Source organism: Dipteris shenzhenensis, chromosome 9 (genome assembly GCF_047967505.1).
Source record: "Dipteris shenzhenensis isolate YYH24624 ecotype China chromosome 9, Dip_SZ_1.0, whole genome shotgun sequence".
NCBI lineage: Eukaryota > Viridiplantae > Streptophyta > Polypodiopsida > Gleicheniales > Dipteridaceae > Dipteris > Dipteris shenzhenensis.
Window position 1 is genome coordinate 42298692 of NC_141604.1, and position 72089 is coordinate 42370780.

The following is a 72089-nucleotide window of genomic DNA, read 5'->3' on the forward strand; positions in this document are numbered from 1 at the left end:
TCCTAAAATGATGTTAGTGATAAATATTTGTACATTCTTTTATGCATTGCTCTATATTATCCCCACATGGGAGCAAGCCCATTCTTCTCATTTGTTAGGTCCTACATTGCCCTCTTGCTCATCTTTACATTTGGAGACCTTTCTTGCTCTATTGCTTATATTTGAAGCATGTTCCTCTCCTATCTTGCTCTCATCTATCTAATTTGGGTCTTATCTTGCTCTTATTTGTCTAATTTTGGTCCTCCTGCTCTCTCCACTATAATGTATTTTGGGTCCTCCTAAGCTAGACATGAAGCAATAAGCATACATAATGGTCTTGTGCGATTGATCGTCTCCATAAACTACTTTTTTGCTTGAAAGCTTTGGAATATGAGTTTTGATTAGTGTGCATATTTTCAAAGGAAAGCCATTGAAATGTTTGTGCTTCATTGTTCACATTTAAGTGTTTGTGCTTCATTGTTCACATTTCTAAAGCAAATGTACTTCACATTTCTTAAGCTAGACAAAAATTGAGTAGCATTCAAATGGACTCTCATTCACAAAGTTGGAGGACCCTCTTGTGTTCGAGAACAAAGTTATGTGATGCTTAAGAGTTTGACTTGAGCATTAAAATTTGGAAGTTGGAGATTTCACACAAGCTTGATGGTAAGAAATAGGAATCTATAAACACTTGCACTGATGATTGCCATTATACTTTCATAGTTTGTTCTTGTATTAACACTAGGTTGTAAAAGACACGACACAACAGGGTTCAAGACATGCGAGAATTGAAATTGACGATGACATCATCATCATCATATGTTTGCTTTTTCATTTAGTATTTACCAATGCTTTTAAAAAAAAATCAAATGAAAATGGCAAGTGTGTGTGTGTGTGTGTATGTAATTATGCATTGTATAGGAATTTTGGGCCAATGACAAGCTCATAACCAAGATTGATTTTCATGAGAAAAGAGAGTAGAATTCTAAATTTAAAAAGAAAATTTAAATTACACACACAATTTGGCTACTGTCGTGGCTCCAAAAGACAGCATCATCACCATCACAACATCGAAAAAACTCAAAGGTGTTACCAGTCGAAGTATTCTCGAGGAGCAACCGAAGCTGCAAGAATCTAAGCTTTACCTCGTTCAGCGACTTCATCGATCGATTGGAATTCTCAGCAACAGAGCAGCGCACGCTTTTCTTTGATCCAGCCGCTCACATTTCCTTCAAGCTTTCTGCGAATTACATCCGACAATCCACGGAGCTTGCTGATTTCTTTGTATACATTCATAGACGAACTGTCGCTCATCGGAGCTTTGCAAACAATAGCCTCATACACGGACCAGCAGAGGCCTTTAGGTTCCTTCAACGACTGCACAGACGACCGGTTGTGATCTCTAACTTCAGAGGAGCAAGAGCAGCACCATCGAAGCAAGAATCAGAGGCATAAGCGAATATATTTTGTGAATTATCGAGGAGCTTCTTTCCATGTATTCATAGACCAGCATGAGTCGTCGATGATCACTTTAGGTTCCTTCCACGAGAGCACTAGTGACGACCGGTTGTCTCCTGCGGGAGCTTTAACTTCAGCGGAGCAAGAGCTGCAGCATTGAAGCGATATTTTGCAAATAGACATTCGTTTTCCAAGAGGCCGGAACGACGTCAGGATTGAACGAATGCAATGATTTGTAGGCTAGGAAGCAAGTGGAAGCCGGTGGATTCAGCGGGCAGACAACAAACTGCCGGAAGAGGGGACGTGATTGGCTTTAACGGAGCACGTAGCTTTGACTTTGGATGGGAAGGTGCGTGAGCATCTCCGCCGGAAGGATGAGAAATCGGTAGAGGTGAGATGAACCGATAGACGTGAGTGCACGATGTATACGGAGCATGTGCCATTTTGGGATTGTGGAAGTGGCGACTCGACGATGCTTCCACCATTCTGGCAGATCCTTGTCGTGAGCCGTTTTCGGTCGATCGTGGCGTCTAAATTGGTCTAATAATCTTCCTTGTCTGCCGAAAATGATGAACGGAAGTTTTTACGATGTGTGTCGATTAATTACTCCCACAACGCGCAAAACCGGCTTCAGATTTGAAAGGAAATTACTACGAGCGGCGGCTGCGGGAACTTTTTTTGACTAACGATTGACGATTTCTGTCGATTAACTCCGACATTGCGCATGAAACACGCTTCAGGTGTGAAGGGAAATGACTAAGAGCGGCTGCTGCAAGTGATGGACGGAAGTTTTTTACTAGTGATCGACGACATCTGTCGATGAATTCCGTCATTGCTGCAAAACAAATGAAAAGGGAATTACTGCGAGGGGATCAAAGGAGAGGAGATCCGGAGATTCGCTAGAAAATCCACGGCAGAAACGGAAATCTTGCAACAAACAAGCCTGGCGGGAGAGCCGAGCAGGATATTCAGAATATGCTTGGAACAGAACTTCGAGCAGGCTATTGCTACAGAACAGGAAGACTCCGGTGCTTCCTATCAATTCCCCGTCTTCGTCTGCTCCTCCATGCTCTCCATTATCAGCCTTTTTCCTTCTCCTGCAGCTTTTGCCACCTTCCACATGCGCTTTGTAACTCGCTTCTTCGATTGCGCTTTCCCAGCTCTCCTCCCCCTCGACCGTTTCACCTTCACCAAGCTCGAACCTTCCAACGATTGCAGTCCGCATCCTCCAACATTTCCTTTGCTCCTGTGAACATGCAGAAGTTTGATCATCGACCGCCCCAGCTTGAGCGGAAACTCAGCCTCAACTTCTCCCAACACCCCAGCCACACAGGCTCTCTCAATCGGAAACCGCCCCTTCCGGCCCCCGATCAGAGCTTGGCATTCCACGCCCCCCAACGGACTTACGATGAGGGCTCCCCAGAGCGTAGAAGACTCGTTATCGTTGCTGACGCGACCAAGGATCCCGCCAAAGCGTGCTTTCAGTGGGCTCTAAGACACATACTCAAGCCGGGAGATCACGTCATCTTTCTCGGCATCCTTCACCAAGTTGATACTCCAAGTAACGTTTTCTTGCCATGCATATATCTTGTTTATCACATACAGCTGCTGAATATCGTCACTCATGATCCGGCCCCATCGCATACAATGCGATCCTCAGTTGTTCTATCAATGCAACTCCGGTACAGTCTGCCGTCGTCGAATCGGAAGTTGCATGTAGTCCAAGATTGAAGATTTAGTGCTTCGTCTTTTCTCATCAACTTCAACCGTGCGTCTTTAAGCGCATGTATCTTGGGATGAACACATCGAGCATACACTGAACCGAAGATTTGTAGCAGTTGGACCTTTGGGCAGAAAAGTAGGATCGGTGTATGTCCGGGATCAACATGACGGGTATGCACTGGGAACCATACCAACTGGAGAAAAGGAGCATGCCCACTCTTGGCATCTACAGCTTGGCGCCGGGGCAGCAAAGCGCCTTCACAATGCATTCCTTGCTCCCCGGATTTATTTTGTGCTTGTCTAGATAAAGATTAACGTGATGAATATGCGATTGATTATTACTTGTAGGTGAAGTAGCACGAACTGGCCTCTTTAGCCCACAAATGTCTAAACAGACAATCAGGAAAAAGAGAACTGTTTCAATGGGGTCTACCCATGTTTTCAAGGAAGAAGATTGTCCAATCTTTAGAAGCCATCGTCTTACTTGTTTAATGTGGAATGGCCTCTGATCTAGCGCTCAAAGAATGGCCACCCTGTATGACCTCAAACCTTGCACACGTTTATGCAATTGCAGCGTGACTGCATGAACCATTTACATTTTTATGGATCGACAAATCCATTGGTTGTACATTTCACAAACTGGTTGTTCTTGTGATTCCTTTGTCCAACAAATATCATAGGATCTAGATACAGATAAAATTTTTCCTGTAGTTCACTCAGTGAGAAAATTTACCTTTTTGTGGTCTAGAGTTCCATTAAATATTCCCTTTGTTTTGTGGGGAATTTGATTGTAAATTTTGGTTTGAAGTTGATCAGATTAAATAAAGAAAACAAGGTGAATGATTTTTAATCATTCATAAGGTCTGCCCGAGATTGAGAAGGCAAAAAAGAATACAGTGGAGATGGTGTGTAGGAAGACTCCATGTTAAAAAGGGGAGAGAGAGAGAGAGAGAGAGAGAGAGAGAGAGAGGAGGGGGGGAAGAGAGGGAGAAAAAGGTGGAGGATTTGAAGGGCAAGAAATAGCAAAAATGGGGTGTTGGGCCAATGATAAAATTCTGGACTTTCACAAAATGAAAATGTCTAATTTCGCTTCTTACAGAACGGGCCTTCCCTTAGGCCTAGCCAAGGGCAGGCCAAACATGAACCAAAAGCACAAGCAACACCAAACAAGTTGGAGGTGATGGAGGAGCAACAGTGCGACTTCTTGGCTGCATCAAGGGAGATGATGCGGGTGTGGAGGTCGGGACTGGGGGAAGAGAGAGAGAGAGAGAGAGAGAGAGAGAGAGAGAGAGAGAGAGAGATGGTAGAAGCTCTCTAAGCTAAGGTTGCACAGGCTTGAAGATAGCATGGAGGTTGTCTGCTTGCAGATCTAGTTCGGAATCCATGAATACTTTTAGAAGGATCTTGTATATCTATGTCTTCCTGAACATTTGTCTTGACGGTGGTTGTTAGTTGAAAGGCACCTGTCAAGTACCCATATAAAAAATAATATAAGTTGTGCCATTTATATATTGAATAACATACGAATAAGTTGTGTCATTTAAAATAAAGCAATTTAGGATGCAAGTTCTCTTCATATTATTGCAAAATGCGTTTAGGTATTTGAACACATAAGAGAAGCCTAAAATTCGAAACAAAAGAATTAAAACATAAAACAATAAGAACTACATCAAACTAACAAAGAAAAATACAAATAATCCAATGTATAAAAGAGTAATGCCAAATATCTTATACATCTTAATTGTCTTCTTTGTCAGTTGTATCTTTATCTTCATCATCAGCAACATATGCAATCCTGAAGCTACTAGCCTAAGCCGTGCATGTGGGTTCCTCAACTATGCAGTGATATTGTGGGCTTTTATTGTGAGCATTCATTTAAGGCCCCAAATTAGTTCTCCAGGAATGCTAAGCCACAAAAAATTCCCAGAATTAATTTTCATCTTTGAAGGACTTGCACCTTCATGCAGCCCTACCCTTCCAAGGGCAGGCCAAAATTGAGGATACAATGACGAAAGAGAGTCCCCATAAGGAACAAAATGGGGCTTTCTACTTCATGGTGATGCGCCTTGGGTACCTTTGGTGGTAAATGGGAGTGTCAAAGTACATAGAGGCTGGGAAGCAGATAGTGTGGAAGTATGTTTCTCTCCAGTAGCCGATGCTGTGTCAATTGGGGTGCTTCAGTGAGAGATGAAGGGGTCTTTTCAGCAACCCTCATAGAAAGATGCTGGATGTCAATAGGTGGGATGATGAGCTGCTCCTCCACGTCTCCCCCCTCATTATGTTCATGTGAGGTGCAAGTCAATATCTTGCAGTGGGTTTTGCAGTTGGAATAACTCTCTTTGTAGTTTGTTTGGGCAATTTTGCCTGATTTGCAGTTGGTTCGTTGATCATGAGCACACTGGCCTTAAAACCTTGTACTAGTAGCGGCATACTCTTCTCTGATATCTTCATGAGATGAATATATTTTTGTGATTTTATGGAAACTCTAGAGGTGGATAGGTTTACCTGCATGTTGACCAGTCTGGACTCTGTATTAGACCTAGAGGGAGAAGAAGACTTAGTATCTCAGCTGGAGGCTTGATGCCAATGTGAGGCTTTTGAAAGTGAAATATTCTTGATATGCAAGTGAAGTTACTGTTAACGCATGCAGTTTAGGGTAATACAAATACTTAGGCCATGTAGCACATAAATTGACTAGAAGACAGTATCTGCCTTGTCTTCAAAAATGGGTGCAATCTGATGGGAATCTTGTAATTGCAGTGGGATACAAGTCACAATCAGTTAGTACAAATCAGAAAACTTTGGAGGCAGAAGTATGGAAGAAGATGGATCGTTTCGAGCAGCAGCTTCTACCGATATCAGCCTGGTGTGACCGAAAGAAGGTAAATTTGTTGCCTGTCTTATCATTTTTCGCGAAGCTTTTCTGAATGTAATGCATCTTTTCATGACATCCTTTAGGATCTGTACCAATCTTCTTAAAAAATAGCCTATGCATTGCTAGGAAAGTTACAGCATTAGCAGAGTCAGATCAGAATTTGGCTTTTTCCCACAGAGCTTGATGCTGTTCTTTCGATTTCTTTGAGCCAATTTATGCGATCGCCCAGGAATCTACTGTAGATCTCCTGAATGAGGTTTACCAGGTGCTTCAAACGGCTTATATAATCTTCTCAATTATCATGATCCCTGATCTTTCCTTGGTCACGAAAGAGAATCCATGAATGACATTGCAAACTGCGACACATGGCAAGCATATAGTGATTAGAAGTTCATGAGCAATGTTCAACATCTGAAGAATCATTGAATGTAACAGGTATACTTTGATATTACCGTTGCAGCAGGGAGTCCCCTCAAGGTGGCTGTGGTACAGGAGACCAAGAAAGCTAAGGCCACACACGTAATTCTTGATAGGTGACTTCAAGAGTCCTTATAAATTCATAATTCCTGTTTTGCTCGTGGAATCTAAAACATCTTCGTGCTCTTCTCAAGAATATAACAATGATTGTCTATTTTGAATTAAACTTCTTTTGAATTTCAAATTTTAAACCAGTTTTGAGTCTCCTCTATATGGTGGTTGAAGAGGAAGTGTCAAATTCTAAAAACGAACAATTCATACATAGGGTTTACCAGTTAAAGCAGGTAAAGATAAAAAAGGGTGCCATACAGCTATACCACAAAAATAATCTTGCTAATGTGTTGAGGATCTTTTTCTTGATGTAATTCATAGAATCGGGATTTTGCAGACTAAATTTAAAAAACTTGAGGTCATCTTCATATTGTGGAACGTGAAATGCTATAGGAGTGATCGTTTGTCCATTTTAGAACTGGCGGACTTAAAGAGAATGTAGAGCAGTATATACAAGCAGATTTTATTATATTCTAGAACTATACATCAGCTATGATCGTGTTTTCTTTTCTCCCACAAAAAAGGATGTGCAATCTACAGCAGCCATTACTCACAGTTCTTAAAACAAAAGATTTAGGATGTCAATTGATATATCAGTCATTCTTGAGTCCTCAGTGGATTTATATGCTGTCTGGACTTGGATGTTGCACAGTTTTCATTTTTTTGTTAATAAGTGAAAATTGGTTATGGCATCAAACTCGACTCGATCAAGAGAAATTTTAAACAACATCCCTAGTTGAGAGCTAAGAAAGGCAGGTCCCAACTCCAAGGAATCACCAATGAGGAGTGGAATCGTCAATGAGGATGGAATGATCCCATGCTCAAATGGACTTAAAACACATAAGACAAGTCTCACCTCTGTCTGGGCCTGTCTGAGAGCCTCAATCTATTCCAATGAGTCCTCAGATTATGTAAGATCTTCCAAATCTTTGAAAAAGTCTTTCCTCGGTTGAATCTTCTCTATGAATTGTCTCCAATGGGCGTGTCATAACCTGGTGTGGACTCATGTTACAACCCACGAGGTGTGTAACCGGTGTATAGGGTCCTAGACGATTTGTAGAGTTCATATCTAGAATCTGACTGTTCAACGGAGTCTAGGGCCCCTGTAGATTGGTGCAATAATTTTGTTGCACTGTACATGTTGCATTATGCCATGTGCCACTCTAGGACTTCATCTAGGTCTAGGGTTTAGAGTCTCCTACAAAACCTACCTTTCCTTTGTATTTCAAAATTGTGCACTTCATTTCAACTTTCTCAAGCTTTCTCCAAAGTTGTGTGTAGACTCCACTCTTACAAACTTCACAAGTGGTTTCTGAACCATCCTCTTAGAGTAGTCTCACACAAGCGCGTGCACTTGTGAATCTTTAGAGGTGACCCGAAGAAGATAACAGCAATTAGGAGAAGCTCCATTACCACAATTTGCTCCAAATTGGAGGCACATAGTTCATGGTGCTCTCCATGCAGCTCAGAGCAGCAAGCTCACAGCCTGAATAATATGACACGCCTTTGAGGTCGATTTGCAATGTCTAAAGCATCATTTTCATATTGCATTAGGTGGAACAAACTATAGGAAGATGCGTACACAATCATGGAGTAAATAAAATTAATAATAAGATTTATTTTCTGTGTGTCTAAAATTTTTGTGCAGAATCTGTAGGCATCAATCCTTTGACAACTAATTTGCAGAGCAAATCTCTACTCTGAATATTTGGATGAATGACATTCAGCCCTGCCTCGTGAGTGGAAAGGATCAAAGTCTCTCGAGCCACCTTGGCTTAGCCATCCAACCCGCTTAAAAGAAAGTTACAAATCGGTCTCTTAAGCTGCCCTGTGTGTGGCAGCAACAACAAGAGCAAACAAGCCGAGTAGTGGCTTACAGAACTTGGCTGCCACCCGGGAGGTAAGGTATAGCTTCGCTGAGCCCCACTCTCTAGAATGGGAGCAAATTGGTGCAAGGATGAAATACCAATGCCATCCTGGCAGCCCAAATACATTATTGAGGCACCTCATTGTCTTCAAGTGAATCCAAAATCCAATCCCTAGGTTGGAGAGGGATGATTATTGACCCAAAATCCATTGGATTTGTGCCAATTGCTATGAGGCAAAAGTTCTGCACGGCCAATTTGAAAGAAGTAAGAGTTTGAGGACACGCATCCAAGTATGCTAGGCAATCTCAAGCTTAGGACCCCAGACGGAGATCTCAAGAAAGGCTCATAGCCTCTACTGCAAAGCTAAAGCAATGAGGCAAGAGGGCATCGTTGATGCATAGACCTAGAAATCTGAAATCTGTCTTCTCTGGCTCCCCCAATAAGAACTTGACTATGGGTTGTCAGCAACACCCCCAACCCATGACACTAATAAGCCAAGATGTGGTAAGGTATACTCAAGAAAACTCCTACCTACTCTGGCATAAATCTAAAAAAAGGATAGGCCTAGAAATCTGAAATCTGTCTCCTCTGGCCACCCCAATAAGATCTTGACTATGGTCTGTTAGCAACACCTCCAACCCATGACACCGATAAGCCAAGATGTACTAAAGTATACTCAAGAAAACTCCAAACTACTTTGGCATAGGTTTTCTCAAGAAAACTCCAACCTACTCTGGCATAGGCTTTCTCAAAATCCAAGACACTGATAAGCCAAGATGTAGTATAGTATACTCAAGAAAAATCCAACCTACTCCATCGGCTTTCTCAAAAACCAAACAAAGGATGGCTAAATCTTGATCTCTATGCATAGACCACTTTGAAGCCTTTCAAAATAAGAAGATGTTATAAAAAATTCTTATCCATGCAGAAAACCCACCCATTTGTGTGTCATAAATCAACTCTAAAAGCAAGGGCTATAAGCGAAGGCTAATTGCCTTAGCTAAAAGTCTTTGGGTCTTTTTTCAATAATTTTTTTTGAAAACTATAATGTCAAAACTTCTATACACCTTGGAAAACTTCTCTTTTGAGGATTTGGATGTAACCCCAGCTGCAAATCAACTTGAGAAAGACTGCAGTGTTGATTTTTGTGTCACCGCCCAGCTCCAAACAAGCTCTGAAAGCTCTGCATTGTGATCCAAGGTGTCATCGCCCAGCTTTACAAAAGTTCAGACTCTAACCTTACCTTCAAGCTCACTTGCTGTTTTTCTACTTGCATTTTTATGAAACTGTGTGCCTGCCTATTCAAGTTCATCCCACTGAAGAGAATACTGCTCATATTCAGCTCAGTGACAATTCTAACAGGGTCACCTATCTCAGAAGATCATCCTTGAGCTGCACTCAAGCTCCTTGAATTGTCACCTACCTACTACAAGCTGCCAACCCAAACTGTGAGCTGAGAATAACTTTAAGGTGGTTCAAAAGATGCCTCAGTAATCTTTGAGCTGATGGAAGATTGCATACAACACTGAGTATTCCAAGATGTCACTTTACTTCTTCACTCCTCTACAAACAGTTGGGATTCCTCTAAAGAATGCATTAACAGTTCTGAGTTGACACTGTAAAACTTCAAAATACTACGTTGCTTGCATCGCAATGGTTTTAAAGATCAAGCTCTTTTACAAACATTGTTTGCTTGGCATTGGTTAAAAAGATCAAGTTCTTTTACAATGCCCACTTCGAGCTGCTCATCAAATACTAAATGTTTGAATGTGAAGAAGAAGACAAAGAGTACTAAAACAAAGTCACAAGTCAAGCCTAAGAGTTACTACTATGACAATGCCAAGAAAATGGGAATTTTTTGACTTTTATAACAAAATGCGCTTCCACGGTTAGTAAATGCTTGTAAAGGATTAGACATTGCCACTGAATTTCAGTTGGTAAGACCTTCCCATGGATTCTAGTTCCTTGCATTTAGCCAAGTTTGATGGTACCAGTTTTCACACATGGCAACTGAAAGTCAAGTATCTTCTTATGAGGGAAAGTAGCTAGAGCATTGTAAATGGTAATGATTAGAAACCTTCTACTAGAGAGGGGAGCATGTCTGGATTACCAAAGCTATTATAACCTTGGGGCTGAGTGACAACTTATCTACCACATTTGTCACTTGGAAACTTCACTTGAGGCTTGGGACAAAGCTTGAGTTGCTATTTGGAGCAAAGTCTAAATAGTAAAAATTCCAAGATTGGTCTAAAAATTGAATTACTTGCAAAGTCACGAGTCTTTTGCCGTTCATGTTACAACATGAAAAGATTAATGGCATAGCTAGCAGATATTGATGCACCTGTCACAATTCTGAAAAACCTCCCATCTCTAACACTTGGTTTTGTGGACACATCGTCACCATTCTGAAGAACCTCCCATCTCCAACACTTGGTTTCGTCATTGCTCTTTGAGAAGAAGAGAAGAAGGTCAAGGTAGCAGAAGGGGAGCAATCATACTACACCAACATTAAATTCAACAAAGGGCAAAGCAACGGAATGCCAAATGGAAAACTGAAGCTCAATTATTGTGGACAAAACAAGCAATTGTAAAAAGTTTATTAAGCATCAGGTTATGCATTGATGCTGCTTCACCCTTGTGCGACGTACACTCCACCATAAATTCAAATACTAGTACGATGTTTGTCCATGAATCTTCTTTTGATTTCAGAGGTCAAAGAAGGGTGATTGACAATAAGAACAGAAGCCATTGCGTCCATGTGAGTCATAAATAAAGCCTAAATTTTTATTAGAATAGAAGCATTTAGGAGCTTCAATGCTTGTCCTCTCAGGAGAAAGTCAAACAACCTAGCGGTGGAAGAAACTGTTGGACAAGCCTCTACCAAAGAGGCTCACTTTGTTGAAGAATATTGGGCATTTTGAAATGTAGAGCACTAAAGGCAACCTCCTCTACTTCCACCTCATGTATAACTGTCACCCAAATGGTGAAATAGATTACATCCATGACTAGTGACACGGATATCACTAAAGGGTTAGTTAGAAAATCAAGGTGATAGTTAAGTGATTATAGAAACTCGAGATGCTCTTAATGAGCTCACCTATGATATAATAGCTTTTGCATGCTCAGCCCATTTAAAGGGCAACTCTATGTGAATAAATCTGCTCATTGTTGTTTTCATAATGTCTCTCTCTTAGCCATCTTTCTCTTACAGCCATTGCCTCACTATCTTGCTCTATTTTCAACTGTGTTTTGCTTTGATAACATGTCAATCAATGCCTATTGTTCCCAATTGGGTATGTTTTGATAATTCACAGCAGCAGATACACCTAAGAGAAACTTGGTTGCTGAGCCTTAAACCGTGTACTCATGGAATGTGCCAATAAAATGCTACAAGCAGCTCACATGTCATATATATTCTGGGTGAAAGCCATATCAACGATGACTTTTGCTCAAAATTTAATCTACCCAATGGTGGAGGAAGGGAGATCACATCGTGAACGTACAGCTCACTCCAGGCACCATACCAATCCATACATCTCTTAATGTCAGCACGACCTGCATCAGTCTCTTGCAACGTGCTGCTGTCCACCCTGGTGCAAGCTATACCTCTCGTGTGCTGCCCACATGACAGCCTTGCTGCTGTCCATGTGGCAGCCCCTTGCTTACACTTTCCTTTATTTAATTACTGCCCACATGGTAGCCATGATGCTGCCCATGTGGCCATCTCTCAGAACCCAGGTTCACCCCCCCCATGCTCTCCTCATATGGGGGCTTACAAGCGTGGAGGTGACCTATCCGTTTCCAACACCCCCTCTCACTGATCCGTTCTTGCCCAACACCAACACGTCGATGACGATACTCTAGTAGCTCTCATGTTGTAGCCCTCTGGAATCATCTGATTTCATCATAGTCCTTATCTGGCTTTTCAGCCAGTGGCTCTTGCTCCACCAAGTCAGGTTCCGCTTTCGCACACCAGTCTGATACACAGGTCTATCTTTAAGCAACACCTGATGGCACCACCGCCTTCAGTCACAAACCCTCCTCTGAACTCGAGCTCTGCAGGTACCTACATCCTCCACCTGTCTCCCTCATGATGGGTGAACAGCTTGAAGTCGTCAATGCACCAAGCTCTTAGAGTCTGTTGTAGCCCGTCCTCCATTTGGCTAAGTGTGCAACCAAACACCATACCCGAGACATCATATCCCAGGCACAAATCTAGTTTACCTGGACCATCAAGCTCCAACTGTGGTTCTTTGTTGTGGTTCCCTCTAAGTCACAGTCACCATGTGACTCTGAGTCTTCAGGTCCTGTCGAAGAATCCCCCTCTACTTTAGCAACACCAGTCAAGCAACTAGATGATTCCAGGCACTCATCGCTGTCCATCATCTTCACAAAGGATCGCGACTCCCCTTTTGACCATTCCTCAATGTCTGACATCCTGACAGGAACAACGGAGTCCACGTATCGAATCTCAGCAGCACACAGAGTGGTCACCAAGAAAAGTTCCCCTATCGCTACGTGAGCTGACTTTGACTCTAAGCTGGCACCCTTCTTCTCATGATTAGCCTTCTTCTTTTTGCAATCTTTTACAAAATGTCCTGCTCATCGCAGTAGCAATACTTCTTCTCTTATTTTCTCTTCTTGTTGTCTTCTTCTGAAGAGTCTGCTCCGTTGTCAGTTTGGGCTTGCCTTTGCCAGGATTATTACCCTTGCCTTTGCCTTTGCCTTTGCTCTTTTCATGAGTTATTAGGGCCTTGTCATCCTTGTTTGTACCATCGTACTTCTCTGTTCTAGAGTCACCCTAATATTCCTTTTACTTCCCCCAAACTTGTCTCTGTTGCTAAAACGGAATCCAAGACACTCCCAAGCTTCTTGTTGTAGCAATAGTGGAACCAACTCCTCGAAAGTCATCAGTGCCACCCTGTGCCACGCTTTCATCATAGTCAGAAAACTACTGTAGCTCCAGGGAGCATTCCCAGCTCTGGTTGAGCTCATCCTTTGACCAACTGTCGCCAGTTGATCTTGCACCACCTTCATCTTAGTGATGTATTCTTGTACCGATTCCCTTGCATCCATGCTCATGCTGAACAGCTCTGTCTCAAGGTCCAAGATTCTCACCTCATTGTCAAGCTCGTACACATCCCTCAAAGTCGTCCAGGCCTCCAAAGAAGTGTCCACCATCTGAATATGCGGTAGCACCGTGTCCACTGTCATATCCGCGACGATAACCAAGGCTTCCGCCTCCTGGATATGCCATGCTCTCACTACGATAGGGTTTTTAGGTGTTCTCACCACCGCCAAGGTTCCTATGGCTAGAGAAGTCACGGTGGCCTGAGGTATCAACTTTGTCCTCGTTGGAATCCCCCACGACTCCCTCAACACCAAGTGGCTCCGGATTTGCATTTTCCACAAAGGGTAGTTGGTTTGGTAGAGCTTGCCTGTCTCACCAAAGTTTGGGATCTAGTATCTATTGGCCATAATAATGAGCTAAAATAGGAAAACGTTTGTACACCTGTCTGAACCTTAGCCTCTTGTATGGGTACAATCCTTTAGACACCAAAGCTAATCTGTCCAAGCAATGAATCAAGGTCATCCTTCAGCAAGGTCCTTGCCTTTAAGCTCCTCTTCTTGAGAACGTCCATTCGAGCTCTGATACCATGTTAGAAAGGTCGACTCTCATACAGAGGGTATCCTGCAACTAAAGACTAATAATTAGCCCGGGAATTACGTGTGGAAGTGTTTCACTATGGAATTAATGCTTCATCAAATGTGTGTACTTCACAACATTCATGTGTATATGCAGACTAGCAAATAGACTGTGCTAAGAGACAAATATAGAAGCAACATTTTATATTTCCATCCGTCCACAAACTGGACAAGATACAATACCAAAAGGTTCTCCTGCTATATTCCTAGCACCTCTAGATCTCTGAGCTTGCATGCTCCACTGAGCGTATGTAGACGCACTGTCAGCTCCTTGCTGTCCTAGAAGACAGCCTAGGTTCCAGCCTTTTTTGAGCTAAGTCTGCAGCTCCTCTGACCCTTCTTCTCCTCCTGGATGTAGGCCAAGAAGAAGTCCTTTGCTGCTCGCTTTCTGTTCACCTGGTGGCTGATTTGCTGGATGTGTTTATGGGACAATAGGCCCCCCTTTTATAGGGCTGGGCTGCCCCCAAAAAAACTGATCCAGTGGGTGTTTGTACCTACCCCTCTGGTCAACCTATCCTCTGCCCCCCCACCAACTTGTGGGGCTCTCAAAACCAGGCCCCTTCAGGGCCATCTGCTGGTCCGACCTGCTACACGGCATTGCGCCACTGGCCCAGGCCCTTTTTGGCTGTCTTTCAGGCCCTATTGCAGGCCTATGTCCTGCCCAATAAGGCACCTTCCAGACACCTCCGTACCTGCAGCATATCTGGTCCATGTTCCAGCTCTTGATGCACTTCTTGTCAGGCCATGTGGACCTTCGTACAGCTCGCTCTAGGTGCCTGTACTAGTCCGTACATCTCTTGACATCAGCACGATCTGCAGCAGTCTCTTGCAACCTGCTGCTGTCCACCCTGGTGCCAAGTATACCTCTCTTGTGCTGCCCACATGACGGCCTTGCTGCTGTCCGTGTGGCAGCCCCTTGCTTACCCTTTTCTTTATCTGATCCCTGCCCCCATGGTAGCCATGATGCTGCCCATCTGGCCATCTCTCAGAACCCAAGTTCACCCCCCAATGCTCTCCTCATATGGGGGCTAAAAAACGGGGAGGTGACCTATCCATTTCCAATAGAGCCATGCATTCTCAATTGATCCAACCTCTCCAGCCTATCAGATTCAAGGCCAACATGTGGTTAGGATTGAGGCATATGACGCAGCACCTCCTTCTAGCGTGTGCCCTTAGAGAATATATATGGGAGACGGTGTCTAGCATTGCCCGCTTGCGGTTTGGTGATGGGAGCCCATTAGGTCTCTTCAGCAGTCCTCTTGTTGCCATCTAGTAGGCCATTATCTACACCCTACGCTCCAGCTGGGAGCATGGGATGCCGGGTTCTAAAGCAACATCGGGCTGGTTGCTCGTGCCAATTGCCTTCTTGCCGGCAGCAAGTCCACCAACTCCCAAGTGTGGTTTTTCTTAATGGAGTCAATCTCCACTTGCATTGCCTACATCCAATGCACATTGTCTCGTGCATCATCAAAACTATCAGGCTCATCTGCCTCAAGTATGTTGTTGACCCAAGCAAACTCACATAAATAGGCATCCTCAGCATCTCTAGTGCCAGTCTGTGTAAGGCTAGGAAGTGGTGCTGAAAGTTTGCTGTCCTCAAGAGTGTGGAGCAGCCAATGAGGTACTGATCTTACTTTCTGCACTCCTGTACTTTCATGTGCTACGTCATCATCAATCTCTTCTTGAGAAACAGGCTCAACCACAAACTGAACTGCGGCATCACCTACTTAAGTATCTTGCTGCAAATTCTGATTTTCCACTGGCATATCAGGTGCAGCATCAAAGGAAATGGGTAGCGTCCTATCAGAGTGTTCAAAACGACCCTAATTTCTGCCAAAACTTGCAAAGGGCAGATCTGCATTTTCAGCAAAGACAACATCCCAACTAGTGATAACCTTCTCGGTCACGGGATTATAAAGTCTATATCCCTTGCTTTCATTGCTGTAGCAAAAAAAGATGCACTTCTCTGCCTTGTTATGAAGTTTGCCATGCAACTCTTGAGGCACATGTGCATATGCTACACAACCAAATGTATGGAAATAGCCCACATTGGGCTTATGACCAAACCATGCTTGATAAGGTGTCATGACCTTAAGAGCCTTCGTGGGAGACCTGTTTAAAATATGATTTGAGCACGTGATGGCTTCCATCCAAAATTTGTGTGGCAACCCTTTTTCTTTTAGCATACATCTCCCCATCTTCGAAAGTGACCGATCTTTTCTTTCACCCTTTCCATTCTGTTGAGGAGTATACCTCACCGTAAACTGATATGTAATCCCCTTCTCGGGAAAAAATTGTTGCAATGCCTTGGACTTATTTTCCCCTCCTCGATCTGAACGGAGGATAAGCAACCGGCATTCAGATTGATTTTCAACCAAGGCAACAAAGTGTTTGACCACATTGCAAACTTCAAACTTTTGCTTAAGAGCAAAGACCTAGGTAAAACATGTGAAGTCATCTATGAATGTAATATAATAAAGATAACCTCCAAGAGACGGAGTGCACATGGGTCCACAAACATTAGTATGAACGAGCTGTAATTTTTTTGTAGCCCGGACTGCACCATCCTTGGGAAGGAAAAACAATGCATTTTATCCAAAATACAGCCCTCACATATTTTGTTTGGAGGAGTCTCCAAACAAGGCAAGGCATCAACCATATTAAGCTTTTGCAATAACATAAGGCTGCCATAATTTACATGCCCAAACTTGGCATGCCATAACTCTGCATCTTGCATGGCATGGGCAGAAGCCACAAAAGCTGAATATGCTCTTTTCTCATAGACATCAAGCTGAAATAACCCGTGACATAATGTACCGGTGAAAACCAAGGCATAATTTCTTTCCTTGTCACAGACCGTACATCATCCTCAAAGATTACTTGGTAACCTCTTCGAGAGAAAGAAGAGACAAAAAGTAAATTCTTCTTAATCCCAAGGACATACAAAACATCTTGGATGGAAAGATCTGAACCATCCACGGTTGTGAGTGAAAATTTCCCAATCCCTTTAACTCGATAAGAAGAATCATTGGAACAAGAAACTATTTTGCCAATCGGTGCACTGGATAACTTATCAAAGAAAGATTTATGTGAGGTGATATGGCGGGAAGCACCACTATCCAAATACCACGTCTTAGCTGTCTCATTCACGCTGAAAATACGTTACTCCCAAGAAGCATCTTAGCTACAAGTAAAGAAGGCCCAATCATGCTCAACAAAATGAGAGCAGAAGTATCCTCAGAATCTGCATGATAAGCTGAGCTTGAAACTGCCACACCAGACTCTTTCTTCTTCTCTTTTGCAGCCTCTTGGGGCATTCACTGATGTGATGATCAAGCTTTTTGCAATAATGGCACTTGCCTTTCTTGAAAGGCTTTGAGGCATCCTTTTTATCTTTCCCACTTGCACGTGCATGTCCGGAACCACTGCTAGAGGCATGACTTGGCTGAACTTTCTTTTTGCCCGTATCCTTCGCTGAAAAAGCATGCTCCCCACTATGAGAACATGAAGCCATATTCTTTCACGTCTGCTCCTCCTACAACAAGAGTGCTACCAACTCTTGAAAAGTGAGGCGATTCTGATTCCCTCGCATCGAAACGTTGAGAGACGTATGAAAAGAAAGTTAAGATTCCAACAAGGAGTTCAAAGTAATGGTAACAAGCTGTGAGTCTAGAATGACCTCATCAATGTTCAAGAGTTGCTCTCGCAAATATTAAATGCGGTTGACATGTTCTTGCATAGAGTCACCCTCATCCATGTGCACATTATCAAGCTCTCTTGCGCAAATATGAGACTCTTGCCTCATTACGAGCTTGAAACATATGTTCCAAAATATCCCAAGCTTCTTTAGCAGTCCGTCTGGACCCTTGATATTCAGTGAAATCAAAGACAAGGCTTGAGCATTACGAGTATCCCACCTCCTCTGCTCAGGAGTAATACTTGCATGTGCTTGCCCAACTGGGGCAGCTTGTTATGCTTGTTGCCCACAACCTACACCACCACCACAACCCCTCCCCCCCCTTGCTGTGGAGGAGTACTTGGTGCTATAGGACTAGGACGGGCCTTATCACCTATAACATAATCCCAGACTCCCTTGGCAACTAATAGATTGCGAATCAAAAAACTCCAAAGAGAGTAGTTGGTGCCATCCAACTGATCCTCTTGGGCAAGCAACATCATTCGGATTTTGTGGCGCAATTTCGAGCAAACAAAAAGAGGTAAATAATCTCAACAAAGTTCACTTGCTATGAACACCCTACTCAAGTAATAGATATCACTGCCAAAGCCTATACTAGGCTTGAGGATGCTCCTCAAATACCCCGTGCTGGGATATGTGCTGCAATCTCAAAGTTTCCCCTAAAAAAGTAGCAGCTCCACAAGGCATAAACCCAACTGAATGCTTGATTGTGCCTGCAAAGGCAAACCCCAGTGGCAAGAGGGCCAACAAATGCAAGCAGTTGAGAGGGAAAAGACCTCCCAATGCAAGCAGTAACATAACTGAAAGTTTACCAAACTAAAACCCCAGCAAATGGGCTGCAAATGCCTCCAAAAAGAGCTCCAAGACAAATTGAAAAAAATCTCCCACGAACTATATGTGCCTTCCTTCAAAATTGCTTGCCTTAGCAAGCAATAAATGACTGATTTTTATCTCTGTTTTGGAAGAAACAGCAAGTCCCTGACTGTATGGACTGAAAATGCACTGCTGTTCTTGCACAATACTGCCTGAGATAGATTCAAAACAGCAAGGAGAAGTTACCGCAAGCTCCAAAATGGTCCCGAGAGTGGTAGAAAAGATTCAAAACAGCAAAACAGTGCTAAAAAACACCTCAAAAAGTGTGTCCACCCCTCCAAAAATAGCCGCGTAACCCATGACTTCGAATCTCGATCTTCCACATTGGGTAATTTGACCCGTTTAACATCCCAAATCAAAGTTTGGACTTTGCATCGATGTGTGTGGTTCACCAGCTGCAAATGTGGGGGGTCTACTTCAAAGGGAATTTTATACACACACTGACCTTCGTGTCACACCTTACTGATCACAAGTTGCCTTTCTCTTTCAGTTTGTCAAAGTCGGTCTCTTATTGGATGCCCTACCTCCTGGCTCTAGATCTTGCCTTCAACGAAACCCTAGCCTCACATATCTCACCTCCAAGCACACCACTATCACACAGCTCTCAAAATAGGCAGTTGTGTCTCTGATACCATGTTAAAAAAAATTGGACCCTTCGCTAGTTTCTCCGCAGTGGAAATAGAAAACGGATGAGGTGTGTGCAACGGAAGAATCTTAGAAAGAAGGGAATTCTATAATTCAACTTCAACTTTATGTGTCCACAAAATAGAACTCAAAGCACAAAACTACAGACAGCAGTAGAAGGATTCAGAAATGCATAGAAATCTGAGCCAAATACGCTTACAGAGAGATCCCAAAAAATGCCGCAGTTTGCTGCCCTCGATGAGCACTAACTCTGCTCCTACTTCTGTCCCTGCACTCCTTTGGTTGTGTGCTCCTCTATGAGCTTCAATGACCTTTCATAGTGTGAGTTCCTTGGACAGCAAATGCGTGCTCTCCTACTAGCTGTAGATGTGCACCAAGATCTACCCCAAGATGTAAGGTCTGCTTCCACTCTGAATTGTGTGTGAGAACCTTTGCTATTGCAAACCTTTACTCTGCTCCAATAGATCCTTGCTCTGCACACGGGAGTAGGGTAGAATGCTTAAAGACTGAACTCATCTCTGTCTTCCACAATGGGGCCTTTATAGAGGGCTGGGAAGCTTCGTGACTAGCGGACCCTGTCAGTAAACCCATCAGCGGTCTGTAAACAGACTGACCAACCAACCTATTGCTGCAGACCATTGACTTTGTCTATAGCTCTGTCGACCTGTAAATGCCTATGTAATGCTCTCTTTTGCAGTTTTTGTGCTGTTGGCTCCTGCTTCAGCTCTGCTGGCAGCAGCTAACAGTCCATCTCTAGGATTTGTGACAGCCTACCTTCTACTACGCCTCCTTTGTGTGCTGCCTCTGGTAGCCTCTTCTGCAGTAGCCTACCAGTATGTCTCTCTTTGGTAGCTCCTGTGCAGTCCTCCATAGAAGCCTCTTATCTTCAGGGCCTTGCAGATCCCTCCTATACTGTCTGTTGTACCAGACTTGTAGTACATGCCTATAGATTGGCTCTTTTACAGAGCTAACGGCCCACCTCTAGCAGTGGACCAAATGGTAGTCTTCCCTCCACCTAGATCCACCATGTGGATCCATACTTGATTCTCACACAGTAGTCTCTCAAGCCCCCCAATCCTATCTTGGTATCATGTCCTGTGCTCTCCTCATGTGGGGGCTTATAGGTGAGACAAATGACCCTAATTTGCAACACATGCATCATGGGGCTAGACAACAACAGAACATTGACTTCTTCTTTATTGGAGAAGATGTGATCAGGAGATGCCAAGTTTGAGACACTGTCTTTCACACATGCCAGATCAATAGGAGATTAGATATTAGGCCTTGCAAGTAGTTGCCCTATTTGGGTACCATCATTGTGTCATCTCTATCCCAAGTTGCCTCACATTGCCCACTAGTACATCCTATGGAGAGGAGCCGAGGACACCAACGATAGATCTTGGATATATTCCACTAGATCTCCCGATGCGAACCCGGTAAGGTCCATGTGGAGCTTATATTATTTCCTTGATATCATTTCACTTCAACACGACATGGTCATGGATGTATTGAGTAAGTCTCTTAACAAAGTAGTGGATCTTTTCTGACATGATGGGATTGAGAAATTCAGATATACCTACAGATGAAGACTTGGTGAAGTAGTGATTTAGCATTAATGGGGAATATTAGAAATATCCTGAAATGTTTCAATGTATAACACTAAATATTGGTTGCTATTGTAAAGCGACCTACTGTATGAATGTTTTGTCTTTTCATATCAATACGATCATTCCTTCCACTCATCTCTAATTCTTGTATATCTGTCATTGCTTATGGAGCTGCCCTTCAGTGCAAGGGATCTGGTGGCACTCACTTAGGATCATCTTGTAGGTGAGGTGCATTCTGATGGGTATTTATGCAAGGGATTGTAGCCTGGTTGACTAAGAGGAGGCATGCCTTCCCCATAGAGATTGTATCACTGGCCTTCTTGGTGAGTGAGGAGACAGTTGTGCCATAGGATCTCCACGTGGCCACTCATCCCTCTAGGAGCACCCCTTTGGGAGAGAGTGCAACATATGGGTGGCGTGATGCAGCATGATTTGACCTGCTTCCACTGTTGTCAACATTTGTTGGACATCAAAAATGACTTTTTCTCAATGGGGGAGCAAGGTAGAGAGGGTTCATGAAAGACCATTGAGTGGTGTCAGGTCTAATGTAAGACTTGGCCTGCAACCATCTTCTAGATTCTCATAGATTGAGGAATCCATTTGCTGTGTAGTCTGCCACGCTGGTTTCTGGCACCCTCCTACAGGTTACCATAGGTATTGAGCTGGGACCCGATGAAGCAAGCTGCAAGGCAGCCAGCTTTTACTTTCCTTATCAGGGCCTCATGGGTAGTATCATTTTCAAAGCATATAGTAGAAGCTACTTTCTTCTGAAAAAGACATGCCCGTTTGGGAGAGACTAATATGAAATACTTCTATTTACAGGAGGTGGTAGCTTCGATGAAGATAAATGAGCTACTCTTCTCCTTTAGTGCTAGAATTTGACACTTGCTGGGTTCTGATGACGTTGGTGGAAATGTCGTAGTAGCTTTGTAATTGTCATGAAGTCTGTTTGTTTTGTTTTTAGTAGAGGATGAGCTTGGGTCTGGATTATGCCCTCTACTAGCCATTTTTTCTACAATTAATAAATCCCTTTGTTATACATACCTTCATCAAGGGTATGGGCATTAATTTACCGTGAACTCAAATTGAATAATATCAAATTGCTCAAGTTTAGTTTTTGCTTTTATTACGTTTTAGATTTAGAACAATGAAGAAATCTTCAGCTTGAATCATAGTGATGAATTAGCCAAAGTATGATTTGTCGGTAGAATAATTTCACCCTAAGTACTTGGAGTAACTGAACTTGGAGAGGTTTGAAATCAGCTATTCATATGAGAAATTACTTGGACTCCTTTGATTTTTCAACTTTAATATTTTTTGGATGTTTCAGTATCCTCATCTTTTCTATTTTGTTGCTGACCAGGAGTTTGAGAAGAGATATCAAGTATTACAGAGACCGGCTTCCTTGCTACCTTGTCTCATTTACTGCAAACAATTCTCCGGTAACATTACGAAATAGCAATTATCCCATCATTGAACGGCCAAGAGAGAAATTAAAGGCTGAAGCCACACCAGCTTTAAGCAACGTGGATTCACCTGCCACTACAACCACAATTGACAGTAGTAGCTCCACAAATTGGTCTAATTTCTCAGGTGAATGCCAATGCCCAAATACCAGCCAAATGCTTTCAGAATTTATTGTGTCTCATGCTTTTTCTCCCTCCCAAAATACATTATTATTTTAAGTGGAAAATTTGTGTTATGGGAATACCTACCATGTAAATTATGGTGACTTATGATTCAATATGTAGCAGAAACTAGTGCATCAACTGATTATCACAGAGTTACAAGTAAAGAACTGGAGATAAGTCTCTCACATAATACAGACAAGGTTGCATCCAATTCTGAGTATCTTTCCTATGCAAATCTACAGCAAAGTAAGCATCAAACCTTCTTATTGTGCTATGGACTATGTTTACAGATTGTTTGTTCAAAGCTTAATGGGCACACTTGAAGAGAAATGTGCAGGCATATTTGCTGATGAAAATATTTGCTAATATGTTGCACTTTTATTATTGGCCTCAGATGTGGATACAAGCGGTGAAGTAAATGTATTACTAGACTCTGATTCAGGTGGTTCCTCAGGCTCACCTTCAAGAGAAAGTTCATATATCGACCTTTGTTTGCTCTACTCCCCAGATGGAATAACTCCATACTGGTCTACTGGAGGTTCAATGAATAACGAAAGGTTTTCTGTGCAATCTTCCTCTTCATATTATAAGGGATCTGAATCACAAGCTATCCTCACTTCTACAAAAATAATGTGCTCCCCAGGTTCTCCTGAAAAAGAAAATAACGTGGCTTCTATATCTTCAAATCCTCTTCCTGCTGCCTTGTGTTTATCTGATCAGATACTCACAGGACCCCCACGGAATACAAATCTTATCTCTGTACAACCAACAAGACAACTTAAGGAACTAAATGAACTCCTTCAGGTTCATGATATGTTTTGGGCTTCCAATGATTATGAGGAAGAGGGAAAACTTGGAGAAATACATCACAGTCGATCTTTGGACTCTGACAGGGCTCTGTCATCTGAGATCAGAGCGACTGAGTCATTGCATAAAAGTGCCTTTGAAATAGCTGTGCAGGATTATCACACACAAAAAGGTGTTTACCAACAACAGGATATCCAGGAAATCCATTTTCCACCTCATAAGTTAAATACTATAATTGAGGAAATGGATGGTTTACTTGGAAAGACATTGTCACAGCCTCCCCCGCTGTGTTCAGTTTGCAAGCTTAAGTCACCTGAACTTGGAAAATCTCCCAAAAAATTTATGTATGAGGAGATCAAAACCGCAACAGAGGACTTCTCAAATTTGATAGCAGAGGGAGGATTTGGCTATGTATACCGAGGCACTTTACAGGGGGGAGAGGTGGTTGCAGTGAAGAAACTGAAAGCTTCAAGTCTTCAAGGTGATGTCCAGTTTGGGGCAGAAGTGGAGGCTTTGAGCTGTGCACAACACAGGAATCTTGTTAGGCTTATAGGCTATTGCACGGAATCCAATGAGCGTGCACTTGTATATGAGTATGTTTGCAATGGATCCCTTGACAGGCACATTTCAGGTATGATATTTCCTTTATCTGCAAATCATCTATACTCTATTGATATATCAGGACTCAAAAAATTATATTGCAGTTTGTGATTTTGTGACTCGTGATGTTTGGATGCATTTGAAATTTGCACAAAATCCATCATCAATCCAATAGCTGTCAATGCGTGGTCTACATAGGGTTTTGAGTCTCTCAGTTTTCGTTTAATGGATGCATAGAGACTGTCCTGAGTGCTTGAAAATATTAGTATTGATAGATTGTTCGTAGTCAGATCTGTAAATGTGGGGGTATATATTGTTTTTTAAACTCTAAACAGTGCATGTATTGAATACAGGACAAAACGGTATTTTGAATTGGCCTTCTCGGTACAAGATTGCTCTGGGGGCAGCAAGGGGTCTGCGGTACCTTCATGAAGAATGCCGTGTTGGGTGCATCGTGCACCGTGACATGCGGCCAAACAATATTTTACTGACACATGATTTCATGGCAATGGTATATCTTTTACCTTGCTTTGATCAAAAGTTTTAACTTGAGATAGACGCGCTTGATATAAAATGTAGTAATCAAGCAAAAATTCATTTTAGTAATGTCTCACATCACATGTTACAAATTATGCCACTCACAGTTTGCAATTTCAAATTCCATATCAAAATGCCTTGCTTAAAGTTAATGACTCTCATGGAGTGTGAACCTACGTTTCCTTGTCAACTCTTGATAATTTTGACAGCTGACATTATTTATGTATATTACACATGCATGCACATGCACAGACACACGCATATGTGACACAGTTACACACCCACACCTGCCTACACATGCCATTCAATGTATCTGTGCACATGAATACACGCATGCATGTGCATGAGTACAAGCGATGTGTATGTATGACAGCGTGGGTGAGCATGCACACACATGTGGATGCACAAATGTACAAATTCTACAATTTGAATTGTAGGGTCTTTATTGTTTCACCTAGATGTCACCATTTGATCCTCCAAGAAGGTGTAGATCTGGCACAGATTGAACTGCTTGCTGATCCGGAATGTGAACTGCCTCTCCAGGCCCAAGGGCCCTCCTTTTATAAGGCTGTATGTCCCTTTGCTGACCAACCTTGCCCATAAGTAGGCCCTGCCTTTTGCTGGCTCCTGTCCGCCTGCAGCCCATCTGATCGAGGCTGCTCTGCCAACTGTTCTGCCCCTCTGCCAGCCTACTGCATTGCTATAGAAGGCTCTGCTTTCAGTCGTACTGCAGCAGTACCATCTTAAATACCTCCTATGACTGCTGCACCGGCTGTACGTATCTCCACATTGTTCTTGCTATTGTATCAACCCATGCACCCTCAGAATCTTGATCTAACAGTACATCTATGTGCTGCCCATGTGGCGACCAGTCTGCTGTCCACATGGCACCCCTAAGGTCTCCCTGTTTGTCCCATCTAGTACATTAAGTCATCCTATCCCAGGTCCTCCTCATATGGGGGGGGAGGTGACCCTCATATTCCAACAAGGTAATCTTAAGGGAAGAGTGTGCTCATTTCAAAAAATGTTGCTGACGAAGGACCAAAAATCTTGTCACAGATTTGAAAGAGGACTTAGAATAAATGCAATGGAGACTCTTAGGCAGCCTGAGATACACCATAGTATTTCCTCAGGGTCCCTTATTCTCCTCTTGATTAGTGTTTCTTGATATTGCTTGGTTGGAGACTCACCACTCATCTCTCTCTATCTGTACACTGTATATTTCTCATGATCAAGTTACATTTTACCTCCCCTCTTTTTTATCAAATGAATTGAGAGAAAAACTGTTTGAGGCTTGCTCCTCCCTGTTGTTTTTGTTTCCTTTGATGACATATCTTTCAATTTATTGAATAAGCAAGATTCCAACACCTTAGAGGATATAATGAAGTGACAAGTGACATGTATTCCGACTGTATTATTTGTCGTTTGTATGTGTATGGTAGCTATAATGTAACTGGGAGAATTTCCAATCAGGTTTTCAGGGTTTCTGTAGAGCTCTGGTTGCATGTCGTGCAATTGTTTCAACGGTAAAACAAAATAACTTTTGTAGTATTGCAAAGAATTTCCAGTCATGCTACTCTCTGCACTTATGTTTAGGTTGGAGATTTTGGCCTTGCAAAGTTGAATACGAATGGGGATGAGGCAATTGAGACCAAAGTGATTGGCTCTTTGGGGTAAGGGCATGCTGCTGTAAGAACATTGTAGGCACTGCTCAGGCATTTTCAAGTACATTCATTTATAAAAGATATGACCAAATTACTGGTTCTGTAATGTGTCTATGCTATGTTGCTGATTTGCAATGTCTTAATTATATTATTTTAATGAAAAAGTGTACTATTGGTTGTAGATATGTGGCACCAGAATATGTTGAATGTGGGCACGTGACAGCTAAAACAGACGTCTATGCATTTGGTGTTGTGTTGCTGGAGCTGATTACTGGGCGTAAAGCTATTGATTTGTCGCGGCCAACAGGAGAACTTTCTTTAACAGAATGGGCAAGTGCAGCTTAAGCTAGATTTCTTTTTGCAATGGAATCTCAATTGTATGTCTTGCATTAACATGCCAAAATGGACAGATAGTGTGTAACTAAAGCTTTGTGTTATGAATCACAGGCAAGACCAAAACTTGCCAACAATGAAATTCATGAACTGGTAGATCAAAAGATTTTAGATTGTGATTTGTATGAGCTACATAGAATGGTCAAGGCAGCCTCAGTATGCATAGAGAGGAACCCACTGAATCGACCTGGAATGAGTCAGGTAGTATATCTATTTCAAAGTTATTTTTTCTCACAAATTACCTTCAAAGTTTTGTAGATTATTTTTCCATAGATTTGTTATGCACCAGAGATGAAATGAAATTTAAAATTTAACTCTCTAACATTTGTTGTTCTTAGTGAGCATTTGCAGCCGTAAAAGAAATAGGGTTAGAGTGCTTAGTGGTAACAAAGAAGATTGTCTCACAGTTAATAAATAATGGAGTTGCAAGAACGACCTTGTTTGTAAGGGGAACAAACTTGTATGAAATGGCTTGCTTACGTGGCTAATGTAGTACCTAAGTATATTTCAGTCAGGTGTTGGGACTGGTTGCACTAAGCCAAAGCCAACTAAAGGGACTAAAGGATTCTATGTTAGAAATCGACCAACAGAGGTATGCACATCGGAAGATTGATAGAATAGCCCAGGAGCTCACACAGTCCACTCACCACACTTAAACTTATGTGCTTCAAATAGATGTGCAGATTCATAAATAGACAATGATCCAGCCAGATATAGAAGCTACCAAAAGAATATATTTCCGTCCAAAGCTATGGACACAATACAAAGAGATAGATCCAAAGTCCCACCAGAGTGTGCTCCTCTACTATGTACTTCTACTATCTGCCAGATATCTCTAGAGCTTGAGCCCACGTGCTCCACCTCGAGCGTATGTAGACTTCTCTGTCCAGAGATCTCAGCTTCTTGCTGCCCTACAAGACAGCCAAGTCACCAGCCCTATGTGAGCTCAGTCTGCAGCCTTCCTTGGACTCCTCTGCCTCCTGGATGTAGACCTGAGGGTGAGTGAACTGCTGCTCCTTGTTTTGCTGGACTGCTGGATGCTGTTATGAGGCCCAAGTGCCTCTTTTTATAGGCCCCAAGGCCTTGCAAAATAACCGACTGGAGCAGGCCTCCTTGCCAACTCAGTCTGCAAGAATATGTGGAATTATGAAGGAACTTGCCACACGTCACCTGGCCTTTTGGATTTACTATACAGCATGTGCTGCCTATGGGCTTCCAACATTTTGTGCTAGTAGCATAGACGATTGCAGAAAAAAACATCTAATCCGTTGTTATAATTGACTATCCCATAGTGAATATACCAACCTCCATAGCTTAAGTTCTCCAAAGAGCCAGACCCTTCTGCATAAGCCATGATTTTCCCTCCAAGTAACATAGAAATTGGATTGCTGAAAATGGTTTAGCAGGCTTGCAATCCTCCTAAGGATATCAACTAAAACCTAACTCTTAGCATCATCTTGGCAACGTGAGAAATCATCGGACATGCCATAACTACCAATCACATTCCCACCGCAAGACCACTATGAGAAAGTAACCAAAAGAAGAGAACAATTGTGCCACTTGGTCACTCCAAAGGACTAGTTCTATCAATCTCTGATCTTCAAGAAACCATGCACTTTCTAATCATTGTTGAGAGGTTGAGCCATTTTCTTTAATCCAATTGCCACAATCATCACCCCATACCAACCAACCTTGTTAGACCATGGTCTCATCTTCAAATTGAATGTTGTAGTACCTGATGACAATCAATCTCACCCTAAGTCCTAGGAGAGGCTAAATGATACCCTTAGTGAGGCTTGTAGAAGATCTATGAATGTAAGTGAAATGAAAGCCCACGTTTTGTTAGCCTGTAAGATGAGGAAAGCAATGCCAATGGCTATGGTGCATCAGCTACTTCCAGGGCTAATCACCTAGTATGGAACCGTGTACAAGTAGCTTACATCAAAATATTGTTCTCTACATCTGAGTGATCAATGCCACCTTGATGGCAGTGTAATCATGATATTACATGCCATGCAATCTTTGAAACCATTTGTGCCATCCTATCTTGACCGAAATCTAGTTGCTTGTGTATAGCCTAACAAAACGAACCAACAAAAGCAATGTCCTAGACAATCCCGAAAAGACCTGATTTGCAATCAAAACTTAACCAAACAATGTATGCTATTTCAGAAGAGAGTTAGCTACAGATACACAACAATGCTAGTGCCAAGTTCGAAATATTGAGTTGATGGCGTGCCCACAATTGGTTGGTCATCCAAAAATTGCATGTTCTATCTAAAGGAATCCATTTGCAACTGACTTTCTATCCCTATAAAGGAGACTCCTAAGTTCTTGCCAAAAAAAGGAGCTTAGTGAAAAAGAAAAAAAATTTGAATTGTGCCAATTAGTCAAGAACTAGAAGCCAAGCAAAATGCTCATAGCAAATGCCCTATGTCCTCAATAATAAAATGAAAAAAGGAAGACAATGGATAATCGTAATGAACTGACATAGGAGTGAAGTGACTCCCCTCACACTCTACGTCGGAGAACACAACTACTTGCTTAAGAATAAGGCAATATAATCCCAATAATTCACAAATCTAAGCACCCCATGTATTTGATATTGCATTGAAGAAAGGTTGACTCAGGTGTTCTTGAAATCCAAGAGAAGGACGGCTATGTTCCATTGACTTTGCCTAGGCCACTAACTCCAAAAATGTGATACTAGATATTGTATAAATCTTTTCAAGTCTCTTGAACAATATCCAAAAGTTGGTCAAAGCCTAGCACTAATGGACTTTAAGGCTGATGGACCTCCACTTTAGAGGGAAGTACAATAAGATAGATGAGAGAACAACTTGGGTGCATGGATCTTGTAGTAAAACCTTCTTGAAAAGCCCTTGTCTTATCCCATAAAATGGTCTTCCAATCAAATAAAATGTCTTCTAAAATGTAAGCTTCCAATTATCTCCTAGTCTACTTTGTGCTGTGGTGTCCACTTGCTTTGCCTTGTTGCCTAATCTGCTTTGCTTGTTGGGTGTGCCTTATCCGCATGTTTGTTCCATGTTTGTTTAGTCCGCCTACTTTATCTCACCTTGTCTCTTTGAAGCTTCGAATGTACTCCTCTAGGCTCATCTCATTTTTTCTTCACATCCCATATACACCATGTTGCTTTAAGTACTCACACCGAAGTTGATCCACTTTGGTAGATTAACTAGCAAATTGTCTACTTATAGTTTGACGTGGTTGGAGTGCCATAGGAGATGTGTGATAAGGTGAAGGCGGTAAAAAGCAAAGGGATAAACTAACCATCACTCAAGGAGTGGAGAGAGCATGATGGGTGTCTTTTGGTTTTGAACTGTCTCTTTTTGGTCCAAGCTTCTTATTGGTTGCACTTGATATTTTCCTCTAATTACTCTAATTACAAAATCAATTGGTTGTAAAAATTGTGTAACAAAGAAACATGAAATATCGGATTAGAATTAATCATGGCCCATAATATCAATTTAACGTATTGTCCTATAACCAAGGACTTTGCATGTGAAGGGAAACTCTCTTCTTCATCAAATTCTGTAGAAGTCGTATTTTCATCCTCATAAGTCTTAGCCCTGCCCATGGCTTGATGGATGTTTGCTTAAGCCAGTGCTTACATGTTCCGCCTTGGATGATATAATCCGTAACACTAGGCACTTTACAAGGAATCCCAACTGTAGTCGGATGAATGTTTTCTAAAGTAACGGCAACTACTGTTGGAACTATCGGAGTCCTAGTGTGTGTGGTCCTAGAGTCCTAGGAGTGTCCTACAGTTGTGTGAGTGTTAAGAGGTCTTGAGGCCACTTGTGCCACCTCATGTGGTAGGTGTGATTCCTCCCCTAGATTATAGGATCTAGATTCTCTTGTGTGTGACCTCATCTATGAGGTGTCAGTGTGGGAAGATAAGGCTTGCCCAGCCTATAAATGAGGCCATGTACTTGCTATGATTGATCTATCTATCAACATCACTTCGTGCTTCAACTCTCGTCTCCAATCATGTGATTGAGTGTCTCTCACCCTCTCCCCATTTTCAACAAATGGTATCAGAGCCTCCTTTCCTACTCCTCCTTCCCGAGCCTCTCCTATGGAGACCTGTGCCATCTTGTTCTCCTCCAGTTCTGCCTTGAAAGATTTACCATCGCTATCTGTGACCAATAGCAGCGTTCTCTTGGTATCAACGATCGTTATTTGTTCATCACCTTCTTTCAACTACCATCAGCGTACATCTATGAGCGGATTGCCCGCCATTGATTCTTGTGACGTCTTCTTCTTGAGCTGCTCGTGTACATCACTACATTTCGTTCCTGAAGGCCCGCACCCAGTAGACACCATACACAAAGAGGATGGTGTGACGACATGAACTAAAGAAAGAGGATTACGGGGCTGCTCTGTGTTTGCATTTCTACACGCTTCCCCGCTCAGTTTGTCACCTGCTTCTGCAACTGAGTCTTGTGGAGATGAAGCCACATTGAAGCAGTCGGACTCCCTCGCAATCCGCTCACGCATCTATCCCCAGGAATTCTGCCCCACTTGGAGAAAAGCTACTGTTTTGTAGGACGCCACTTTTCTCCATCGCTCCTGGAAAAGCCTCTGCTGAAGACTGCGTGCTCCTCCCCCGTTTTCGCTCTTCACGCCACCATGGGAGAAGACTAAGCAGATCTATTGCCTGTTCTTGCTAGGGCTGTGGCCATCGACTCGCACGTCACCGTCTCACCCCGTCGTCAAAACTGCATCAAAGTGCCTCTACACGCCATCTTGGAACTGCGCCATCTTCTGATGCCTTGTTTCTGAGACAACTGCTGCCATCTTTTGGACAATTTCTGTCGCCACAATCTTGAGGATATCTCCTTCTACTAGCTGACCTACTTTATGAGCAGCACCGCCTCTGAATTTCTGATGTCTGCACTAGCCTACAACTGAAATCTTGCACCGACCTGCTGTTTGGGAGGCAGCGCCTGAGGAAATCTGCCCCACGCTGCTGTTTTTATGCTGCCCCAGTTACTGATTTATACCACCCATACATGGCTGGTCTGCTTCTGCCCATATTCAGTTCTGAATTTCAAGGATCTGCTGCCTATGTTCTGCTGTTCATACTCAGCAAGGAGACATGACTGAATTACATTTACTGATGCATTTATGAAGTGTGAATTTTCTGTTTTTAAGCTACTATCAAGCATGTATCTAGTATAGCTCCATGTCTTCCAATTCCATTCCTGAAGTTATGCTTCTGAAGGCTGAAATCAGCATTCTTTCTTGATAGTCTGAGGTCTCCTCTGTGCCTTTTTTTTTTTGAGTAAACATTGTAAGGGATTTAGACACTGGCTGTAATAACAGCTAAGACCTTCCCACCAATGGATAGCAGAAAAATCTCCTTGTTCATCGAGAAATTCTTAGGGAGCAATTTTCCAACTTGGCAGACGAAACTCCGGCTTCTTCTTATGCGAGAAGGCATATGGAATATCACCAATGGCAAGGAGCCAAAACCCCAAAGTGATGATGCTAGAATCAGTTGGTGGGAGAACCAAAATGATAAAGCAATGGCTATCATTGGCCTAGCTTTAGCTGACAACCTTATCCACCATGTGGATTTTGATAAGACTGCAAATGACGTTTGGGAAAAATTAGAGAATTTGTTTTGAAATAAGATCAATAATTCCAAAGTCTTTCTCAAACAAAAACTCTTCAAGCTCAAGATGAAGGAAACTGAAACCCTCAATGAACACTTGAGCAATCTTGGGTCAATTCTCCAACAATTATCTGCCATCCGAGCCATTGTTGAAGATGATGATCAAGTTGCTGTACTTCTCTCAAGTATTGAAGACATTTCCAAGTACAGTGAGATCCTTGCTGTCCTAAGAGTCAGCCGCAATATGAGCTTTAAGGATATGGTAGCTCATCTCATTGATGAGGACCGTAGGCTTACAGAGAAAGCAGAATCTTCCCTTGAACCTGACAAAGCATTCTTTCTCAAGAATAAGCCCAAGAAGAAAGGAAAACCTCTTAAATGTAATTACTGTCAGAAGCTTGGCCACACAGAGAATCGTTGCTTCAAGAAGATGGCAAAGGTACAAGCCAAAGAACATGCCAATCTGGTTGCGGAGCAGAGCGAGGACAAAGACAATGAAGCTACACCTTCTGGACCTGAGGAACAAGCCTGCACTATTGCTGTTTCTTGTCTATCCCTCCATGAGGTGATAGATGAAGAGTGGGCTTTCTAGAGTCGTGTGTGTGTTAGGTACTCTGCCTTGGGTAGTCCCCCTAAAATGATGTAATAATTTGTCATTTTGTGTGCCTTGTCCTATAAAAGGCTCCACTTATTTCCATGTACCCAGTTAGGAGACAGGGGGGTTGTCATGTCTTTCCTTTATCAGGCCTGGCCGAGTTCCAGGATGTTGGTGTACTCCCTAGACCTATGAGTTGGTCATGCATCCATGCTCAGATTTGAGTCTCTGATCACGTTGACACCTAAGCCATGAGAGTGCTTGGTTCAACCTCTGAATCATGCTCAGCAGTTAGTCTCTGAGATTGCCTAGGATGCACAGTCTGGATGATGTCATAGTTTCTCACCCTATCTTCGAAGAGGGGTTTGTTGGAACTATTGGAGTCCTAGTGTGTGTGGTCCTAGAGTCCTAGGAGTGTCCTACAGTTGTGTGAGTGTGAAGAAGTCTTGAGGCCACTTGTGCCACCTCATGTGGTAGGTGTGATTCCTCCCCTAGATTATAGGATCTAGATTCTCTTGTGTGTGACCTCATCTATGAGGTGTCAGTGTGGGAAGATAAGGCTTGCCCAGCCTATAAATGAGGCCATGTACTTGCTATGATTGATCTATCTATCAACATCAGTTCGTGCCTCAGCTCTTGTCTCCAATCATGTGATTGAGTCCTAGGAGTGTCCTACAATTGTGTGAGTGTGAAGAAGTCTTGAGGCCACTTGTGCCACCTCATGTGGTAGGTGTGATTCCTCCCCTAGATTATAGGATCTAGATTCTCTTGTGTGTGACCTCATCTATGAGGTGTCAGTGTGGGAAGATAAGGCTTGCCTAGCCTATAAATGAGGCCATGTACTTGCTATGATTGATCTATCTATCAACATCAGTTCGTGCCTCAGCTCTTGTCTCCAATCATGTGATTGAGTGTCTCTCACCCTCTCCCCATTTTCAACAACTACTTGTTTCATGTACTTTGCATTAAAGAAACATATGCTCTCAGCATATCCTCAAGAGTTTGGTTGACTCTCTTTGTGTGACCATCCATTTTAGGATGATCCCTACTATTCATTCGAAGATTAGTCCTAAGTGCATCAAATACTATGGTCAAAAAATCTCATATGTTATAGATATTGGCAATTGTTGGAGACAAATACGTTACTAATAAACAAATCTGCTACTTGTGGTGGAGTACTGGGTTTCTCATGAGAATGAAGGGACTCATCTTGGTAAGATGGTCAGCCATCACAAGAATGGAATCATATCCTCCTGTATGTGAGATAATCAACATTGAAATCCATGGAAATGCTCTCTCATTTCTTAGCAAGAATCTTGCTGAAAGTGGCATTCTGAAGGAACATAGTGGAGTAGGGAGAGGAGGTAGGGTAGGAAGGGAAGAGAGCTATGGAGGACGGAAGCAAAGGAAATAACTAGAAAGTATGAAAGAGATAATGAAAGAGCATGAACCAAAAGAAAGTACTCACATGTAGACCATGTAGGCTCGATTAGATTGAATGATTGATAAGTGACAAGTACAAGCCTTTATAGGATAGGCATACGCACAAGAGTGCATAACTGTATATGGGATGGCTCCCAATATGACACGTGGCACTCACACATAAGACTCTACTAGAACTCGTAGTAGAACACACTAAAACACACTCAACTTGATTTCATGTTCTAATACCTCCCATGAAGGTTAAGTGAGGGACTACTGGAATGAAACCAAGAACAGAACATGACAATGACGGACTACTAATTTGTGCACCCCACGTAACTCAGAGGCTAAAGTCTGAGTGTGTTCAGAGGTTGATCCAAGCACTCTCATGGCTTGAGACTCAACATGACTCAGAGGCTGACGTCGTAGCATGGCTACATGACTAGCTCATAGATCTAGGAATACACCAACATTGTGGAACTCGGCCAGCCTTGATAAAGAGACCCTATCAAAGCCAATACATGGCTCCCACAATACATTCCCTCTTGGCTCCAAAACAGGGTGACATGGAGCCACACACCATAGATAACAAAACATCATTTTAGAAGGATTATCCAAGGCTGAGAACCTTTATTGACTTCATATATAAAATATAAAAAATATCATTCATTTTATGCATAGCATGTTAGAAAATGGAGTCAAGTTGAGTCAGTTTTGGTTTGTTCTAGTGAGTCCTAGTGTGAGTTTTAGTCTAGTGTGTCTTATGGATGCCACGTGTCACATTGGGAGTTATCCCATATGCATTGGTACTCATATGTGTGTGTGTGCTCTATATAAGATATGAATTTGTCACTCGTCACATCAATCAAGTATCAAGCCTACAAGCTCTTTGGTCTACATGTGAGTACTTTCATTTTATTCATTGCTCTTGCTATTTCATTTCCATTTCATTATGTGTCTCTTTAAGTATCATTATCTCTCTCCCTAGCCTACCCTCTCTCTTTCTCCCTCTCCACCATGCACCTTCATGAGGTACTAGAGACTCCTTTTCTACCTTTCCCTTCTCCATGCTCAATTTAGAGGATGAGGGAAGCCCGCAAATGGAAGCCATCCTCTCCTCCATGATTGAGATCCGTTCCACTCCTTTCTTCCCATTTTGTTCTCTTCTCACACTTAGCCTTTCCATGAGCTGATCTTCTTTAACAAATTCAAGCTGGAGCTGTTGCTATTGGTGAAGCTGCTGCTCTTGGAGCTCTTCATCGCGAAAACTTCACTCTAGACCTCTTTTTTAGCAAGTTTGTGGCCTCTCTACTAGTTGACACTGTTTTGGATGATTTAGGTTTGGTTGAGGTCGTTTTTCAACTGCCTCCTTCAATTGTATGGTCGTCCACCTCTATTGCTGCTGGACGACACTCTGAACAGCAAATTCAGTGCTGAAATATGAGAAAAATAGTCAAAATTGTATTTTTTGACCTAAAAATCGAGTTTTAAAATTTCACGTTGGATACTCAATATTATTTGGGAATTTCATAATCAGAGGGCTCCTGAGTGTTGATAGGGCACTTTCCTGCAACAAATTTTAAAAAGCCCTAAAATTTTAAGATTCCTAATTTTTGACAGAAACCCTAATTTTCAAAATTTTGGGCTTTTCTGGCTTTTTCAGGCCTTTGGCATAATTGAAGCCTCTGACATGTAAATTTTTAGGGGATTTCGCAAAATTGATGTAATTTCATTACTATTTGGTAAATTCATTTGGGCATTTTGTCTCCTTTGGGCACAATTGCTCAAATTTGAGGCTTTAGTCCAATTTTGGTGACTCACATCGCAACATTTTGAGAGTCATCATGTGATTGCTCCTTGTAGCAGCTCCCATAGCCGACATTGACATATCATTCGGGGAATTCTCGCCATATGCTTCACTGACATACGTCTTCGGATCGGGATTTTATTTTCTATGATTGGGGTCTTATGCATATATGCATATGTGTGTGTGCACAAGCGCGTTCAACATGCATGTGTGTATGCATGTATGTATTTATCTACAAAGCTAGCTAGCTTGCTTGATACATACATACGTACATGAAAACACACACACACACACACATACACACTTTTTTTGTGAGAAGAAATATTTTATTGCTATGAAATAATTACATTCATAGTTACTCCAAAAGCGGAGTAACTACTACTCAACTGAAAATCTCTGTATAAGCCATATATACATCATGATCAATCAAATCAACCTGAAAGCAATCATAAAACGATTGCCGCAAAGATTGTTTGAAAAAAACTAAAGATGTAAAAGTAGGATCACCAAAGACTCTATGATTTTTGTCCTTCCATAGTGCCCAATAGCACACCCAAACAAAAAATAAATCAAAACCTTGTCTAGCGGGATGAAAACCAAATAACCAGAAGAACCTGCCAAAAGTAACAGTAGGAAATCTCGCTCGAAGCCCTTGACGAATGAGAGCGAGGAAATCACAAGTATGTGGATAGTGCCAGAAAATGTGAGGCACAGATTCAGCAGGATGTAGACATCTATGGCAAACAGCCGAGGCAATATGTCTATTGTAAGTTACTGCCCAGATGGAGTAGGACTCGCTAGAGAAAAAGTTGTTGCCGAAGAGGGACTTTATAATGCCAAAGGAGACGCAGCCGCTTGCTCCACCACTGTGATGGGCGATCCATATGCCAAACAGAATGGGCTCTGTCAGAAACTCAAGACGGAGGTAACAATACTTTATACAGAGAAGGCACTGTGATCTATGATAGCTTCAAAGGACGGGTTGAAGAGAGGAAGAATGAAGAGTTCAATCCTCAAGCCTATCCTGAAGTTCCAAACGAGGTACCGGCAAGAAAGGTTGAAGCATTTCTAAAATTTTGTGCCATAAAGGACGATAATGAGCTCCCAAACCATACTTGCTAGCAGCCGCAGAAAAAGATAAAAGAGTGCCATCATCCTGAAGTACATCTGCCATAGAAGCAATACCTTTGAAAGATATAAAATAAGAACGCCTGGGTTCTTGTATAGCCATAGGAGTGTGAAATACTTTGGACCAATAAATATTCTCAGCCCTCAAGGAATTTCCCAACAAAGAATCCCTACCATTCCATTCCAAGTGGGATAAGATATGCTTCCAATCAAGAAGCAAACGAGAGACAAAAGGGCAGCTTCTGATCTTGCCTTGAATAGAGCCAAATAGAAAATCCCACTGTGTAGGCTACCAATGCCCAAAAGTAGAAGTATCAATATGCAACAAAAGAGAGTGGATTATGTAAGCCCAAGGCTGATCCCCTTGCATAAACTGCAACATCATTTTTTCCCTGTGAGCAATTATATGCATTTGAATATTGAGTATGTTCAAACCCCCGTGCATCTTTGGAGGACAGAGATGATGCATAGAGAGTAATTTGAGACTTTTCTTGCCATTTTTTGAATGCTAGAACATCTCCATGATAGCAAACATAAAGGAAACCAAATCTGCCTTAGTAAACATGATGAGAGGCAGATAGAATTATATGTATGCTATCAAAATGGATTGTGTTATTCGCAAACGAACATGTAATGGCCAAGTTGCAAGCTTCCAGCGTTGTGAGCTCCCAATCAGTTTGTTGAGAACAAGTGAGTCCCCGACCTAGAGGATAGCCAAGATGTCGAATCAATTAAGAAGGTGGAATAATTTTCCTAGGCCATAAAAGACTATGCCGGTCTTTAGCATGCAATGGCAATAGCTTGGATTTCTAAAAATTCACATGAAAACCAGCAGCTAAGCCATATGCGGAAAGGGCCTGCATAATCAAAGAGAGATCGCTCTGAGTATTTTTCGGGGTAAAGAAAGAATCATCAACATATGCTTGAGCGATCATGCTACGGCTGCCAAGAATTTCCAATCCATGCAACATGCCAGTGTCCAAAAGGTGGTCCATATATTGAAGCATTGGATGAGTGGCTATGGCAAATAGTAAAGCACTGAGGGGACAGCCTTGTCGAACAGAACAACCAAGAGTCCAAGTTGTAGAAATATCCCCTGACAGTATGCAAGCAGCTTTACTATCCTTATATAGCCAATTGATAACTTGTTGCATTTTTGTGCCAAATCCCAAGGCCTGCATCGTTTGTGAAATAAAGTCCCACTGAACAGTATCAAAAGCTTTGGCAATATCAACTTGTAATAGCAAAATATCCTGCTGCATATATTTGGCATATTCTATTCCAACATAGGCATTAGCAATGTTGTCTGTGATATGCCTACGAGGAACAAAACCATATTGCGCAAGATGCAACCCATCATGCAAATAGCCTTTTATTCGATCAACAATCATTTTGGTAGTAAATTTGTAAATGACTGGCATAAGCGTGATAGGTCTCCAATCAGCCAAAGATTCACACATTTGCTTTTTGGAAAGGAGTTTAACAAGACCTCTCTTCCATGTGTCTGGCATTTTCTGATTTTGCCAAGCAAAATTCACCATATGTAGCAAAGTATGCTTCAAAAGAGGCCAATATTCTAAAAAAAACTCAACTGTAAGACCATCCCATCCTGGAGATTTCCATCTACCACAGAATTTGATTGCATCTGACAATTCCCTTTCAGTAAAAGGTTCCTCCAATTCCAAAGCTTGAGTAGTGGAGATAATAGGAGAAACATGCTATAAAAGTAAATTTCTTGTAGACAAAACCTGCTGCGAGGGAGGATCTGCATAACCAAACTGCTAAGAGAAATGATGTATATAGATAGAAGCAAGCTGTGACCGTGATGTAGTCCATGAACCATCAGGCATAAGCACTGCAAATATTTGTTTTTAATCTCTTCTGATGCAAGCTTTTAAAAAATTGTTTGGAAGAACAGCCTTTATCTGTGAAAGCTCTTTGTCTTGCTCTGGTCTCCCATTTAGCAAGTTTCCTATGATCATTGATTTGGAGACAATGTTTAGCCTGGCATAGTATTGTTTGCTCATGCAAAGACGAAGGATGAAAGTGACTGAGTTCAGGGAGGTCTTGGCAAGTCAATTTAGCCTGAGCAACAGTTTCCCTCAGAGTCTTCATGTAAGACTTGCCATAACCTCTAATTACAACTTGCATTTTGGAAACAAAAGAATCCCATGCATTATCAATATCAAAGTGACTCTGAGAAGACAGAGATTGATAGGCTTCAATAACCATTGCCTTGAAAGCAACATGCTGCAAATAGCTATTGTTCACAATTAGATGTCGCCTTTGAGGCAGTCTATCATCTGGCATATCATGAAAAGATAGCCTCAACCATAACGGTGCATGATCTGAATGCACAAAGGCATAGTCAATCCACATTTTGCATGTAAAATCATCATTTTGTTGCGGAGCTACACTATACCGGCGATCCAGACGTGCCTGATAAAAAGAAAGGGCATTATGTTGAAAAGTGTATCCAGGTGACAAAAGCTGCAATTCCTTTCAAAGATCAACCAAATCAAGATGAATCAGTAATTGAGACCATGCATGCCTTTTAGAGGTTGACATATGAGTATTTCTTGATGTATTGTCACCTTGTTGCAGAGCATTATTGAAATCCCCACATATAAAGGCATGATATCTCCATGGATATCATTTCATGGCATCCTAGATTGCACTTCTATCCTGAGAAGATTGAGGTGCATATACAAAAGCAAATTCAAACACCTCGCCTTGAATGATGCATTAAAGAATAATCCATCTGCCTTGATTGTCATTTAAAGCAACAACTAGCTGAAGCTCATGCTTAATCAGAATGACTACACCTGAGAAAGAGTGCTCCCCAGCATAAAAGATATCATAGCCACAGTAATGACCTGTCTTTCCTACATAGACATGTTGATTGTGTTCTTGTAATGCCACTATATCAGGCTGAAATTGATTGATATACAGCCACACAGATTTCCATTTCCTACTGTCGCACATCCCCTGAACATTTAAGGTAAGGCATTTGATATGAGCAAGCATATTTACAGATAAAAAATAGTTATGTATAGCAGCAACCTTCAGAATGTCAACCCTACATTTCTACCTCAGGGTCAGGGCCTCTTCCTTGGAAAGAAACATCCGCCTGAGGAGTGGATAGCAATGCAGCAACCTCTTCTTCAGGGAAGAGGGTTCTGCTAGCTGTCACTGTAGCCCATGTGATTCCAATTCGTGAGTTGACCTCTGGAGAGTTTCCACTAGAAGATGTACCATTCTAAGTGCGAGGGGGTGGACGTTGTCGAATAGAAATAACTTTTCTTGGACTTTGCCATCCATCAATTGGGGTTTTTGTCCTTTTGCTGAGGGTTGAATAGTAGGAAGCAAAGGGGAAGAAGCAGTTCCATTTGAAACCACTGGAGCTTTGCCTTTATCCTGATTCACAAGAAATTACCTTTATTTTTATTCCCAATAGAGGCAGTAGCATCCTTATTTGGCATCTGAGCAAGCAAAGTAGCAGGAGGCATTTTATGCTGACTCATTGGACACTACGAAGCCATGTGCCCAAATTTTTTACATTCAAAGCAAGCCCCTGCAAATAGTCCCCATTTCAATTTATAAAATGCACTTCCCATGTTAACATTGTTCACCGTGACTGAATAAGACTCCGGTGTGGGATTATCAGTATCCCAGAGAATGCACAATCGATTAGAGTTGCATTTAGGCCATGGTGGGCAAACCACTTTGCCTAAAATTGCTGCAATTTTAGGCAAGAGTGAAGCCATGCATTGCGGGAAGTCTACAGCTTTAACCCAGACCGGACATCGGTGTTGAATCAGAGCCTATAATCCCTTGTGGGGGACCATGGCAAAACGTGCACCATTTGTTGCCCAAAAAAGAGTGGCGAATGTTTCAAAAGCATTTGCAAGTGAATCTCATCTTCCATAATGACCTCAAAAAAGCCTATGGCTGCATAGTGTACCTTATGAACAAACGATCCAGCCAGTGTGCGGGTCAACCAGTTGCCTACCTCTGCAGCAGGTGGCATCCAACCTGGGAAAAATAAAATAACTACATTTTTGGCATATTCTCTAACTGGATCCACAATTTCATCCACTTTAACCATGAGACCAACAATTGGAACTGAGTCTTTCCACTCTTTCCTTGTGTCTACAAATTCATCATGCATGACATCATAAACCAGTTGTGCTTCAACAGAATCATGCACGGGGTCATGCTGACCCTCAGCCTGCTTTTGCTTTTTGCATTGAACCAATCGATCCTTTTGAAAAGTTTTTTCATAAGAGTATTCAGCCATGTCTTCTGAAGAAGATGGAACCCAAAAAGGGGGTGCATGTAAAGTGATAAAAGAGAAAAAACAGTTCCTAAAAACAGCCCTCAAAGAAGAAGGAAATAGTGTATTTGCAAGAAGAAGGAAGAGATATTTATGGATTTAGAGAGAAAGAAAATACAAGTTCTGGAGAAGGAAAAGAGAATAAAACAGGAAAAGTTTCAAGATGAACTATAAATCATATAAAAAAAGAGAGGTTTTGGTGATGGAAAGAGTACACAAGACCCAGAAACCAAAAAGGAGAGAAAGGGGGAAGAGAGAGCCCTTAGAACCAGCGTATAGAAGCAGCCCGTGAGCTAAACCCGGTACAATAGCGACCCAGGAGCAGGGAATGAGCCAGCAGCAGCAGCCTGAACAGGGCGGGAAAGGCCGTATAGGTCCATACACCTGTATGGAATTGTATGGACCTATGGTGGGACTGTACGGCAGGGATTTACGACTCCAGAGAGCTGATTTTTGGACGCTGATTATGAGCAGCAGGTAGCTGAAGCAGACAGGCTTATCTGGAGAGGCTATGGAGCTGATAGGAGGGCTGGAGCAAGGGCTGCATGTCCTCTCTCTCTCTCTCTCTCTCTCTCTCTCTCTCTCTCTCACACACACACACACACACACATACATGTATGCATTTGCACATATGCACACATGTTTTTTTGGTGAAATCCATGTCTCTATAGGCAATCAAAGATTGTCGTAGTGATGCCTGGAAGAAATGATATCTAGTCAAGGATGGATCACCAAAAACCGATGGTTACGGTCCTTCCACAAGGTCCAACGTGCCCAATAGCGAACAGAAGTGAAGAAAAGATAATACCCATGCCTGATAGGATGCAAATCAAATAGTGAAGAGTGTTTGAAGCCATTTCTGTAGCAAAAGCAAAAAATCACAGGATTTAGGGCAATGACTTGGGATCCAAACTTAACGATGTGAAGCATTTTAAGCATCTTCTCTCTTAATCCAATTTCATCATCGTTTTCTCGGATGCTTCTTTTGGAAAGAAAATGTATTAGTGCATGAGTGGTGCATCCTCTTCCCAAAATTTCAGAGGTACTTATTCTTTAAAAACCTTATTCAAGAATAAAAGATATATTTTCCTTCAAGATTGACTTTGTTTTTAACTTCGCAAACCAGATTCTTCGAATTCTAGAAGGTGATATTGATGACGTGAGGGGTTTGAGCCTCAACAAACCTGCTTATGAAAATCAAGACCAGGAAAATGGAGAATCAATGGACAAGCTGCAGACAAATATCACCAAGAAGGGCTCAACAGGTAAACTTTTTATTAATATTTAAATTTCTCGACCACTTATATGACATTAGGCAATAGAGGCAAGACCTTGACTAGAATTTGTTCTCTGATCTGCGCTGTCTACAATGAGTGGAAATCAGTCAGGAAAGGAGGGATGTGTTGCCTCAATAAAAACTATTCGGATTTTGGTGTAAAAATAATCCTTCTGTCAAAACGAAAGCATGCCAAAAGTAGAAGCTAGAAAATGTTTCTTAGCCTGACAATGTTGCACAGGTGATTGCTTAGCATAGAAAATCATAATTCAAGCCTGTTCTCCACTTGGAGCGTGTGTGTGTGTGTGTGTGTGTGAGAGAGAGAGAGAGAGAGATTATTGGCAAGTAATTATGGATATTCTTGCTTATCTCTCAATAAATGATTATATGTTTATAAATAAGTTGAACCAGTTTTTACTTACCATCTGCTTCATGTAGATACATGAGTATCTTTTCTCCTTATAGGAAATTCCCTCGATGCATGGCTAATCTAATGACATCTGACTTTTTGTATATGCAGTCCGAGGGATGCTTAGCTGGGCCAGGAGCACTTGATTCTTGTACCATTATTGGACCTTAACACAGTAGTGATGGCACTGAGGGCTTGAATGAGAGAATGCCTGCACAAGCAGACTTATGTATGGATACCAGTTTAAGCAGGCCTAAAATCAGAGAAAATCAACATAAACATTCCATGTATATACATGAGCATTGTTTGGATGTCAGTGCACCATGCCTTAAAGATCATATGCAAGTACGCCATTGCACAGTGCACCTTGAAAGATAAATTGGGTTGATGGCAGAGTATTTAGGTGTGCCTTGAAGCTGCCTGTGGGTCACATGGAGTGTATGAGTCAAAAGCTGTCCAGCTCATGTCACTCAGATAGAAACATTTTGTATTGCACACTGCTGTATTCTAATTTTGAGTCTGACATCTTATGGTAAAACTTTGAGCAGATAGACTGAACAGGCGACCCTCGAGTTCCGTGAATTAGTTGTTATAGAGTTTGAGCTCAGTCATATCTTCTAATGGAATTTTTTTTGGCACTTACATTTTCAAATAATGTGGTTAGAAGGGTCTAGCATTATACTCCCGATACAGAGATACAGGTTAGGCTCTTTGCAATGGACAGCATTGCAAATATCTTCTTGATTAGCTTATCTTGTTTCACTTAACGAGCTCAATAAAGTCAGAAATGATTGTGTTTTGCACATATTATATTGAATAAGTGGCTTACAGTTAAGGGATAGGCATGAAGACAATCATCACACTTTTCCTGAATTTGAACTAAATGTATGATTGATTCAAATTTCCTTGTTGATTGGGTGGCATTGATGCACATAGCTTTTAGAATCTCTGATAATGGGTTGAAGATGACAGGGAAAGCATGTCAAAGTATGTTGAAGGATTGTCATGAACTCACATTGAGCAATACTTTCATTTCTTGTTGCTGGAACAATGTAAATCTTCTGTCAGAAAATTGGCTTTGAGAATTATATAAAGAGTAGGAAGTATAATTCAAATACTTTCCTTCAACAGGCCAAGTGATTTTGCATAGAGACAAAGAGAGAGAGAGAGAGAGAGAGAGACTTCATATCAACAGGCATGGAAGACCTATTTGATTGAAACACACAAAAATAAGTCAGAAGTACAATGCAGTTGTGACTCCACAGCATGTATATGCGGCATTTTCCTAAGCACATCTCCAAATGGGATGCAGTTTCTGCTGGAAGGAAACACCTTTTATGCTCAGGTAGAGGCTTTAGGTGAAGTTCCTTAATTGCTTGACTAGGAGTTTCAAGGTCTTGTCTTTTGAAAGGAGTGCTAGGATATGCTGCTAAAGTTAGATGATGTAAATCCTTTTATTCTCCGATGCCACCCACCCTGCGATCTTACCTCTATCAACATTCACCCTCTAGCAGTCTTGTAAATGTACTTTTGCAAATTGCAAACTGCCCTTAGTATGAATGCACATGCATGTTTTCATTTTCTTGAGTGAGGCCTTCAGGACATAGAAGCTGTTATTGGAGAAGGTTCAATGTTTTAAAATATGAAATGTTTCATTAGTTCTATCTACATGCAATGACGCTTTTCAACAAAATTTTGGAAAAAAGCGATGGATGGAAACTAATGCAAGTCAAGAAAGTTGCAATTACGATGCTTCACAATCCAAGCGTCAATACTAAATGTTTGTCTCAAACATTGGAGAAATAAAAGCTAATGCACTAGTAGGATGTGATGGTGAAGTAGAGGGGTGTAATTTGTTAGCTTCTTGAATTGGATATGCTTTTAAGATATTGCTCTGCACATTAAGAAACTAATATTCACTCTCAAGAAAGTTTAGGGTCTTGGCCCTGCACGAAGGTACTCAGCATCATTGTGATCATAGATGTTCTTCGTAATAAATGATGGTGATGATGGGACCCAAAAATGCCAAGCTTTCTAACAGTGTTATTCTAGATGTACAAAAGATTTGGGCTTCAAAGAGTATTATGCTTTAACTCTCCCATTTCTTTACGGGCCACAATGGCCAATTGCTTTTAAATGTATGGCTTTATCTTCTATTTTGTTAACTCTCTCTCATGGTTTACAAATCAAACGATAGCTATAATATGTACTGCGGTATCTGCCCACAAACTCTTGTTTTTAAACATTAATAACTATCTTGTTGTGCTAAGACGTCTTCATGGCCATTGCTCTTTGCCATGAGCTTTGAGCCGAGTATTATCAGAATTCGAGTGACTACGTTCGAGCGAGGACTTTGTAAAATTTGACATTCTAGTATAATGGTTTATGTTAAAAAGTAGCTCCCTGCTTACTTTTATGGGGTTGTCCTACCCATGATATTGTGAGTAATCGGTTGTCTTACATACAAACAAAATTTTAAAAAGTAATGTTTGGCAATGGTTTTTCAAGAGTCAAGGAAGGAGGAGTGTAAGAAAGGGCTCAGGGTATGTGCAAGACAAAATCTGACAATTTTCACAACAACAATGCTCTTTCCGGTTGTGAATCGAATAAGGTCCAAAAAAGCATCTTTTGCAATGCTATAGCCAATGTAAATTTTTTGGGCAAACTTTCACAAATTGGGCGAATGTTTTACACCCGCAAAGAATCTTCGGCAATATATAGGCTTTAGAATGAAAAATATTGTCAAAAAATTAATAAAGATAAGATTTTTGAGCCATTTTATCGCCTAAAATTGCACTAGATTGCACTATACTAGTCATCAAAATATGAAAATAGCATTAAAAATCATGAAACTTTTTACAAAATGTATATAGTGCATTAGATTATATGATGCTAGGCATTAAGTATATGGACAATAATGTTACACGGAGATTTCATATCATGACACTTTTTTGAAAAGACATGCGAGTTATGTTTGACACTTTTCTAAGGGGGGGTCTTGAAAAAAAATACATTGGCTATAGCTTACCCCTAATGGGGCAATGCTAACAAACAATGATTATTATCCAAAGACCTTAAAAGAAAAGCACATTTTTAAGGAGACCAATTGAAATTACTGAGAACTCTGGAGCAACAATGTCACAAAAAATCCCTTCCCCAAACTTCTTGCTTCAAAACAAATTATATGCTCCAAAACATCTTAAAATCTATTTCAAGCAGTATTCTGTAGAAAACCATTAATAGCAAGAGTTGAAAAAACTCATTTCTCATGGAATTTCTTACAAAACAAACAAATTTTTCAACGTTTTTAAACCATGAAATAAAACAAAACAACACAACTACACAAAATGAACTACGAACTAACTATTTCTTCAAAGTTACATCATTAACAAACAAATCTCGTCATAATCACTGTGTTGCATTGTTCCAAATATTATCTCACTTGAACCTCCATACAAGCTGTCTAGATGGACCTCAAACCTTCACAAATGGTTCAAAATCATGCACCCTTAGAGATTGCAGTAGGGAAAGTAACTAGTATTGAGAGATGGGCACATGAAAGATTGATTTTCATGCATCAATTGCAATGCCTGAAAGTCAATCTTCTTTTATCCTTTCTCAAAGAATCTCGTCCAGTAGCTCCTTCTAAGCTCCAAACACCTTGCATCATTCATGGCTCGCTCAGAACATTGATTTCCTTGTCTTCCTGAATGAAATGATTTCAAATCGTGGGAGAATCTCAGATGAGAGAGGAAGTGGCGAGATTTGAAGGAGAAGCGCCCAAAATAGAGAAAGAAGAAGGTAGGTTGAATTTCATTCAAAAATCTTAAATGTTTTGAAAGAATGAGAGTGAAATGGGAGGGAAATGCAGGTAGAGAAGAGAAGTAACGAGATTTTGGCATGAGAGTCCATCCCATGAGAGGGAGAATAGAGAAAGAAGCTTTCCGCTCAAGAGCCAGCAAGAAATTTGGAAAGAGGACTGGAGCAAAGAAAAATTCAAAATGGTGCTCAGAAATGAGGGGGAAGCAAGAGGAATGAGAGAGAATGAAAGGAGTGTGGTAGTTGGATGGGAGGATTTGGTTTCAAGTTAAATGGTACAAGTTTGGTTGAGAAACTAGGTTTCTCAGCTTGGTTATAGTTAAAAAATGTGATGGGAGAGTTGAGGTAGCAAGTGGGTGCTCCACCTCATTGTTTGGGCCATTCAATAAAGAAGTAGAGAAGTCAGGCCACTTCCAATATTCTATTGTCCTCCACCATCCAATATTCTATTGGGTTTTATTCACCTTATTCTTCCATGTCACCAACTCAAGGGCTCCCTTACAGGGCCCTTTTTGAGTCCAAATTTTTTGTAATGTGGATCTAGTGTTGCATCTTATATCTAAAATTTTCCTACTTCTTTTGAACCACTCTTTAAAAAATGTTTATAGTCATAAAATTGAGATGACATTGCAAATTAGTGATTATGTGCTCCATAACAAAATGAAACTATAGGACATTCAATTCAATCAATTTAAAAATACAATAAGATGCAATGATTATCAAGTAATGCAATTAAATGAGTGACTGATTATGTGCTACACACAAACAAAAGTATATAGACCATTGGGTTCAGAATAAAAATAATGAACAATATGAATATGTGAATTAATGCAAATATGAGTCACAATAGAGTGATCATTATGGGCTCCTCCAAAATACTCAAAGCACAAGTGTTTCCTTTGGGAATGCTTTTCTTCAGTTTATCCAATAAGGGATAGATTCTTAAAATTTCTCAAGGTCAACCCATATTGTATGTTTTGTAAAAGTGAAATCGAAATGATACTCGATTTGTTATAGCTGCATCAAGTGACTTATTCAGGACTCAACCACTATCTATAATTCTGGTATGTTCTATGGCTTTTGGAATCTCCAACTACTTTAAACGTTATCACTAATTTGGCATATCATTTAGGCTTAGATTAATTTGGCTCACTAGGAATAGAATTATTCTTGGAAAGAATGCCTTCTCATGAACTTTATCAATCTTGGAACACATTTGGGACCACTGGGAGGGACAAGTTTGATCACATTTTTCTTTTAAAGAACCTTGCTCCAAGAATCAGGTACTATTCATTCATGTAGTTTTAGAATGTTTTTAGTTTTCAACTCAAATCGGGGTCCATCAGAGCAGTTTGCATGGAGATTTAGGTGAGAAAACCTTTGGAACAATGCAAGACAATGAAAATAACGAGATTTTATGATACAACTTTGAAGAAGCAGTTAATTTGTAGTTTGTTTTGCTAATTTTGTTGTTTTCTTTTAATACATGATTTGAAGAGGAAGAAAGATTTGTTTGTTTTAAAAGATACTCTTACTATTGAGGTTTTTAATAGATTTGGAGTTCTTTGGAAGCATTTAATTAGTATTGGAGAAAAATCCATCAACTTCAGTATCCTGGATTACAAGAGGGACCATTGAGGAGGACAAGTTTGATCACGTTTTTTTTCAAAGATCCCTCTGAGGTATTGTTCATTCACATAATTTAACAGTGTTTGATGATAAGTAAATGTTTTTTTGAATTTGTAGATTTCAATCGTTAGATTTTGCATGCAATTAGGGTTTTCATTTTTGCTTGATTTGATACTTTTCTAAAACATGTCATGTTTGTATATTATTTGTTGATGTCAATGTTATATTATATTAGGTGGAAAGTGCATGAAATCATGCAAGCTGCTCGATTTTCAAATAGATACAGAGAATGCACCAATTTTAAAGAGGAATGAATCCTCCTTAGCAAGTGAAAGTAATTTAGTAGCTCTTCGAAATCAAGGAAAAGCATATATGGATTTGTGATTAGAAGGGGAAATATATCCAGTAGATCCACAAACTTGTAAGACTCCTCAATTCCATGGATTGACCAGCTTAATAAAGTTCCTATGTAAGGGTGAGAATGGTTTGTTAGGATATAGTCGCAGGTTGATTGGTCATGGAGCAAGTAGCCTTCACAGCCAATATTAATCTTTGTTTAATGAAAGAAACAAAAGGATCGCAATGTTGGAGGCTTGGTATCAACATTTGGTATTATCTATGCAAGCTACAAGTGCTCAAATGTCTGCATACGATGGCATAGAGAAGAAAAATCAAGAATTACAGGTAAAGGTTAGATGCTCAATTGGGAGAGAATACTATAAATGCAATTCACTTGTAGGTGCAAAACACAGCTCTAAAGGATGAGATCAAGAAATTAGAAAAAACATTATCATTCGTGAAGGATACTCTAATGGGTCCAAGACTATGTAAGAGTAAATTATGTCCAATGGATGAAATATCCAAGAAAAGTGGTTACTAGAAGCGTCAAGTGAGAGCTTGTAGGAGTGTTTCATAACTCATGTGTATCCATGATGAACACTATGGTGCTATGGGCGAAGTGTTTACAAAAAAATGTTGGAGTCTGTTATACAACATCCAAAATTTAAAAGTCTAAAATCAGAGATAACATCTGAGTCAATGAACAAAATTATGGAGCATGGCAACTAGTGCACATGGAGTTTGTGATACTGCAGGGATAAGTACAAGGGCCTATCGGCTCATATTTAAGAGCTTAAAAACAACCTGTCTTTCTGTGGGAGAAAAAGTTAAAGCCCCGCTTCCTAAATTGACTGATGTTGTTGATAAGGCTAGGCATGCACTCAATTTGGGCGTACTTCATTTAGTTGGTGAACCCCAGCATGTATGTAGTACACTAACTTTGAAAACAAAGGTTGGAGAGTCTAAAGAATTGGAATTGACAGTCAACAATAACTTTGTGATGGATGTTGGAAGAGTTTTGCAAGCCATGGTGAAGTTTTATAATATGCTTATGGAGGAATGCAATGGTACTCTGAAGATTGTACTAAACCTTGATGAAAGTGAGATGGCCAAAGGTCAAAAATTAGAAAGAGTTAGTTTGACAATGATGAATAGAATACTCGACCTTGAAGTTGAGCTTGATGATGCAAGATAGTTCAGTGTGCAATCAGAACAGTAGATTTGGTGGTTGGCTGCCTTTGAGGTATGATGGAAATTTGAATTTTAATGCAATAATGCAAAAAGACTTAGAATATCATGTGAGTTTTTTTTGTAGGCGCCGAAAGAGTCACATTCAATTTTAAAGTGGTTTTTTGACAAAACTGATATCCCAAGTGTGATCAAAGGCCATAACAATCGTGAGCTACTTGAAGTTGAGGGCTACAGATCCTACTGTGTAGAATGGCATCTAGCTATTCACCTCAAGACTATTAAATGTATGTTTAATGTGGCACATGGAGCAAATACAAGCCATCCTTGTCCACTATGCATGCAAACGTGAGTACCTACAAAGGGTGGTAAAAAGAATCAAAAGTAATGGGCCTCTGAACTTGCAGAGATAGATCAAACTAAGGCACTAGATAGGGATGCTCCAGGGAAAGATCCATCATGGAGCCCAATTCTTGAAATTCCTCTTGAGCGAGTACACATTTGTGCACTTCATGCTATTATGAGAATAATTGAAAAGCTGGTGCATCTGTACATCATTGATGCATATAACTTGAAGCCCCAACAAGAGAGTGAGAGGATGATTGCAAGAATTGAAAAGGTTCATTTAGATATGGGACTACACTCTGGGCAAGTAAAGATTACAAAATATGAGAAAGATCTGGAAAAATAGGTAATGTTCATTGTAAGCCAAGCTTTGGTGGTGTCAAGGCTTTAAAATTCCTTTCTACAAAGAAGAAGAATGACAAGCTCAAACATGCTAATGAGTTTGATGTATGGAGAAAGTTACACAATGCCTGTTGTGAATGAGGGGGGAAGGGATAAAAAACAGTGGAAAAGGCACGAGTGTGGTTAGCTCTTGATAGCTTGGTACCTTTACTACAAAAGAGAATATTCGAAGATGATGATGCACAGTGTTTTATCAATGCTAAGAATGACTTACTCTCTCCATCCCCCATGGCCAGGGCCAAGATCAAGGCACCACGGAGATTGGCACAGCCAAATCCACCTCCATACTCAGAGACAGAGAGTGATAGCCTCCCCCCATCTCCCCCTGATGATCCCCGTTGAAGAGAGAAACTACCAATCCGAAAGCTAGATAGGGAGCAAGAGGGATACAAGAAGACACAAGAAGAGGGACAAAGGAAGGCACAAGAGGGACAGAGGAAGGCACAAGAAGATCCTTATGTAGAGACCGATGACTCAGAGAGCATACAGGAGGAGCGTGAGGAAGAGGAACAAGGAAGGACAGAGCAGAGGACTAAGGCAAGAATAGACAATCACGTTCCATGCCAATGGGGGAGAGGTGCCCGAGCTCCAAGTACAGGGCAAAGAGGCCCTCCACATAAAGGGCAAAGAGGCCCTCCTCCAATGAGGCGATACGGATTCAAGACAGGGATGGGGACACTTCGGGAGATCAGAAAGTTTTAAAAGTCCATCGATCTACTCATCCCGATGGCGACTTTGCAAGGGTGGTACATGAGGTCATTCAGGACCTCAACCTTAGCCCAACGTCCCGGTTTTATAGGCACAGAGTTGTGGAGGCTCCCTGGAGTATTTCTAGAGACGCCTTGCTTAACATGAAGCATGCAGCTGAGGCCTACCTAGTAGACCTCATGGATGACACCCAGCTAGCTACTATCCATAGGAAAAGGGTCATGGTGACCGCCGCAGACATGCAGTTTATTGTATATCTTAGGAAGGCCAAGGGCACTTAGGGATTTTGTATGCTCCGCCTTGTACTCTGCTTACAGGCATCTATCTTGTACTCTACCTATAGGCATCTATCTTGTATCATCCTCTTTTCAATATAATAAAATGTCTTTTTTTGAATTGTCTTTGTATGTGCAATCTCAAATTTATTTTCAGTGTATTTACAATCTATTAATTTACTTACATGCAATCTCAATTTACTTATAAAAGATTTTCTAATGACGTATACAATAACAAAATGAAATAATAAACATTAAATGTCAATAGAACATGCAAAGGAAAATAATACTCAATTTTACTTAATATGGAAAAGGAAACAATGTTCTGTAGTTAGCGGGAAGAGAAAATGGTGTTCTTTATTGACATAGAGTAGTATCACAAAGATCACCCACTTGAATGCATAAGCTACCCTAGTCTACACTTTCTTTCTGCTTGGCTCAAATCCCTTTTTTACTTGCTGAAGCAGAGAGGGTTGCACAATTTCATTCTCTATAGCCTGGGGATCTGTAATGCTAGCTAGCCCCGCAATAGCTATAATACTATGGAGAGGACCGCATCGTGTGTCCGAGAACAAAAATAAAGCTACACTACGCCTAACCAAAACAACACAATCTGTGGTAGAATGGATGGGTCTCATCTTCACCATCCGATTGAGGACCTTGAACTTCATGATGTTCATCTTTCCATCCGGCGATAATTGTCGATGGAACACCAAAATGTGTTGAGCCACTCTGTTGATGTAGTGGCCGATCGAAGCCATCCCCCCACTAAAAGACCCTCTGGTTCCACCCTTGCATTTGGTATATTGATCAGCCCATAAGATATCCTGCACCAACATATTACATCAAAACCCAAAGATTATATAAATTAATAAAATATCAATTTTCAAGAATTAATCAGAATAATGGTTTTCACATATGAAAAATAATATCTTTAAAAAATCATATTTGGGAGGCACTGAGACCCTAGCAACCATGTGCATCAATTTTATGCCAAAAAAACCCGTGCAAGCCCAAAATCCGACATCGTGCAACCAAAGCCACATGGAATACATTTAGTTTTAGGGAATACAAATTAGGGTTTAGTGTTTAGAGTACAAAACCCAACAAAATGTTATGAATTAAAACCATGGACATCCTACCAATGCCACTTGCCCCTAACACATGCCCTTGCCACTTATCCCTCCCACTCCATTTGTGGAAACAATTAGGGTTATGGTCTTTTTACAGTTGAAAAATAATATATTAAAAAATCATATTTGGGAGGCCACGGAGACCCTAGCAACCATGTGCATCAATTTTATGCAAAAAAACCCCCTGTAAGCCCAAAATCTGACATCGAGTAGAAACTGGGCTCTAGTTGCACGATGTTGTATTTTGGGCTTGCAGGGGTTTTTTTTGCATAAAATTGATGCACATGGTTGCTAGGGTCTTAGTGGCCTCCCAAATATGATTTTTTAAAGATATTATTTTTCATGTGTGAAAAGACCATAACCCTAATTGTTTCCACAAATGGAGTGGGAGGGGCAAGTGGCAGGGGCATGTGTCAAGGGCAAGCGGCTTTGGCAGGATGTCCTGGGCTTAATGTCCTGGGCTTAAAATCATAACATTTTGTTGGGTTTTGTACTCTAAACCCTAAAACATAATTTTTATTCCCTAAAACTAATTGTATTCCATGTGGCCCGAATAAAAACCACAAACTTGTTATTTTCCCTATTTTTCAAAACCATAACCCTAATTTTTTTCACAAATGGAGTGACAGGGGCAACAGGGGCAAGTGACAGTGACAGGATGTCCTGGGTTTAAAATCATAAAATTTGGTTAGGTTTTGTACCCTTAACCCTATTTTTTATTCCCTAAATCAAATTTGGGAGGCCACTGAGTCCCTAGCAGCCATGTGCATCATTTTCAAGCAAAAAAACCCCTTGAAAACCCTAAATCCGACATCATGCGACTAGAGCCCAGTTTTTGGCCTCCCAAAATTTTTTTTTTTTTTCCTAGATTACAAAACCATAACCCTAATTATTTCCAGAAATGGAGTGGCAGTGGACGGATGTCCTGGATTTAAAATCATAAAATTTGATTGGGTTTTGTACTATAAACCCTAAACCCTATTTTTTATTCCCTACCAGTTGAAGAAAAAGCAATGATTTTTGTTGCTAAAATGGAACCTAGAATTATATTGATGATTTTGAATCACATGATGAAGCTGGCAAAGCTACATACCTTTTCTGCCTCATCGCGGAGTGCGTCAACTACAATGTCCAACTGGACTCCCTTTTGTGGTTGGTGTTGAACTTCATGTTGGCTTGAGGTGCCAGCTTCTTCATCTCTCTCCCCAAACAATTCCCTCTACAAATTCATGAACTGCTCATTGGACATGTCGTACTCTACTGCGGCATCCTCAATTGCCTTCTGTGTTAGTCGGATTGGATGAGGCTTAAGTCATCAAAGCGTGCAATCTCATTGATTTCTGGATTGACTGGATCATCAAAGTTAATGACATCATCAAAAGTGTCATTCAACAGCCAACATAGCACCTCATCCTCTCGGAGACTGGTTTCTTCCATCACTTCCAATAGGGTAAGGTATTCCTCATACTCAATCCTGATTGGATCAGCAAGGTGTGCCTTGGGGGGTTTTCCATTTTTCGAGCAAAACCCCCAAGTGACGAGCACACAAAAGGTGGGAGGGGTCAAAATATATAGGCTCAAGTCATTTTTGGGGAGCAAAAAATTCCAATTTATTTCAAGGAATATGTAAGTAAATATGAAACATTGATAAATATATATATATATATAAATATACCTTTATATAATATACATATATAATGTCCAAGTGGTGACTTATTTTATGACTTTCAAAAATCCTTTCTTTTGCTTTCACCATTGCTTGGATCGTAAAATTTTGAGCAAATATCCTCTTTACAGTTCTTGAGGATGACCTAGGAAAAATATATCGTACCTTTTTAATAGACCCTCTAAGTGTATTTTGCCAGAGGAATATGGTTTGAAGAGCTTGTCCCAACCCTATTCCACTGTTGAAATACCCTTGGAGAGCCTACGCAGAAGGGGTCCTAACTTTTGCTCCTTAGCTTAGATTGAGGAGCTATAAAAAGGAAAAATGTTCAAAATTTCATGATGTATGCAATGGTAGGCTTGAGACTAAAATTTTTTAGTTATAAAAGAGAAAATTTAAAAATTTTAGATATATATGAGAGTTACAACTTCTCTCTTATTCATATTATGGTAGGAAGGAGTTCAATAGAGACCACATTTCCTTAAAAGTACTTAGGTTTAGAGAATTGGGAATATTTTTAAAATCCCTATCTTGCCTTCCCATATTTGATAATGCATAAGAGATTAATTTATGATTGATTATAATGGCTTCAAGTATGAGGTTTCCAATATCTTTTTCCTACTCATCCAAGGAATATGGTATACATTATTACATGATAGCTTCAAATATGGGATTGCTAAAGATTAGGGAAACTCTTTAAATTGATTGAATTACCAAAATCCTCAAAAGAGAGTATGGTAGGGAGGTATTTATAGGAGTTTCTAAAGTGTTCACTATTTGTTCATATATAGATGATGTTCTCTAAAATGAGGGATGAAAAATAAGTAAGTATATGGTTCCATAAATGAGAAATTAAGAAAGAATTGTATATTCTTTTGAGAAATATACAAGCATGGTTGGTGTCAAAAATTATCGCTCGGACTTTTCTACTCGTAGGTTTTGCTCGAAAATTGTGCACATCCCCTTGGCTACCTAGTTCATCCTCCTTTGGATGTTCATCATTATTGGACCTTGATGGGCCTACTCCACCTAGTAGAGGTAATGCGTTTGGCCAAGGTACCCATCCCAACACTGGAAGGTGTTGCAACATGCAAAGGTATGGGCCATGCTTGCAATATGATTGGCCTCAAGTCACTGCCCTTAACTAGGTCTTGAATTCCTTCTCAAAAATGTAGAACCAAAACATTGGCAATCAATCCTCCACTGCCAAGAAAACCCAATCCGTATCTTGCCTTGTTATGTATCTTGAGATATCGAGCTCCACTCGTGATATGCTACGGTGACCGTTGTGCATTTATGTCACCGACTTGTTAGCTGTAGATGTGGTTGGTACAATGCCCATGAATAATAGCTGCATGACAGCTATCTTTATGTACTCTAGTTAGTGGCTTAGTTAGTATGCCACCTAGGTTAGCTAAGTTTGGTTTGAGACCCCCATATAGGATTCACCTATTCCTTTTGTACTTAGAGAGTTTTTTTGGCTTTCATAACTAAGAAGAGGAAAACTGTTTTTAGCCTCCACCTTTGTGTGTATTCCCCCATTGTGTATGTGAGAAAGCAGCAAGTGAGACTCCTTCCTTCTCTCCCACTCTCTTCACATGGTATCATAGCTCGGTTCGTGGTAAGGAGCTCAAGAAAGCAAACCAAGTTCACGGTGTCTTGGTAAGAGGATCATTATTGCTTTCCTTTTTCGAGTTTGGGAGCAAATCTCTACAAGTAGCACAGCCAAAAAGTGCAAGAGTGCATTGTCTCAGATTGGGATGCCCTTCACGGTGTGGTGAGAGGGCAGTATATTTCGAGGCCCGTTTTGGTGGCAGAAGTTTTCCGCACGCACTCAAAAAAGTGACTTGTTTTTGCTGTGCGACCACTGTTCTACAGTAGGTGAAAAGTTGCTACAGAAATTGCATTGTATGCCTGTGCACAGAGATATTGGAGTGACAGAATTATTCTTATTGCCTGTTGATGTAAAATCATCACTAGGAAGTGACTGTGTGGTCAGATATCACTTTTGTCAGTTTTGTAGATTTGCCCTTGTGAGGCAGAAGTTGTGTTTTTTGCAATGACAAAATACTTTTTATAGTGATTTATAATGGCGTCTAATGCTCTTTCACAGATAGTCACTGAAAAGCTTGACAAGAACAACTTCCAAGCATGGAAGTTTAGAATGACAGATTTCCTTAAGGAAAAAGGCTATTAGGAGTTCATTACTGGAGCTGAACAAGAACTAGTTATTCCTAATGTTCCCAATCAACAAGAGTTGCAGGCATTTAAAGGCTCACATGAGAGAGCCAAAAAAGTTATGTACTGGTTGTCTATCAGTATTTTAGATTCTATGATTGTGCATATTCAGGATGCAAGCTCGCCGAAGGAGGCATGGGATACTTTGACAAAAATCTATAGCACAAATGTGCAAGCCAAGAAAATGTAGCTCAAGTAGGAGTTGCATAATGTGCAGAGAGAAAATATGAGCATCAATGACTACCACATGAAGGTGAAGAAGATTGCAGATGCACTTGCTTCTCTTGGGTCACCAGTGGAAGATGATGATTTAGTCTCTGTGACCTTGAATGGTGTAGGAAAAGATTATGCATAGTTCTGGACATCCATTGCCATCCGTGAGAATTTTCCTGATTTTGGGGAGTTGATTGCTCTTCTAATTTGTGAAGAGCAGAGAAATGGTGGTGCATCTTCTTCAGGAGGAACTTCAAAAGAAATTGTCTTCTACTCAAATGCTAGAAGAGGTAGAGGCAGAGGTAGAGCAGGCCAATCTAGAGGCCATGGCAAAAATCAGAATGTGCAGCAAATTCAAGAAAACCAGTCCTATGGAGGAGGACGAGGTAACTTTAGAGGCAGGGGGAGCCAAAGAGGTCATGGTGGATGGTAGAGAGGCCAAAATGCAAACAGCAATGTTGAATGTTACTACTCTGGTAAAATGGGTCATATAGTTAAAGACTGCTATAAAAAGCAAAATGACATCATGAATGGAAAATTGCAACAAGGCAATTATGCATCCTCTAGTAGACAGGGTGATGATAGAAATGAGCATCTGTTTATGGTGTAGCACATGACCAATTCTATTACAAGTGTAGAAGAAAGCAATGATGTGTGGTATGTTGACTCAGGTGCATCAAACCACATGATAGGTCATGTAGAATGGATACAAGATGCAAGAAAAATGGAAAGACCAACATTTGTGTAGACTGGTGATTGTACTATACATCCTATTGTGCAGATTGGTAAAATTCCTTTGTCTATGTAGGATGGGAAAAAGAAATACCTGTCTGATGTATTTCATGTCCTAAATATCACCAAGAACCTGGTTTCTATTGGTCAAACGATTAAGCAGGGCCTACAGGTCAGATTTAATCCTCATGGATGCTTTGTTGAGGATATGAAAAATAAAGGTCGCTTGATAGCAAAAGGGAAGAAGGGCAGGATGTTTACATTGGATGCGGACATGCCTGAATTGAGTGCAGCAATGTTTACACATGGGACTAGTGTATTTGCAAATATTGATATCTGGCATAAACACATTGGTCATGTTAATGTACAACGACTTAAATTAATGCAGGCCCAAAATGTTGTTGCAGGATTGCCTAAGTTCAAGGTTGCAGAAATGCATAAGGTATGTGAAGCCTGTCAATTTGGAAAACAGGCAAGGAAACCATTTCCTAGACATGTTCAAGAGAGTAAGAGGCCATTGGAATTAATCCACTCTGATATGTGGACTACTAAAGCTACATCTATTGGAGGCTATCATTATTTTATCACTTTTAGTGATGACTACAACAGAAAACTTTGGGTGTATTTTATGAAAAAGAAAAGTGAAGTGTTTGGGAATTTCAAAGCTTTTAAAGCTATGGTTGAAAAAGAAACAGACCTACAAATAAAATGCCTAAGGTCAGATGGAGGGGTAAGTACCTCTCAAATGAGTTTGCAAGGTTCCTACAGGAGCATGGCATAAAGCAGCAATATTCATGCAGTCATACTCCACAGCAAAATGGACTTGTAGAAAGGAAAAACATGCATATTGGAGAGGTATCTCGTGCCATGCTCAACAAAAAAGACCTGCCAGCTTATTATTGGGCTGAAGCAGCTGCTACAGCAGTCTACATAATGAATAGGACTCCCACTATAGCAATACATGGCATGATGCCAGAGAAGATGTATACTTGTAGGAAACTAGATATTTCTCATTTGAAGGTTTTTGGTTGCATTGCCTATGTTCATATGCCAGATGAGTTGAGATCCAAGTTGGATCCAAAAGTTGAGAAGTGCATGTTTATTGGTTATTCTCTATGGCAGAAAGGGTAGAGATGCTATAACCCTTCTACTCGTAAGTTTACAATGAGCAAAGATGTTGTTTTTTATGAGATGAGCAGCTTGTATAAACTAGTAAATGTGATTGATGATGTAGATGCACAACATGGTAATGCTGCACAAAATTCACAGTAGCAATCACAAAATATTAGTGGACCTGTACTGTCCTCTAGCAGTGGTTCACATACTTTGCCATGGATAGGCAGATTGAGATAAGGAGGATCTCCTCAAAGCAATGCAGATAGTGGTATGCAAGTATCATGAAAAGGCAAAGAGAAAGTAGATCAGCCCATGGTTGATGTGAATGCTATGGATGGTGAATCCAGTGGATCTAAACAGAGCCTTGATGATGAGTTGGGTATTCCTTCTGTTGTTACACCTAGAGTAAGGAAGACAAGGGATGTTTTGAGAGCACTTGGTAGTGAGCCTATTTTGCGCAGGTCTACCAGAGCTAGGTATGATGTGGATAGGTTGAAATATGATGGATTTACAACCATTCACTATGCCTATATGGTCAAAGTGATACATGAACGAGAACCCACTTCTTTTGAGCAAGCCATGGGAAAATAAAAATCGGAGAAAGCCATGGATGAAGAAATGAATGCCTTGGAAGAAAATGCTACATGGGAATTGGTGCCTTTGCCTAAAGACAAGAATGCAATTGGCTCCAAGTGGTTTTATAAGGTGAAGCACCATGCAGATGGTTCTATGAATAGATACAAGGTAAGATTAGTTGTCAACGGGTATGCACAAACATATGGCATTAATTATGAAGAAACATTCAGTCCGGTTGCAAGGATGGAAACCATAAGAGCAGTCATTGGTATGGCTGCATCAAAGGGATGGTATTTACATTAGATGGATGTAAAGAATGCTTTCTTGCATGGTGATTTGCAAGAAGAGGTCTATATGGAGCAGCCACTAGGTTATGTTCATGCTGTTCATCCTGAGTTTGTTTGCAGGTTGAAGAAAGCCTTGTATGGCTTGAAGCAAGCACCCAGAGCATGGTCTGACAAGATAGGACAATATCTTGTCACTATTGGCTTTCAGATTTCCAAGGCAGATTTCTCACTTTATGTGAGAAAAACAAAGAAAGGCATTATGCTGCTTGTCATTTATGTTGATGATTTGATCATCACAAGTGATAGTGATGAAGATATCCTTCATGTGAAAATGCTATGATGAAGGATTTGGGAGAGTTGCGTTACTTCTTGAGCATTGAGGTGATTAGATCCACAAGTGGGATATGGATCTTACAGAGGCAGTATGGACTAGACATGCTGTCTAAATATGGGATGACATGCTATAAGCCTATTTTAGTTCCTTTGGAGCAGAATGTGAAGTTGAGTGCAGATGCAGGTGAGGTTCTAAAAGACCCTACTACGTACAAATGCATAGTAGGAAGTTTGATTTATATGACTATTACTAGGCCAAATTTGAGCTATGATGTGGGGTTGGTAAGTCAGTTTATGCAAGCTCCAAGGAATCCGCATCTGGATGCAGCTAGATGCATACTGAGGTATGTGAAGTCCACATTGTAGTATGGACTATTTTATGAGACTGGGCTTAGATACAGTTGCATGGATACATTGATGCTGATTGGGCTAGTAGTATTTCTAATAGACGATCTACCAGTGGATATGTGTTCTCTTTTGGGAGTGCTGCAATCACTTGGAGCAGCAAGAAATAGCCCACAATTGCCTTGTTGAGCACAGAAGCTGAGTATAGGGTTGCAGTAATAGCTGCATGTGAGGCAGAGCTACTTTATGATATGCATCAGTCTACAAATGGGCCAGTTATCATTTATTGTGATATCATGAGCAGTATACACTTGGCATCTGCCTAAAATGTTAATATTGCCACGTGGTCACATATGATGCATCTCCTCTACTATGACGAAATAGTAAAATGGCATTCTATTTTCTATGAGATTCACCAAGGCATTATCAATCGATTGGTTCATATCCAAGAGACTTGTTGCTTTGTATGGCTTCATTTTACTTCCATTGTACAAATCGGGGAACACATTACCTTGTAAATCTTTGAGCTGAATTGTCCCATTGTCAAAAACTTCAACTAGCCAATAGGTTCCATTCCAACCCAGAGCATACCCTTCTTTAAATGCTGAGGTACAATATGCCTATCATTCCAGGACTTTCTCCTACATTGTATCACCAACAGTGACGAGGCTTCTCGGAGGTGTAATTCATCTAGGTGGTTTAACTGATGCAATTGCCCCTTGATTGCTTCTATCTCATCTAAGACATGCTCAGTGGTAATTCAAAGACTCGGAGCAATAAATTCTAAGGGAACAAGTGCTTCCATGCTGAAGGCCATACAAAATTGTAGTCACCTTTTAAGCATTCCTGTAGGCCCACAAAGTAGAATGTAATTTTGTGTCCCATTCACCCTTAGCTGATTGTATGTTTTTATGAGGATGAGTTCAAGTGTCTTTTTTATTGACTCGGCTTCACCATTGAAACAAGGATAGTAGGTAGTGGAGGCTATATGCATGATTTTGAATTCTTTCTTAAGAGACTACATCACATCATTAAGGAAATGTGTACCTTGGTCACTAAGATATTGTAATGGGCATCCATATCTTCATATGATATTCTCAAAAATGAATTTAGTAGTGCTCTGGAGCCAAGTTAGTTGGAGTGCCTTAGCTTCTGTCCACTTAGTAGCATAGTCAATGGTTACAATGATGTATTTATCCTGAGTGAACTTGGCTGGCTTGAAAGGACCAACAAAGTTCAAATCCCATCTCTAAAAATATTCCCATGGATGAGTGGGTTGCAAGGGCATAGACTAAGTAAGCAATAGTTGTCTAGTGCACTGATAGATGTCACATTGTAGGCACTTAGTTTGAGCATCTTTCAATAAGGTTTACCACCACAAACCTACCTACAAGACTTTTCTAGTGGTTAACTCACCTTGAACATGTCCTCTTGAGTCTTGATGGACCCACATGAGCCTCCTACAACACAATGGCTCACTCGTGTCCATCTGTGAAGAACTCCATTTGCACTATCAATATAGTTGTCCACCAATCAAGGTATATTCTAAGTCTTCAAGGTTAGTTGCCTATACTTATCCTGAGGCATTGTATAAGGAAATGTGCCCTTAGACAAATATTCCATTAGCTTAGCATAGTCATTCTCACAATAATCCACTACAAAGAGTTCAGCATCCAACAATTCCATCGTAACTCCTTGTGTATCCTTGGGTGCTGGTAACCTAGACAAATAATCAGCTCTAACATGGCCCTTTCTTGGCTTATGAATGATTTCAAAGTTAAACTCCTAAAGTAGAGGCATCCAACAAACAATGCATCCTTGAATGATGGTCTTGTTGATAAGGTAAAGTAAGGCTTGATGATCCACATAGAACACAAAAGAATTACTGAGTAAATAATGCCTTAGTTTTTTGCATACTAAATACCATTCCCAAAGCTTCCCGCTTGATAGTGCTATAATTAGACTTGGTAGGTGTCAACAATCAAATGTCATAATATACCAGATAGTCCAATCAACCATCTGGCTTGAGCCAGAATAATGCCCAAGGCATATTTGGAAGCATCTACATGGACATGAAAGATAACATCCCACCTTGGTTGACTTAGAATAGGAGTATCCATTTCTCGGCTCTTCAACTCATGAAAAAACAGCGGTCAACTTGGCATTCCACTCAAACTTGGCATCTTTCTTTCCCAACTCATACAAAGGTGCTATAATTTTGGCAAAGTCTTCTATGAACCTTTGATAAAAGCTCATAAACCCCACAAAGGAATGCTATTGAGTTAGATCCTAAGGCTTAGGCATCTACCATATAGCTTTGATCTTACCTAGTTTGGTTCAATGCCATCTTGATAAGCAATGATGTGACTAAGTAGTATCACAACTCGGACATAGAATACGCTTTTAGCTAGGTTCAGTGAGATACTACTTGTCTACATCTCAGAAAGACCTTTTATGAGTATCCAAGATGATCTATTAGTGAAGAATAAACATAGAAATCATCTAATAAATGGCAATGAGCTCGATGAGATAGTCTCAAAAGGAAGGGCATTTTTGAATCCAAACGACATAACTTGGGCTACATAAGCACCCCATTCTATGATGAAGGTAGTGTGGACTGACCTTCTAGGGCTGATTTGAGTTGGTTATAGCCACTGTAACCATGCATAAATGAGTACACCTCATGTCCTACAACTTGATCCAAGATTCTATCGGTGAAGGGTCAACTTGATCCAAGATTCTATTAGTGAAGGGTATAGGAAATGGATCAGGGACTCAAAGTTTGCCATTGTTCCAAGGCACAACCACAATAGCAAAGAGCCTGTCACTATGATCAATGGCATGGATAAAACTAGCACGTAGGAGTTGATCCATCTCATCTTTTACTTGTTTGGTGTAGTTAGGATTCATTATGTACCTCTATTGTCAAATCGGCTTAGCATCTAGCACCAAAGGTATTTTGTGTTGACACAACTCAGGAGGAACTCCTTGTAAGTGTTTGTAACTTCATGCAAACATATCCTTTATTAAATGAATAAATGTCGTTTCATCCTGAGTTGCTCAAGAGAAAGGTTATAACTTACACTACAATAGCAGGGTGATATTCTGTATTGAGGTTTAGTTCTTGTGTTGGCTCTGGAACCAATTGTTCAATACCGAGTCTAGTGATAGTCATTAGCATCTCATCAATCTCTTGTTCCCCTTCGATATCTATCAATCTCACCCATGAGTAGGATTTGTAACTCCATCAATTGTGACTCAACATCCTGAGGAAATGGATCTGTAGCTTCCAGATTATTTGGTCAACAAAAACTCAAAACCTTCCAAGTGTTGGTCAATATACAGACATTTTTATTGGACTATTTTGTCTCACTGTTTTAGTTTCTACAATGGTCGCGTTGACAATTTTGTTAGTTACAGTTCTTTGGACATCTGGTTACTTATACCTTCCATTGTATCTCACAAGGATATGTTCTGAGAAGGTGTATAACTTGACATTTTGATATTATTAGTATTATCCCTCATTTTTGAAAAAAAAAGATGATACCCTACACTAAGAGTAGTTAGGATCAACTCAAACTACAAAACAATAGAGTACATGATTGAGTGAGCATTTTTTAACTCAAATTGTCAACTTATATAACGTAAGATTCTAGACTCATTGGTTTCAAGGAGCTGCCTTTTGAACTTGACCTAAAATCTTAAAAAACTAATGCAAAGGATCAGCTACATGCCATGACCTTTGCTTGCATCATTGCAACAAGTGCTCAACTTGTACTCATCTCAAGCTAGGTTGTTGAACTCCACCACCATCTCCTCAGCCAAACATGAAGGTTGCAATAGCCGCTTATAGACCGGTTGAGTTGTAAGCAGCCGATGTTTGCCCAAAAACTCCACAACCAATCCAACCACCAATTGTTGACATAGTGCCAAGGCCATTAGGTGGATGTTCACCTTCAACCAGTTGATGCCAGTGAAGCTCCTAATCCTCAACCTTTGTAACCACACATTGATCGACGGAGAATCAATATAGACCAACAGTAGGAAGGGATGAAACTATGTGTGCCATCACCATAGTGATTAGTAGAAGGTGTGAACTGATGCAAGGAGAGCAAGAAGGTGAAGAACACAGAAGCAGTTGATAGAATGATGAAGAAGGCTACAAGTACATGCAAAATAGTGACAAAATACTACATTCTTGATCGTCAATACCCCTCCTTGGTGATTGGGTGTTGCATGGTAGCTGGGACGAGACCTCGCAAAACAATTGTGTCACCATGCATCTTACTACACAGCCACATGTCATGCTATGATTGCTCCACCACCTCCACCTCAACCCAAGGAATCTGTACCTCATTAGATACCAAAAATGGACACTGAATACTCTCATCATGACGATAAGGTTGCAATCAAAACCCATTGATTGGATGTGGGATAACGCACCCCTGCAGATCCGAGAGATAGAATGAAGTAGACCCGCACTCATGAAAGATCTAGAAAGTGCCTGGACCACCGCAACTTTAATTTCCTCGACATTTTCCCTAAGCGACTGTTGAAAGTGCCCATGCCTCCACCCACTTAGTGCAGTAGTTGGTTACCACAAGCATATAAAAGTTTTGCGTGTGGGCCGTAGTCATAGCTGGAATGGATCCATGAAACACCCCTCTTTACTTATGAACTAAGTTATTTTTTTCTAAAGTTGAATTAAAAAACCCCTTCTGTTATTGTAATCTTGCTAAAACTTTTCAAAAGGTTAAATTAAAATATCCCTCCTTTTGAATTCACGTGTACACTAAAATTTTGTGAGGTGAACCCCCCAAAAAGGTGGGAAGTCAAGCAACACAAGATAGCAACAATAGCAATAGCTAAATTTTGCATGTCATAATCCAACACTTATATTTCATAGTGACATCAACATGCCATTAGGGTCATTGAAATCTTGGGTGTAGCCCTTTTTTGTGAGGTTAGGGCATTTTTGGTATATAAGTAGCTAGCTTGACCCATAACTTCTAAGTTGCTCCACAAAATTTTACAAAGTTGGTCTGTAGTTAGTAGTGCACATTCCAAACTTCAATATGAGATGGAAAAATTATGGACTTACAATGTTTAATGAGTATGTCTTTCTAGGAGGACTTAATGGAAGCTAATAGCCCTGTGATAGCACAACAACTAATGTATCATTAAATCATGGTGAATGCTAAGTTACATGCAAAGCATTTATCCTTTACTGTATGGGATACAACATTATAGATAAACACATAAAAATTTTGTTCAAAATGTACATGCAACCAAGTACTCACTCCAAAGTAAACTATATAAGATTCCCATCAACCACATGACACACCTAAGTGAGAGCATTTAGTATGGTTTAGGAGTTCTCCAATGTTATGCTAAGATTACACACACTCGTTTGAGAGAATGCTCCATAATTTTTCCTTGTTTTGTTGGAAACCAAAAAGGTTTGAAAAAATAGACTCCTCACTTGTGTCCAACCACTGCATGGTGCTCTTAAAACATTGATCTTTGGTGATATTGGTAGCTTGATTCACCCTTATAAATTGCAAATTTCTCACTTCATGCTTATCCAAATCTCTTTGAGTAACTCTTACGCTATTTAAAATTTTGCATTTCTTCTTTTCCCATACACCTTCTTGCAATAAGAGCCATAAGCATGTCAAAGGTCACTTTGATAATCCATAACATCAAACATACGAGCATGCTATTTGGTCTATTTGGTTCTTGAAGCATTTTGGACCTCATTACACTTGTTTTAGGGCCACTAGGGCATCAAATTTGTTGATGTGTATGGTAGAGGAATCAAGAGAAGGAAAAATATGAACATGGATACTTCACATCTCTCACATGAGCTTTTAAAATTTCATGCCTCTCACTCTAATAAGTCTCAAATACATAATCATCCACATCAATTCTTTAAAAAGTCCTAGTTTTGCACTACTCCCATGCATTCTAGTGTACCTCCTTCCTCACACTTTCATTTGGGATCTTGTTAAATTCTTTTCAAGTGACCTCAATTGGCTTTTGGGGACTTTGAGATGGAGCCAATGAGGGTGGTCCTTCTTCACACAACCATCAGTTCGAGGCCAATCCACACCTCTTTGATCTATGGTATCACTCCTTAGCTCCTAGGGGGTTTCCATTTTCTGAGCAAAAACCCCCGAGCGACAAGCGGACAAAAGGTAGGAGGGGTCAAAATATATAGGCTCAAGTCAATTTTGGGGAGCAAAAAAATGCAAATTATTTCAAGGAATATGTAAGTAAATATGAAATACTGATAAATAGATATAGATATAAATATACCTTTATATAATATACATATATAATGTCCAAATGGTGACTTATTTTATCACTTTCAAAAATCCTTTCTTTTCCTTTCACCATTGGTTGGATCATGAAATTTTGAGCAAATATCCTCTTTACAGTTCCTCAGGACACCTAAGAAAATAATATAATACTTTTTTAATAGACCCTCTAAGTGTATTTTTCTAGAGGAATATGGTTTGAAGAGCTTGCCCCAACCCTATTTCACCGGTGGAATACCCTTGGAGAGCCTACGCAAAAGGGGTCATAACTTTTGCTCCTTATATCAGATTGAGGAGCTGTAAAAAGGAAAAATGTTCAAAATTTCATGATCTATGCAAAGGTAGGCTTAAAATTATACTTTTTATAGTTATAAAGAGAAAAAGTGAAAATTTCAAGATGTATATGAGAGTTACAACTTCTCCCTAATTCATATTATGGTAGGAAGGAGTTCATTAGAGACCACATTTCCTTAAAAGTACTTAGGTTTGGAGAATTGGGAATATTTTGAAAATATGTTCCTTGACTTCCCATATTTGATAATGTATTAGAGATTAATTTATGATCGATTATAATGGCCTCAAGTATAAGGTTTCCAATATCTTTTTCCTAGTCATCCAAGGAATATGGTATACATTGTTATTTGAGAGCTTCAAATATGGGATTGCTAAAGATTAGGGAAACTCTTTGAAATTGATTTAATTACCATAATCCTCAAAATAGAGTATGGTAGGGAGGTACTCATAGGATTTTCTAAAGTGTTCGCTATTTGTTCATATATAGATGATGTTTTCTAAAAGGAGGGTTATAATGAAAAATAAGTAAGTATATGCTTCCATAAATGAGAAATTAAGAAATATTTGTATATTCCTTTGAGAAATATAAAAGCATGGTTGGTGTCAAAAATTATCACTCGGACTTTTCTACTCGTAGATTTTTGCTCGAAAAGTGTGCACATTCTTAGCTCCTAGATTGCATCCACAATGTTAATCCACAATAAAAGAATAAGAGGGGGAATGAGGAGGGATGACCTAAGGAGGAGGACGTGGTGAAGGGGGTGAGAGCAATCTAGGTGTGGCAATAAGAATGTGGAAGTAGACACAAGACACTAAAGCTTAGAAGCAAGAGATCTTATATTATCCACCATGCATAATGGGATCCAATGCCAACACTCTCTCTTGAAAAATGTAAGTGAAAGAGAGGTGTTAAAAGTCACTCTCTTTTAACCAGAGTAGCTTGGAGGAGTACTCCATTGACTCTCCTACAAGATCCCCATGGCATGTGAGTCAATGCCAGACTATGCAATTTTTTGCACTATTTTTGAGAAGTTTGAGGTGCGGTTTTGCATTGCATTGCATTTTTTAATGACATCCCCTCTAGTAGCCACTTCCCCCCATTGCCCAACACTGAGTATCTTAGAGAAAAGCTATTGTTTTTTTGTGTATAGAAAGGTGTGAGTGAAAGAGAGGTGTTAAAAGTCATTTGGAGAGATTTTTAAGTGATCTAGTGTTTTTAAGTGTTCAAATTTTGTAGAAAGATAGATCGGGTGGTTGCTAAGGTGTGGCTGATAGCAAATACCAACAAAAACACTAAGAAATGATGCTAGGAGTGATTTTCAAAGTGGTTTGAAAGGGAAATAGAATCACTCTTTGCAAAACCTCCCATGTTTCCTTCGAAATTTGATCTTTCTTGTTTTATTTTACATTGACTAGGTAGATTAGGTAGTATAACACCCCTAGACACAAAAAATATTGAACAAAAACTCTTAAAATCAAGAAAATGCCCAAAACCCATTTCGGTCAATGTTTGCTTGGGTGTAGCCAATCGTGGAACTATTTTTGTAGCCATTTTGGGGCCATAACTATTATGTCAACCATAATCCCAGAATTGTCTGGTGTGGTTATGGTGAAGCGGGAAACCAGAGGGCTCAACAGTGCTTGCATCAATACGAAGTGCATAAGTAAGGCCTAAATGGGCATAGAGACTCTAAGGTCCAAATGGACACATGGCACTCAAGAGAACACCATGTGGCAGGCATTGGGCTAGGAGGGAGGATTCTAGAAGGAACTTAAAGAAAGACAAGTTCATGTGACCAAAAGGGGAATCCGTGGCAAGGTGGATCATTGAGAGCTCAGCCCTTCTTTTTGGTGTCATATCATTGGTATCAGAGCCGAATCGAATGGATTTCATAATCGGATGAGGGGCACTTTCAAGAGTTTTACATGCACAGTGACGACAGGGTATGGAAGATGTAGTTATGAAAAGCTTTGCATGGAAGGCATGTAGGTGTCGTCTTTGAAAGACTGAGACTATGATTGTGATCCTTCACGCAGCGACATAACTTGCCAACTTTTGGTAGTCTTCTACTATTCAAAGACAGCCAGGACTCACAGAGGCAGCGCGGGCAACTAGCAGCATGGCATTAATGACAATAGGACATTAATGAAAGACAAAGTCATTTGAGGTCCCGTTACCTGTATCACCTAAAGATTACCACTGTGCCCACCCGTAACCAAAGTCCTCCTTTTGACAAAGTCAGAGCACATACTACAACTATATCTATGCTAGAACGTGGGAATTCGAGAACCTTATTATTGCGCATACAATCCATGCTCTCGGGATGATAGAGACTCAAAGACAGTGCAAATATCTAGAGTCCATAGTTCTAACTCCAGTAGAATCGATGTGACAAGTTCAACAGATTATCAGTTGCTACAGTGGTGCAATGCTTGAATAAAGACATACAAAAATTTAGAGCTCCAGCATTTAAGGTCCAGCGTCAACTCCAGGCTCAGAGGCAGCAGGCTATTTGCATTTTGGAACTTGGAAGACCGTGTTGCAATACACGATTCTCTTGGGTGAAGGGCTACAAGAATAGAGAGTCCTACGTAGTAGCTTGATACATATTTTGACTCCTGAGGATCTATCTGCAGAGCTATAGACTCATAGACACCTTGCCACATCATGAAAGGTTTGAAAACCTTTATTTTAAAAAAAAAGTAGCCACATCATCCAAAGGTTAAGGAACCTTTGGAAAAAGCCACCTCATCAGAGCATCAATATCCCACCCTAAAGTCTTAAACCCCCCCTCTCTTTTCAAAGTCTTTTCACCCTCTTCTTCTTTCCAATCTCCTTAGCCTCGCTAAACTCAAAGAAGAAGATCGAGGAACAGGTCAAAAAGTTCAAAGCAAAGAGTATAAAGAAGAGTGGGATCAAGGAGAGAGATCAAGAATTAAAAGCGTGAGAGGACGCATCAACTTCAAAGACAAATCCAATGCCTCGAACAAATATCAGGGAAGTGGGCGCTACATTTTTTCTCTCTAACAGAAAGCATTTCGCTTTATAATTTTTGGAAAATATACATCTTTGAAATGACAACTCCAGAAAGGGATGATATGATTAGGGAAGCCTAGGAAAGGGCTAGAAAGGGAAAAGCAATAGTTGGAGAGGAAACACATGAGGAGGTACAAACAAAAACTCAAGAGGATAATCTGGAAATGGAGGATATTGATTACGGTGATTATGGAATTCTGTATACGAAATTCACTAAACTTGAAACTCGAATGCAAAATATAGAAACACGGCTAGGAGTTATCAATGAAATACTAAAAACCCTAGCTGAAGCTATAACTAAGATAGCTGATTCTCAATCAGTATCTATTACTAAAAAATCACCGATTCCTCCTAATCAAGTTGAGAGGTCTACCTCTCGACTTAGAGAAACCTCGAACATCCTTAAGGACTTAAAATTGCCAATTTTCAATGGGGAAGAAAAGGAGCATAATAAAGATGCAAATAATACATTCTTGCAAAAATGGCAAGACTTCCACCGACTCAGGAATACACCTCTTGAAAATCAAGTCATGGTAGTAAGTCTTTCCCTTGGAAATAAAGCCTATAAATGGTGGATGAGCCTCAGGGAGAGTGATAGAATTCCAAGGTATTGGACTGAGTTTGAACAAGCATTCCTCAAAGAGTTTTTAAAATGAATTAAAAAGAGCGTGGGAGGCTTGGGACAATTGCAATATGGGGCAAAACACTCTAGTCCAGTACATAGCAAACTATAGGGAGGCAGTCCTTAAGGTGAAGGGAATTGATGAATTCCAAAAGATAAAGGGTTTCGTGAGAGGTCTCAAAGACACTTATAAGGTTGAGGTGAAAAGAAATTCTCCTAAAACCTTCGAGGAAGCCATTAAGTATGCCCAAATATACGATGATATGACGGGGAAATGCAAACACATTTTGTTCCAAAGTTCAATAAATTTCCCAATTTGAAAAGGAAGGGGCCCTTTAAGAGGGAGGTTCCTCAGGCACCACCTAAGAAACCTTAAACACAAAATTATCTTCTCTTAAAGAAAGAGGATTATGAAAGGGCCAGGCAAGAAAATCTTTGCTTCAAATATTTGGGCAAAGACCATGCTGCTTGGAACTGCCCTAAAAATGAACTAGCGAGAGCTAAAGCCCCGAATAGACCTCCACAAAGACAAGTGCATGCAGTGCAAGTGTTGCTGCTTAATGGTACTGAAAAGTACACTGAGGTAGAGGTTGATCATGAGGATAGAACCCACATGTGCTGTCTATCATCAGCAATGTGGCAGCCCACCTTTGGTCCTCATGATTTAATGAGGATGCATGGAAAAATTAAGGGGCAAAAAGTAAGAGTTAAGAAATTAAAATTGCCTGAGAGTCCCAGTGCCCATAAATATCTGGTCTCTTTGCGAAGGGCAGTGATAAAAAAGTTTGGGACACCATGATACATGGTGTAGAGGTGGATATTCAAGGTTATTAGGACACCTTGGATTTCCAAATCATGCATTTTGACCGAATAGATGTAGTGCTTGGTCGAGAATCGCTATATAGTCTTGGGCATAGTTTACATAGGAGTTACCTTAATAACTCCATTATGTGTAAAAAAGAGGGTAGAGTCTTCTAGATTCAAGGAGAACATGATGTGTCTAACTCTCCTCTTATTTGTTCAATGGAATTGGAATGACTACTACACCAAGAAGAATGCGAGGTATATCTTTGTGAACTTACGTTTATAGGTAATTTTATGTCTTCTACATCGAAAAGAAGTAATGTTGTTTTTGATAATGCTAAAAAGTCTTTCAATGATTTAATGTTTGAATTTAAAGATGTTTTTCCATCTGATTTACCTGATGGTTTAACTCCTGAGAGAGAAGTAGAGTATAAAAAAGATTTAATTCTTGGATCTACCCCTGT

The 72089-nt window shown here is 40.5% G+C and overlaps 1 protein-coding gene across 1 annotated transcript; it reads left to right on the top strand.

The window, feature by feature from the left end:
- The first annotated feature begins 1905 nt into the window (after positions 1-1905).
- On the top strand, positions 1906-43880 carry LOC147898659 (uncharacterized). The gene is made up of 12 exons (XM_087379319.1): positions 1906-2998; positions 5920-6041; positions 6470-6567; positions 22322-22551; positions 22713-22835; positions 22984-24027; positions 24350-24507; positions 26130-26206; positions 26380-26527; positions 26645-26791; positions 42646-42784; positions 43316-43880. The coding sequence occupies exons 1-12, from the start codon at positions 2413-2415 to the stop codon at positions 43348-43350; spliced, it is 2907 nt and encodes a 968-aa protein (XP_087235445.1). The 5' UTR covers positions 1906-2412; the 3' UTR covers positions 43351-43880.
- Positions 43881-72089: the final 28209 nt, after the last annotated feature.

What these genes read in the sequence shown, in the direction of transcription:
- LOC147898659 (XM_087379319.1), top strand. Translation starts at nt 2,413, where the DNA reads ATGCTTGGAACAGAACTTCGAGCAGGCTATTGCTACAGAACAGGAAGA. An exon ending in CCTGGTGTGACCGAAAGAAG is followed by an intron (nt 6,042 to 6,469) that starts GTAAATTTGTTG and finishes TGAATGTAACAG; the next exon opens with GTATACTTTGATATTACCGT. An exon ending in AAATTGGTCTAATTTCTCAG is followed by an intron (nt 22,552 to 22,712) that starts GTGAATGCCAAT and finishes AATATGTAGCAG; the next exon opens with AAACTAGTGCATCAACTGAT.